General features: G+C 47.8%; 2 protein-coding genes across 4 annotated transcripts; one reads left to right on the top strand and one right to left on the bottom strand.

Annotated features, from left to right (window-relative positions):
• Positions 1–24883: 24883 nt before the first annotated feature.
• BLCAP (BLCAP apoptosis inducing factor) lies at positions 24884–35333 on the bottom strand. The gene is made up of 2 exons (XM_082644633.1): positions 35184–35333; positions 24884–26829 (listed from the first exon to the last, which is right to left on the bottom strand). The coding sequence occupies exon 2, from the start codon at positions 26651–26653 to the stop codon at positions 26390–26392; it is 264 nt and encodes an 87-aa protein (XP_082500759.1). The 5' UTR covers positions 26654–26829; positions 35184–35333; the 3' UTR covers positions 24884–26389.
• NNAT (neuronatin) lies at positions 26836–31069 on the top strand. Of its 3 annotated transcripts, none has more exons than XM_082644632.1 (3): positions 26836–28823; positions 29754–29829; positions 30064–31069. In XM_082644632.1, the coding sequence occupies exons 1-3, from the start codon at positions 28488–28490 to the stop codon at positions 30291–30293; spliced, it is 642 nt and encodes a 213-aa protein (XP_082500758.1). In that variant the 5' UTR covers positions 26836–28487; the 3' UTR covers positions 30294–31069. The 3 variants fall into 3 exon arrangements, with proteins under 3 accessions (XP_082500758.1, XP_082500756.1, XP_082500757.1); XM_082644630.1 differs by having other exon boundaries at positions 29754–29834; XM_082644631.1 differs by lacking the exon at positions 29754–29829.
• Positions 35334–71479: the final 36146 nt, after the last annotated feature.

Raw genomic sequence — 71479 nt, 5'->3', positions numbered from 1 at the left:
CATAATAGCCCCCTGATTGCTAAATTCAAAGGGCTTTGCTTCTTATTTTTCTGAGATTTGGGCCATATCAGAGTGTTGATTACTTTCTCCTTGAAACTCTTCACTACCTTGGTTGCCTTGGCAACCCCCTCTCCTAGTTGTTTATCTCATCCCTCAGGTCCTTCCTTCTCTCTCTCCTTTGTCGACCGCCCACACGTCAGTCAGCCCCTCAAATGTCACCATAACTCACAATTGTGCCCTGGGTCCTCTCCCATTCTCTCCCTGGCGATCTTACTCACTCCTAGAGTTCCTGTTACCCTCTGTCCCTGGGTCAGCCCCTCCAGTCAAATCTCTTCCTGGACTGGGATCCAGCTGCCTGCTGGGGCCCACATGGCAGTGCCCCCAGCCCAGCTCTACCTGAGACTGAGCCCCCTCAAACTGCCCCCCATGCTGTGCTTCCCCTCCCAAGCACCTCCCCGCCATCCACTAAGGGCCCCACCCAAGACACATCGGAATCACCCTTGGTTCTTTCATCCCAACAGCCAAAAATCACCATGCATTTGACTTTATTTTCTAAAGGTTTTTGAGTTCCGTCCATCCCTCTTGCCGTTGCTCCAGGTCAGGTCTCATCCTATCTTACCTGGACCATAACCAGAGTCTCTTAATTGATCTCCCTACCCAGAGACCATCACTTTCCAAATCTAGCCTTCACACTGGCTCCCACAGTGATTTTCCCACACCACAAATCCGAACATATCGCTAGTGTAAAAAATAGCATCCACTGACTGCAGGATGGTGTCCAAACTCCTTGATGCGGAGGGCAGCCAAGGCCCTGAAGGGTCTGATCTCTGTCCACGTCTGCAATCCACTCTTCTCATTCCATCTTTCTTCTCTAGTATTCCAGGAATACCAAATGCCCTGAAGCTCATTCTTGCTTCGCCTCACTTCTGGGGCTTAGCTTGTGCTGCTTCCTTTGCTTGGAATGTCCTTCCAGTCCCTTCTACTTTGCTTATTCCTACTCATCTTTAAGAAATCAGACCAGTGGTCACCTGCTCTGGAAAGTTCTGTACGTATCTGTGTTTCATTATTGCACTTACCATACTGTGTTATAATGGTCCACTTACATGCTGTGTAGTAGGACACTATTCTGTATGTTTCTCAATGTGTTTCCCACCCCCACCACCCTCACTTCCTTGCCTGTCACTGTTTTTTGTTTTTTTTTTTTAATTTTTTTTATTTATTTATTTTTATTAGTTTCTGCTTTATAACAAAGTGAATCAGTCATACATATACATCTGTTCCCACATCCCTTCCCTCATGCATCTCCCTCCCTCCCACCCTCCCCATCCCACCCCTCCAGGCGGTCACAAAGCACCGAGCTGATCTCCCTGTGCTCTGCGGCTGCTTCCCACTATCTATCTACCTTACGTTTGGTAGTGTATATAGCCTGTCACTGTTTTAATGCGTAACAAACAGGTCCAAACTTTAGTGACTTGAAAACACAATTTATTATTTCTCATGGTTCTGGGTGTTGACAGGGCTCAGCTGGGTGGTTCTTGCTTAAAGTTATTCATGCAGTTGTGGTCAGAAGGCAGCTGGGGCTTGAGTCATCGAAGGCTCAACTGGGCTTACTGTGCAAGATGGCTCATTCACACAGCTGGCAGCCGGGGCTGTTGATCGGAGTGCTCACATGTGGATTCACCATAGGGGTTGGACTTCTCACAACATGGCAGCTGGGTTGCAAGAGGGAATGTCCCAAGACCAAGTGTTTCAAGAGGCCTGTGCGGAAGCTACAAGGCTCCCAATGACCTAGTCTCCCAAGTCCCAGAATGTCTTTTCTGTTATTGGCCCTATGTTCTATCGGCCAAGGAAACACTAGTGGCAGCCCAGATTCACAGGGAGGGAAAGTATATAGACTCTACCTCTTGATGTGAGGAGTAGTATGTGCATACAGGGAGGGCAGGAATTGATGGTGGCCATCTTTGGAGACTAGCTACCATGGTTACTCTCTCTCCATTCAGTCAGAGCTTTGGGGGAGGATTTGGGTTGTTACAGCATGAAGGCAATGAGAAAAACAGTCAGTGATTTCAAATAGTCTCTTGAAACCTACAACAGAGACAAGGTGTTTGGTTGTGGTCACTGATCTTTTGTAAAGAGAAAAGAACCCAAGAGACTCAGAACTTGAAATTGATGTCATGAACAGGAAATAGGGAAGAATGCAGAAGCTGTCTTTCTGCCTGCAAGGGATAGAAGTTTGACCAGCTAGAGGGAGGAGGGGAATCACATGGAGACAGAACTAACAGTAGATGCTAGATCTCCCGAAAGAAATTTGGGGCTATCCCAGAGCAGAAGGGGATATTGCCTGGTTCCTCATGGTGTTTGCCAGGAGACCAACACCTCCCAGCAAGGGCTGGAGAGGCTGACAGCCTTGATGGGAGCAGGTGTTTGACAGATGGGCCTGGGGGTGTCCTCCACAGTCCTCTGTGTCCCTGTAGCAAGGTGATCGTGATGAGGGTATAGGGTACAGCGTGAGTGTAGCTGGTGGACTTGGAAGTGCGTTGTGGTCAGGGCAAGGGTTCGGTGGGGACGTCTTGGTTCAGTGGATGGCAGTAGATAGAGCCTGGGATCCAGAATCAGATGTACACCCTGGGACCAGGACAAAATAGGAGAGCCCAGAACATGGACCACCCTTAAGGAGAAGGGAAGCAGTGGTGGAAAGTGGAGAAGCTGAAAGTGGACCAAGAATCTACTTAAGAGAGACCCAGGGAACGTCCAGATGTGACTGCATTTACCTCAAACCGACTAAGTTTGTGCTACTGAACAGAAAAGGAGGGGGGTAAGAGTGACCTTGAGTCATGGAGAAATAAACTGTATTTTGGCAATACAGCTGTATCTGTTTGTGGCAGTTTCTGGGCCAGCAAACTGGGGCCATCTTCAACTTTTCATCTTCTCTCCTCTCTCATGCTTGGTTGGCCCCGGGGCTCCTATTTCTACTTCTAATCGTCTCTTCAATCCACCTCCTCGCCACGTGCCGCGTTGTTTAGCTCGGCACTGCTTCCCTTCTCACCTGGACAGCTGTGGTGGCCTCTTAGATGTTCTCCCTGCCTCCAGGCTTGTGGGGGGCCCCTTCAAACCCTTTTCTGCAGGCAGCCAGAGGGGTGACAGGACTTATTTATTGTTTTCTTTACCTAGACCAATGCAAACTCTCCTGGAAAATCATTTTGCTGTCCCGTTTTGAACAAAGTTCACCTTCTTATTACATTACCCACCTTATTGGCCATCACTGATTGCCTCTTAACCAAATTCCTGCACTCTCACCTCGGGCTCTTTTGGTCACGAACCTGAGGAATGGAAAACATCGGTAGCCATGAATGCCAGCATGTGGAGAAGCAGGTCTGGGAGGGTGGGGCTGGCATGCGGCGAGACATGGAGACATGGAGATGGGAGAGCAAGGGTCTGAAAGTAAAGTCTCTGGCTTCAGGGGACCTGGACGCCCAACTAGCCTGCCTATGGTTTGGCTACAGAAGCCAATCAAGTTCTGTTTCTGTCTGAGATGGTGTGAGTTTCTTTTCCACTGGCAAAGAAACATGACTAAATGAAAACGTGATCACATCGGTCTCTCTGCTTAAGCACGTTCACTGGCTCCTCACTACCCTTGGGATAAAAGCCCAAATTCCTCAGCATGACACACAGGTCACTGCTCTCCCTCGTGTTGCATCCAGGCCCCAAACCTGTGTGCCCCACACATGCTGAACTCATTTCTGTCCTTGGTGTATCCCATGGAGGCTGCTGGCCTCACGGGGATCAGGTGAGAGATGAAATCCACACCTACTCTGCCTGCTCCCCTCATCTCCCCCCAATCTCGCAGCTCTCAAGTCTTTTGAATCCAAGTCTTTATCTAGGATTTCACCTGGGCAGTCTCTTCTAAACTCTGGGCCCTTCCCTTTCCTATATCAAAACTTACCTCTCTTGGGCTTCCCTGGTGGCGCAGTGGTTGAGAGCCCGCCTGCCAATGCAGGGGACACGGGTTCGTGCCCCGGTCCGGGAAGATCCCACATGCTGCGGAGCAGCTGGGCCCATGCACCACAGCTGCTGAGCCTGTGCTCTGGAGTCCCTGAGCCGCAACTACTGAGCCCGCACGCCACAACTACTGAAGCCCGCGTGCCTAGAGCCTGTGCTCCACAACAAGAGAAGCCACTGCAATGAGAGGCCTGCCCACTGCAATGAAAAGTAGCCCATGCTTGCCGCAACTAGAGGAAGCCCGTGAGCAGCAACGAAGACCCAGTGCAGCCAAAAATAAATAAAATAAATAAATTTATTAAAAAAAGAAAACAAAAAAACCCCCGAAAACTTACCTCTCTCGTGTTTTATCTCCTAAGAACTTGGGTCTTTGCATTTTTTTAATTGCAAAAATAATTTGTGGACATCTTAGAAAATTGCTAAGTACCCAAAGTACCCAGAGGCAACCACTGTTCACATCTTGATACACTTCTTATCAGAACTGTTTTAAAACAAGTCTTCTGTTTCTTTCCACGTAATACATACACAATTGTTAAAAAAAAAAAAAATCCAAGAGGATAGAAGAGCAGCCTTCTCTGCCTTCTCCCCATCCCCAAACTCTCACCCCAGAGTATGTGATCTGTTCCTCGAGGTCACCTCTCAGCTCTAGGAAACAATTAGATCCCTTGCATTAGGAAGGATGCTTTCACCAGCATCTAACAAAACACCCGAGAGTGGCTTAAACAGTAAGACCATTTTATTTATTTCAAAGAAAGTCCAGAAGTCAGTGGTGCCAGGTGTCCGAACTGAGTCAGCACAGAGTTGCATCTCCTGGCCTTCCCCTCCTGGTCACAAGATGGCTGTCAGAGCTCCAAGTATCACGTTTTTACCCAACAGCACCTAGGCAGAAAGGAAGGGGCAGGACCAATAAAGCTCTCCAGATGCATCCCTTTAACTAGGGAGGAAAGTGCTTCCTTGAAGCTGCCTGACAATGTCCACAAGATCCTAGTCAAAATCGGGTCATGAGAGTTTTCTGACCAGCATCTATGATACCCTATTTCTAAATAGTTCATAAGACCCACTGATGTCCCATGTGGCAGATTAGGCTTTGGGTCACTTGGAAACGACTCCCCTCCATCCCTGCTTCTCCCACCACAGTTGTCAAGTACCTCTGTTGGTTATCTTTTTAATTTTAAGAAACCTACTTGCCCCTTCACTCCTGACTCCACTGTGTGTCCACAGACGCTCCTGGGCCTCCCATTACCGTCCCTGTCAGTCCTCTGACCCCTTCCTTCCACTGCTATCTCCCAGCTTCTACATCTTTACTTTCACATCTGCCTATGGTTTGGCTACAGAGTCACTGGTCATCACATCGTGATGGATGATGATACTGATATTCTGTTCTGTAACCATAATAAAATCCAGGTCAATACAAAAATTGAGTATCAATGAAAAGTGAAAAGGAAAAGATAAAATTCTCATTACTTGAGACAACTATACCGTGTAACTTCCTGTGGGTACCTACCTATGTATTTACAAATTTTTAGAGAGTCTAGAAAAGTGTACATTGGGCCCATTACAGTAGCAACCTCTGGGTAAGAAGGAAATGGGATGGCAGTGGGTGGCCAAAAGGGACTTTAGATTCATCTGCAATGTTCTGTTTCTTAAAAAGGAGAATATATTCATGTTGCGCTTATGTCATTAAACTTTAATTTGAAAAAATTCCCATTCATTTTCAGCCAATTATGCCATCTCTGTGTGTTTGGCAGTGCTTGCACGTCTGTGTCCAGGAAGGAAGAACGTTTACTTTGTGTGTGTCTATGAATGAAGTACAGTGATTAGTGGATTAAAAAAAAAATGTAGCAAGCAAAAGAAAAACAAAATGGGGTGCAGAGAGAACTCATTCACAACAACAATAAAAACTATAGGAATAAACCCAGCAGGAAATTGGTAGGTTCGTTATGGAGAAAACCATAAAATGGGACTAAAGGGCAGACATGATGATCAGAATGAGTGCAGGGCTATGCTGTGTTCATGGATTGAAAGACTCAGGATTGTACTGATGTTGATTTTCCCCAAATTAATCTTTAAATTCACCGAACTTGACAAGCAGGTTTTAAAATTCATGTGGAGGAGTTAACGTGCAGTAATAGTTAGCTGAGTTAAGTGAACAGGAAGCACAATGAAATGGAGCATTTTACTTAACAGATATCAAAAGGTGGTCGCAAGCTAGAGTGGATAAAACAGTCTGATGCAGACAGAAATATATAGACTGGTGAAAGAGAACCAGCGCCTCAGACCTACCTAGACATGGCAATTCAGTATATGAGGGAGTTTCACTTCAGATCAATGGAGAGAGAAGGAACTAGACAGTCTGTCATGTTGCAATAATCAGCTGTATGTTTGCAGAAAGGTTAGATCATATCTCATTTCAGTCATAAACATATATTCCAGCTGCATTAAAGACCCAAATAGGGCTCCCCTGGTGGCGCAGTGGTTGAGAGTCCGCCTGCTAATGCAGGGGACACGGGTTCGTGCCCCAGTCTGGGAAGATCCCACATGCTGCGGAGCGGCTGGGCCCGTGAGCCATGGACGCTGAGCCTGCGCGTCCGGAGCCTGTGCTCCGCAACGGGAGAGGCCACAACAGTGAGAGGCCCACGTACTGCAAAAAAAAAAAAAAAAAAAAAGATCCAAATAAAACAAAATTACTAGAAAGGAATAGAGTATTAGGAGTAAGAAAGGCTTAAACATGATATATAAATACAAGGAATAAAGGAAAAGATGGATAAATTTGATTATGTCAAAATTGATAACTTCTGTCTAACAAAAAAGCCCCTACAAAATTTGAAGGCAACAGACAAAGCTGGAAGAAAACATTTGCCATATATATATATATATGAATATATATATATATATATACACACACACACACACACACAAAAGATTAATATCCAGATTGTATTAGGAAACTCAAAAATCAATAAGATAAGGACAAACAACCTAATTTTTTAAATGAGCAAAAATGAACAGATCATTCAGAAAAGAGAAAATACAAATGCCTAAAACACATATGAAAATCTCACTAGCAAACAGTTATGTATAAACTTTAAAAAATGATTCAATTTTTCACCCAGCAAATTGGCAAACATTTAAAACAATCACTTATTGTGTGGGGAGTCCTCCCATACCCTCTGGCTAGAAGTTTAAATGGTACAGAAATTATGGAGGACACTTTGGTAACGTCTAAAACTAAAAATGTGGAAACCCTGAGAACACAAATTCCACTTCTCAATCACTACCCTAGAGACACATTACAGAAGAGGCACGTGTAAGGCTGTTTTTTGTGGCGCTGCTTATGATGGAGCAAAGAAAAGGATGCAGCTAAATGTCCATGGATCTTAGGAAGGAAAAAGGTAGCACATTCATGGGAATGAATATAACACAGCTACTAAAAGGAACTGCCAAGAGCTATTTGTGTCAGGGTATCTTAGAAATATAAGATGGAGTGAAAAAACACAGCTTACAGTAAAATCTCTATAGAGTGGGATGATTCATTCAAAATACCTCCATCGATACTTACATTTCTATGGAAGGAGACACATAAAACTGTGGGGGAGGGAGGGAAACTAGGATTTCAGAGGGTGGCCAAAGGAAACTTTAGTTACATTCATATTGTCCTACTTTCAAAAGGAAAATGTATTCATGCTTTACTTCGTTAATTAAAGTATAATCTGAAAAGATTCTAATTTGTTTTCAGCCAATTATGCCGGCTCTGTGTGTTTGGTGGTGCTTGCATATTTGTGCACCCGGAGGAAGAATGTTCACTTTGCGTGTGTGTCTGCAAGTCAAGCCCACTGATCGGTAAACAGGTTGAAATGAAATATGGAAAAACAAGGGCCAAACAAATAAAGGGAGAGGAGACCCTATTCACAGCTGACAACAAAACCTGTAATAAACCTAGGAATAAATTTATCAAGAAATATGCAAGACTTTAGAGAAAACCATAAAACTTCCCTGAAAGACATGAGAGTGACCGGAACTGAGAGATAATAGCAACGAGCATTGGCAGAAGACTCAAATATGATAAAGGTGCCAATTTTCTTCAAACTTACCTAAAACTCAATGTGATCCCAATTAAAATCCCAGCAGAATTTTTCCTGAAACTTGACAGGCTATTTTAAAATTCATGTGGTGGGACAAATATGCAAGGATGATCAAGGCAATTTTACAAAAACAACAGAGAGGGTGGGATTTGTCCTGCCAGTTAGCAAAGCATATTACCAAGCTCAGGAGTAGACAAATAGATCAGTGGACCAGAACGAGCTCTGACATAGACCCACATTGGAATTTAGTGTCAGGCAGAGGTAGCAATTTTAAATTACTGAAGAAATGACAGATTATCCAATAAACGGTATTGAAAAAATTGGTTATCAGTTTTGAAATTTATTAAAATAAAGCACTGATATCACACTTAAAATTAGCTTCATATGCAGTAAAGACTTAAATGTGAAAATAGTAAAATAATGTAAAATATATATGCAAGAAAGAAAACTACGAAAGCTTTAGAAAAAATACAGGAAAAATGGTTGTGATCTTAGTACAGGGAGGGACTTTTTTTTTTTTTTTTTTTTTTCGCGGTACGCGGACCCCTCACTGCTGTGGCCTCTCCTGCCGCGGAGCACAGGCTCCAGACACGCAGGCCCAGCGGCCATGGCTCACGGGCCCAGCCGCTCCGCGGCATGTGGGATCTTCCCAGACCGGGACACGAACCCGTGTCCCCTGCATCGGCAGGTGGACTCCCAACCACTGCGCCACCAGGGAAGCCCGAGGGACTTCTTTTTTAAAAAAATATTTTATTTATTTGGCTGCATTGGGTCTTAGTTGCGGCACATGGGATCTTTAGTTGTGGCATGCGGACTCTTAGTTGTGGCATGCGGGCTCTTAGTTGAGGCATGCATGTGGAATCTAGCTCCCTAACCAGGGATCGAACCCAGGCCCCCTGCATTGGGAGCGTGGAGACTTAACCACTGGACCACCAGGGAAGTCCCCAGGAGGGCCTTCTTAAGGCAAGATAAGATCCTAAATTTGACAAAGAAATGAAAAGTTCTGTAATGAAAGATACAACATAGCTAAAATGACAGGGGTCAGAATGGTAGAGAATTATGTGCAATGCATAGAGTAGACAGGGAATTAATATAAAAAATACATAAAGAAATCCCGTAAATCAATAAGAAAAAAACAACACAGAAGAAAGATGGACAAAGGAGATGCACAGATGATCCCAATGTGAAGAAATATAAATGGCCAGGATGCCCAGGAGGAGACCACAGCGTGACCAGGAAAACACAAATGAAACCAAGAAGAAACCGCTTTCTTTCATCCATCAGATCCATAACCTTTAAAAGCTGGCAATGGTCTGGAAAAAGGAAGATTTACATTTACTTGTGGAAGGAGCTTAAACTGGCACTGCAACTTCAGAAGACAACCTGGGCTGTGTCTACTGAAACTAAAACAGTGGACACCATAGAGACCAGAGTTCCACTCTCAGTACCTACCCTATAGAAACATTTCTGGAGCAGGCAGGTGCCAAGATGTTACCGGCAGCATTCTTCATTATAGGGGGTGGAGGGGAGGAACCCCTCAGGGTCTATGGATGTCAGAGAAGGGGAAACATGGTACAGTCACGGGAAGGAGTACTATACTGTACGGCTGTTAAAAAGCATGAAGAGCTGCTACATCACGGTCATGGGTAGATCCCAAAATATAAGATTAAGTGAAAAACACAGGATACAGTTTAAAACCTATGACATGGTATAATTTATTCAAAATACCTCCATAAATACTATCTATATATTTACTATGGAAGGCAAAACATAACACTCTGAACAGTGGCCACCTCTGTGGAGGGGGAAGGCACCAGGATCTCAGGTGACCAAAGGAAACTTTAGTTACATTCATATTGTTCTACTTTCAAAAGGAAAATGTATTCATGCTTTACTTCGTTAATTAAAGTATAATCTGAAAAGATTCTAATTTGTTTTCAGCCAATTATGCCGGCTCTGTGTGTTTGGTGGTGCTTGCATATTTGTGCACCCGGAGGAAGAATGTTCACTTTGCATGTGTGTCTGCAAGTCAAGCCCACTGATCGGTAAACAGGTTGAAATGAAATATGGAAAAACAAGGGCCAAACAAATAAAGGGAGAGGAGACCCTATTCACAGTTGACAACAAAACCTGTAATAAACCTAGGAATAAATTTATCAAGAAATATGCAAGACTTTAGAGAAAACCATAAAACTTCCCTGAAAGACATGAGAGTGACCGGAACTGAGAGATAATAGCAACGAGCATTGGCAGAAGACTCAAATATGATAAAGGTGCCAATTTTCTTCAAACTTACCTAAAACTCAATGTGATCCCAATTAAAATCCCAGCAGAATTTTTCCTGAAACTTGACAGGCTATTTTAAAATTCATGTGGTGGGACAAATATGCAAAGATGATCAAGGCAATTTTACAAAAACAACAGAGAGGGTGGGATTTGTCCTGCCAGTTAGCAAAGCATATTATCAAGCTCAGGAGTAGACAAATAGATCAGTGGACCAGGAAGAGCTCTGACACAGACCTGCATTGGAATTTAGTGTCAGGCAGGGGCAGCAGTTTTAAATCAGTGGAGAAATGATATATTATTCCATAAATAGTGTTGGGACAATTACCTATCCATTTGGGGGGAATGGGGAGGAATTAAAGTTAGATCCTAAGATTTGTGCATATGGAATTTATTTTTTGTATATAGTATAAGGGCTTAAATATGTATATATACAGAAACTATAAATTTTAGAGAAGGAAATACAGTAAATACTTATGACCTTGATACAGGGAATACTTTCTTAAATAAGACTGTAAAAATGGCCCAAAAGTAAGATTGATAAATTTGATCATATCAAAGTTAAAATTTCTCTAAGACAAAAGGATACTACACAATTAAATGACACAAATCACAATGTAGAAAACATCTGCGATATACATGACGAAGTATTAATATTCAAATAAAGAACTCTTAAAAATCAATAGCAAAAAGACAAAAAAAAGCTTAAAAAAAAAAAAAGAAACAGGCAAAGGATATGCACAAGCAATCCAGAGGAGGAAATGAAAATGGACAGTAAACACATGAAGACTTCAGTCTTGCAGGTAATTCAGAAAAATGCCAACTAAAGCAAGATACTATTTCTCACTCATCAGACTGGTTAAAAATGGAAAACTTGGACATGGTCTGGGGAAATGGACACACACACGCTGCTAGCAGGAGATTACATTAGAAGGCAATTTGGAGAACACTTTAGAAATTTCTATTAGAATTTAAGATATGAATACCCTGTGACCCATCAGTTCCATTTCTAAGTATCTATCCCAGAGAAATACTTGTACATGTGCAAAATGAACAATTGTAAGATGCTCTTACAGGTTTGTCTTAATGGAACGACACTGGAAACATTTTAATAGTCAATCAGTAGGAAACAAGAAAATCAAACATGGTGTAATCCTAAGGCCACCAGTCGCCAGCTGCAAGGAACACTTCGGCAGGGCACGTCGGCTACACCAGGAGTCCCACAGGGTGCACTAAGCTGAGAGCAACACCTCCAGCTTGTACACATCATGTCTGTGCAAACAAACACACGAAAAGAGAACAGAAGATGTGTTTCAATGGGCATTGGAAAACATTTTGGATGAACAGCAAAAGGCTAAGAGCAGCTACCTCAGGAGGGGGAGAGGGATCTAAGGGTGGGGGGGTGTTCAGTAGAGACTTCTTTACCTGTAATACTCTAATTTTATTTAAAGGAAAATGTATTCATGTATTACTTGTATAATTAAATTTTAATTCAAAAATTCTAATTCATTTCCAGCCAATTAGTTCTACTTTATACGTGTGCTGTGCTCTCATTTGTGTGCCCAGGGGCAAAGCACATTTACCCCGAGTGTGTGTCTGTGAATGAAGCATCGTCATTAGTAAATTGATTAAAATTTGGAAAGCCAAAAGAAAAAAGAAAAACCTTTTACACTCACAGAAGCAGAACTGATAAGGTACTCAGGAATAAACCTAATAAGAAATGTGAAAAACCTTTATGACAAAAGCGACCAACCTTTATTAAAAGGCATTAAAAATCAAACCAAACAAATAAGACTTTGATTAAATGGAGACAGATACCGTGTTCACGGATGGGAAGAACTGATATCCTAAAGATGTTATTTCTCCCTTCAATGAAATCCCACACAAAATTCCCACAGGATTTTTTTCATGGAACTTTGACAAGCTGATTCTAAAGCATATATGAAAAAGTAAATGTGCAATACGACCAAGGTAATTTTAAAAAAGAATAAAGGGCAAGGAAGGGAGGGGTGCTTAACTTACTGGGTAGTAAGATCAAGCTTTTGCTCCTTAAAATCTGGTATTGGCCCAGAAGTAGACAAACAGATCAACAGACCTGAACAGAGGGTAGACATAGGGAACTGGGAGAAAAGATAGTGTTGGGACAATAAATGATGCTTAGCCAACTGGTTATCCATTTGGAAAAAAGATCAAATTAGATCTCTATGCCACACCATACACGGAAATCCGTTTCAGATGGGTTAAAGAAAAACATTTTAAAAAACTACAGAGGGCTTCAATGTAAATACAGAATGTATGTATCCTTCATGGGGGGGGGGGTTTCTTAGACAAGAGTGCTCCTGCTCTGGTGCTAACACTGCAGATGTTATCACCGCAGTTTGATATGATGCTTTGATAGCCTGCGTCCAGTCGGACCATAGCTCCAAGCTTCCGCACGTGCCTGCGGAGCGTCTCCACCTGGACCTCACAGACCCCTCTTCCTCTTCCTCTCAGCTCAACTTGGTCCTGGCAAGAAGGACTGTGATCCTGGATGGACTGAGGTTGAATCCAGCTCCTGCTACTTGTGCTCTATGTCAGAAAGGCACTTGCTTCTCCACTTTCTGTTCCCTCCTCTATGATGTAGGGTGATGCTCTGTTGCTTGTGGGGGAAGGTGAAGTTCACATGAGATGATGAATGTGAACATGCATAAATGGCACAGAGCTTATAAGGATGAGGAGAGCCGACTTCTCTACTTTTTCTCCACCTACCCACCCATGCAAACCCCTGCCACCATGACTTAATACCCCAATTCTTTCCTGCATCATAATTCCGGAGAATCGTTACAGATTCTTCCTGGTCAAAAAGTGTGAATGTTGACTTCAGATGTTTTATTCTAAGGCAGATAATATTGATTCAGCACCCAAAGAGCTTACTGCCTGTTGCTAGGTGCTGAGAAACACAAAAAATAAGAAGACAGGATCCCAGCCATGAGACAGGATAAAAATGGTGCTAATTAGAGCTGTAGTTGGTACATAGGTCAGATAAAAGCTCCCAAAAGAACATGGAGATCAAGTTACCCTCTAAAAGGTAAATAACTAAATTTTGCCCCATTCAGTCAAATACACATTATTGCCCCAAACTAATTTATCCATCACCACACTTGAACCCAACCCCTGTGGGAACTCATTTCACTAATTGTCTCCATCCTTAATCACTCCATTACTCAGGCTCCCTTCCCTCAGAATATTCATATGCCAGCACTGCTCTTTCCTTGAAGACTAAAATTTAATTTAAAGGGCCTAGACTTTGCTGCCTCTCTCCTTCCTCTCCTGAATCACCCCCGGTGCAAGCTGCCTCCATTAAGGTCCCCAGAGGTCTCCCATGGGCCCTGGGGGTGGCAATCAGCAGGGACCCCTGGCTGCCCAATTCCAGGGGCACTATGGTGATTGTGCAGTTGCACATCAAAGGGGCTTGTGGATGTGCCCTTGACCCCTGACCTTTCTGCACATACCCACTGATGACCACTCCATCTTTCTGCTGAAAGACCTCTCTGGCCCCTTCTTTTCTGTACCTTAGGAGGGTCGTTCTTTCCTTTTACAGGCCCCAGTTGTTGGTGCCTGGCTTCTTCTTCCTCAGCCTCCCTCATCCCCTCAGAATGCTCCAGAAACCTGATACCACTTCAATTCACATTTCCACTCAGGACCCCTCAGGAGTTCTGAACCGGTCTCACTCTGTGTTCCAGGTCCATGCATTCAGCCACCTCCTCCCCATGTCCCAGCTTGGGTGCCTCAGCTGTCTACCACCAGACTTGGGGTCTGCCTCACAGGCCTAGTTTCTTTGTAGAAAAGCACTGCCACGTCACCAGTAAGGCAAGCCAGAAACTCAGGGGATTTCTGGAATACCTCCCCCTCTCCCTCCCCCTCTTCAATCCATCCAGCACCAAGACTGACCAGAATGTGTTGTGTCCAGACAGAAGCTCCCTAACTGGTCTACCTAACTCTATCCGTGATTCCTCTAATGACTTCTCCATGGACCAGCCAGAGTCTCAGATCACAGGAAATACTAGGGCAGGCCTCAGGCACGCGTCCCTCACTCTCAGGATGGACACAGGAGCTCAGCCCTGGCCTCTAAAACTCTGCCCAGCCAGCACTGCCTGCCTCTCTGGTCTCACAGCACCTCGCTTTGCACACACTGTTCCCTCTGCCCCGAATGCTCTTCTCCAATTTGTTCTGTCCAGTTAACTCTGTCTCCTTAACTTGGTTCAAGTGTCACCTCCTCAGGGAAGCCTCCTGGAGTTGGCCTAGGGCAGGTCCCCTTGTTGTGCACCCTCCAGCACTTGGTACCTTTCTTTTGGAGTGCCTGTCAAAAGTTACACATTTATGTGTGCGATTATCTGATTCACGTCTTTCTCCCCTACTACCACACGAGCTCCATGAGAACAGGAAATCTGCCTATTATAACTCATTCACCACAGAATCCACAGTGCTAGGCACAATGCCAGGCACAAAATAGGTGGTAAACTAGAATATGTAGAATGAATAAACTTTTGTTGTCACTAAACAACACGTCACGTTTGAGCGTTGACATCTGCCTGTGAACTTGCTCCTGTCTTTCCTACGCTCAACTCTCCCACCCCTGTCCTTCACATCTCCAAGTCTTCTTTCCAGATTCCTCAAAGGACTCTCGGCGACAGATTCACCTCTCCCTCACATCTCAACATTATTTAAGCTTATGCCCCATCACTCCTCCAAAATGCTCTTATTAAGGTCATCAAAAGCTTACTCATCATCAAATCTAAAGAAAAAAATCCTGTCTTTATCTTACTGGAATTCTCTGCTGCATTTGACAGTGTTGATCACTTTCTCCTTGAAACTCTTCACTACCTTGGTTTCCATGGCAACCCACTCTTCTGGTTGGTTGTCGCACGCCTCAGGCCTTTCCTTTTCTTTCTCCTTTGTCGCCTACCCACACCTTGATTGGTTCTTCAAATGTCACTGTAACTCATGATTCTGCCCTGGGCCCTGCCCCATTCTCTGGTGATCTCACTCATTCTCCGGGTTCCCATTACTCGAGCGGTCATGGCCCTGGGTCAGTACTTCCAGTAGCATCTCTTCCTGAGCCCCAGACCCTTGATCCAAGTGCCTGCTGGGCTCCACTTGGCTATGACCCTGACCCCTTGGCTGTATCTGAGACCACTGTCTTGCCCCTCAAACTGGCTCCCCATGCTGTGGTCCCCTTCCCAGAGGTCTCTCCACCGTCTACCCAAGACACATGGGAGTCTTTGTCTTCACCCTCTCTCTCCCCCTAATAGCTAATGATCCATCATTTCTGGTTTTTATCTCCAAGTTTTGGATCTATTTCCATATCTACTGGTCTAGTTCAGGGCTCTCCCTCTCTTATCTGGACCCTGGCCTCCTAACAGGTCTCCCTGCCTCTGCCTGGTTACTTCCTATAATGGATGTCTGGGGGCGGGGGCGGTGGTTGGGCTTTCTAGCATCCCTTATTCCACCCTAACAATGCTTGTTTAGGGAGACTTCCTGTTCCCTATTTTACATGGCTGTGGTGGGACATGGGATGCCCTCTCACACAGAAGCCACAGAGGCCTCTCCTTCAGGTCTTGCCTCTCACCACCCCAGTCCTGTCAGAGGATGGCATGAGGCTCGAGCTCAGCCAGTTAGACCAAGGCTCCCTCTTTGGAAAAACATTGGAAAAAATAGAATTACTCGATGTCTAGGAGATACCACCAGGTAGTGGTGGTGAAGACCCTGAATGAAGCATTCAAGACTGTGCCCTATCCCCACCGACTTCAATGCCCATCATCCCTTCCCTCTATCCTGCCTCTCTGGGTCTCAGCTTCCTAACCTGTGAAATGGGACTAAAGGTAGCTGTCCGCCTCACTAGGGGAAGGAGAGTGGGTTTGCCATGACCAGATGAGACAATGGTCACAACCTCACCATAAAAACTATAAAGAGCTGTGCCCACACCAGAGTGAAGAGTGCATTTCCTGAGACCCAGACAGCCTCACATACAGACAGCTTGACTCTTATTTCCCTCTTTGTTAATTCCTTGGTATTTGTCACGAAATCTTTGTGGTTAAAAAATTCTGAACCTCCATTTCAGACATTTGATTTCAAGCAGAAAATAATTATTCTGTCTCTACCTAGCTCGCTGCCTGTTGCTAGGTACCGAAAGGTACAAAAATGAATAAGACACAGCCCCAGACATCAGGCAGGATGAAACTACTGCTAATTAGAGCTGTAGTCAGTACTGGGAGGGCAGAAAAACCACCTCCAGAAAAACACAGAGATCAGGTTACTTGGTAAAATGTACATGATTTAATTTTTCCCCTTTCCACGAACACAACTAATCCCTTCACCTATACACTTAATCCCACTGCTCCGGGGGCCCCGTTCGTTACCTGTCCCTGCTCTTCTGTCCTCGCATAGCCCTCCTCCCTCCAAATGTCAGTGTGTAAGAAACAGCACCTTCTAGAAACTTCTGTCCTCTCAGGTCTCCCTTTTCCCTCCTGCTTTCTCAGCCAGTCTCCAGATCACCCCCACCCAGTTGGGCTTCTCCCCCGAAGTTGCTATGGCAGGGGTCCCCAAAGACCACGTCCACGGGATGCTCTCACCTCCCCTGACTTCTGTGCATCTGGCACATAAATGGCCACCCTGACCTCTGGAAACTCTCTCCTCCCTGGGCTTCTAGGGCCCCCACTTTTTCGGTCCTCTCCTCCGGCCACTGCTGCTCAGTCTCCTCAGCAGCATCCTCTTCCTGCATCCATCCCTGAAGTGTCAGTCACAGCTCAGAGTCTGGCCCTGCTCCATGAGCTCCGCACCTTCTCCTAGTTCTCCATCTACCCCCTAGGGAGATGTCCACACTTCCTCTGTGAGCTCCAAACTGGCATGTAGACTTTCTCACTTGACAACAGCTCTAGTCAAGGTCACCAATAGCCATTTTTCCTCCTTACCACCCATGCCCTTTGATCTTGCCTCTGATTTATACAGACAAGAGGACTTTAGGTGACAACAGCCCTTTCAACCTCTTTTCCATCATGTCTATCCTTGTTTCCTCTCAGCCCAGCCCAGAATTTCATCCTGACCCAAATCACAGCCCTAGCAGCTTCTCCCCCATATTCCAAACTCCCCAGGACAGGTGCCATGCTGCCTGCTTTCCCTCCTCCTTTCACTTTCCTCTCCCCACCTCGTGGGGGCTTCTGACCCATCTCTCACAGGAACTGCTCCTGTGAGGATCTAAGGGGCCCCTAATTGCTCCATCCAGTGGGCCCTCAGTCCTTACTTAACTGGCTTTTCTCTTTTGTCGGCTGATTATTCTCTCTTGGAAACGCTCCACATCCCTGGGTTTCCATGCCAACACAGGCTCCAGGTGCTTTTTCTATATCTTTCTGCTTTCTCTTTTGCCTTTGTGGGCTTTTCTTTCTCTCTGCCCACCCTTAAGTGGGGGAGACGTTCTCCGTCTTAGACCCCCTTTCTCTTCTCAGCTGCCACATTCTCCTAGGGCAGCTCACAAAAGTCCATGGCCACAACTGCCACCAGTCACAACCCAAATCTTTCATTCAAATCTCTGCTGGGATCCAAGCTCTCTCTTAGCTCCTCACAGGCCGTCTCCACCTGGATGCCCACCTTTCATTCAACTTGTCCAAAACTGAGCTCAACGATCCTCTTCTAGCCCCCCAAGCCTGCTCTTTCTCCTGGGTATTCTCCTATCCGCCCAAGACACAAACAGGGGAGGCATCCTTGACTCTCTTTCTTTGACCCCAGCAACAGTCAGTCAGCAGCTTCTCCTAACTTTACCTTCTCTTCATCCTCTTGGCCCCCACCCTAATTCAGGCCTTGCCCTCTCTACCTGGACCAAAGCAATAATCTCCTCACTGGTTCTCACACCTCCAAATGTCTCCAAGTAACCAGAGTCATCATCTTAAAACAGAAATCTTACCATGGCACCTGCCCACTCAAAATGCTTCAGTGACTCCCTGTTGTCAAGAGGAAAAAGACCAAACTCTTCAACTAGACAGTCATGGCACTAGGTGATCTGGTCCCGCCTTCTCCATCCCCTGCCTCTTATTTCACACTTTGGCAACCCTGTCTATGAGTTCATCCATGACGCCTCTCACTTCTGTCTCTGCCCTCTACCTGAATAACTCCTACTCATCCAGGCACCTCTTCTAGGAAACTCCCTGGATACTCCCATAAAGCTTCACACTTGTACCACCCACCCCAGCTGCTCCATGCTTTGCATGTGTCCCAAGCATATCTCTGGCCTTCTTACTACATATCATTTTAGAATCTGTGTGTTTTTCTACCTCTTTGACTGTGTGCCCAAGAGCAGACAATATATCTTATTTATCTTCACATTTTAACACCCAGCACCATGCCTGACACAAAGTAGACACTCAATAAATGTTGTATAAATATATAGGCCATTTGCCCTTTCTTGAAACTTTCATCTCTCTCCTCTCTTTGACTATCATATTACTTTCCAAAAAGTTACACCAATTCACATTCCCCTTTGCACTTAGCGCCTCTTCCACTGTATCCTCACCAGCATTGAGTATTCTTAAACTTTTTTCCCCTAATTTGTTGGTGAAAACTAGTGCTTCTTTTTTGTTTTTTATCTTTGATCTTCTGTTATTAGTGAAATTCAATATTTTTTCAGAAAATTTTGTCAGTTCTATTTCTTCTTCTGTAAACTGTTTATATGAATTACATACCTACCTGTTGCATTTTTACTGTTAAGGTTTTGTGTGTGATCTTTTACACAGTATGGATCTGCAAATAGTTTACCCACTCTGCCTTTTGGTTCTGCTTGTGATATTGTTTGACTTTGGAAATACTTAGTTTTGATGTATTCAAATTGGTTGGTCTTTGCGTTCTTGCATTTTGTTGCTTTTTAGCTTAGAGGGGCTCCCCCTTTCAGACACTTTAAATATCAAATTCCTTTTCTCTCTCTTTTTTTTTTCTCTCTGGTTTTTAATGGGTTTCTGTCTCCTTTCTGATCAAAAGTTTTTGAATTTGGGGGTGTGCTCTGAGGTGAGGTTGAAAATGGATTATTTTTCTTTCAATAGTCAGAGTTCCAACTTTGGACAAGTCCTCCCCTTGTGGCTCTGACAATGAGCTAAGTTGTTCCTGGCTGATTATGGCATCAGGACCACAACATCCTCAGAGAATATGCCACCTGGACAGGGAACCAAAAGGCTATAGGAAGGTATGATTCTAGACACAATAACAATGAAATGCAGGGAAGCATTTAAGGGGTGGCAGCAGAAAGTCTTTCTGCAAGCCCTGCCAGGACAGTGTGCGGAAAGACGGTTCACCCACTTTGCCAATATGAGTGGCTGAATCTAGCTGGCGCCCAACAAACAGTGCTGGAAGCTTCTGACTCTGCAAGGAAATGTTACTCGGGGACCACAAGGGAGGGACAGCCCAACCCCTCCCCTCACCTGCATCAACCTACCTGCATAGACTCTGCCAGGACATTTCACCGTCAGCCAAAAAATCTCTCAGCCCGTTCCTGCCACGGTCAGCTTCCAGGGGGCTGCAGCCATCGATTCCACCATGCTCCAAGATGCGGACGGACCCAGATCCTGGGGTCACCATGCCCCTTGTCCAATTACTGTTCTGGGTACCAGGGCATCGGAGGGTGATGCTAGAGCTAGAAAGGAACTCAGGGATTATCTAGTCCAACTGCTTCATTGTACACATGGGGAAACTGAGGCCCAGGGAGGGGAGGGGATTCACAGCCACCTGTTGCCACAGGAAGGATACCAGGCTATAGAGCCTTTTACAAGGTTCTTCTCACGTATCTTTGGTGACATATTAGTGTCTGTGATGTCTGTGTGTAAAATGTGAGCTTAGAGGCTGGAAAATACTGCCACTTCAGAGTTGCCAAGGGGAGACTTGGGAGGCAAACTGAATTCCCTCACTTCTACGAGAATGAGGGCCACTTCACTCCTTAGGGAGTCTGGAGATTGACTGACTGAGCCTTCCACCCATCCACGCCCCTGGCCAGCCAACCAGCAGGTTCTATGCCAGGCCTGGTCAGGGAGGTACTGTGCCTGGTCAAGGGACAAAGATCAAGCCCCCACCCTCAAGGGTGGTGGTGCAGGGCTTTGACGGCCAAGCTGAGTCAGGACCACAAGCAACAGGGAACCAAGGAAGGGCTATGTTTGTCTTCCTCCCTCAGAGACCCTCCCAAGTCTGCTTTGACTCTAAGATTCTTGACACTTCTGCACCCCAGAGATGTAAAGTTTATTCTTTAATGAAAAAAACCCTTTGATTAAATGCTTGCTTGTCTTAACATACTTTCTTTCAACCAATACCTTTAAGACTGAAATAACAAGGATAAAGTTCACTGATATTTCACAGAAGATGGCTTTGGAAACGTTAAGGACTTCCTGGGCCAGCCCCTCCTAGGTGAACAGATGGGGAAATGGGGGCGGGCGTTGGGGGGCGGTGCCTGGAGAAGAATGAGCAGACGAGAGCAAGGTCACGTGGCAAGGGGGTGGGGATCAGGCCCAGGGGCTCAGCTCCCTGCCCTGCCCTAGAGGGCGGCCACTAGCAGTGTGGGGCGGGGATTGGCAGAGGTTAGCTTCGGAAGAAGCTGTGAGGCGTCCCCCTGTAGACTCTCCACGAGTTGTCCAGGAAAAGAGGTGAGAGGCCAGAACCGCTCAAAGGGTTGGTCTGTGGAGAAGGTTCGTGCTTACCCCGTATCTGACAGGGCACTCTCAAACACCCCCGCACCGGGTCCTCATGAGGAGGAGGCCGAATAGGCAGTGATTTCTTTCCAAGAGGGAAAAATCCATGGACGGTCCTAGGCGAGCTGGTGGCCAAGCAGGGATGCAAAGCCAGGGTTCTGGCCTCTCAGGAAAGAGCACCGTCTAGGTGTTCCTCTCCCTTTTAGGCTCTTGTCATTTCGGGGATTGTAAAAAATAATTAAGGGAATTCACGGTGAGGTGCTGACATACGGCCTCGCAAATGAGGTCTCTCCCTAACTCCACACAGCCCCGATGACACAGCACGGTAATCATGCGCCTGCAGGACTGCCTCGATGCCCTCCCCGCTGCTGCAGGTGCTCCTCACAGAGGGCACGGTCTTATCAGGTGCGGGAATGAATGAGTGGGAGAGCTGGATGATCAGACCGCATCCCTATGTAGCCTGAGCCCAGTAAGAGTCGGTGGAGGGTGGGAAGGCACAGAAGAGAGGCGGTAACATTTGTGAAGACTTGGCCTTGAGCCAGGCTACAGGGGGTGTTACCATCTCTGTTTTGCCAGTGAGGAAACTGAGGCTCAGGGACGTGTGGCCAAAGAGGCGGGGGCATAGGGCCCGGGCTCCCCGAAACCTCGTCGCTCAAGGTTTGTCGGTCCTAAACTGTTCCCCAAGTCCACGCCCACTGAGTCCCGAGAGGGAGACCCAGGGCTTCTGTCTGAAGTCTCCAGCTGCTGCTCAGCCAGCTCCTCCCCTTCATCTTGAGCCCGCTCTATAATCAAAGTTTTTCTCGCGATATGGAATTCTCTCCCTGAAGCCTGGCAGACCAACCAAACTCTGCCCCTTTTAGTCAGGATCGCCTTCCCTGGCTTGCTGAGGAGAGCACTGCTTAGTTCCTCCCGCTTTTCAGAGCAGTGACCCTTTCTCCCTTTAGGGGACTGGGGGGATGAGGGGTGAGCTTTGCAACAGACGCCAGGAGACTGGGTTCTGGCTCCGGCAGCCAACTGAACACAAGGGACGACCCCTCCCTGACCTCACTTCCTGCAGCTATTCAACGGGAGTCTCTCATCTTTCCGTGTCCTCCCTCCCCAGCCTGCTCTCTCTCCTGCCTTCCCCTCCTCACCCACCGTGGCTCCTTGGATCTACTTCTCCCATTCCCAATGATCTAGACAGGGCAGTGACCTTCTTGACAGTCCTGCTGCTGTTACTGCTCAAATGCTATCCTGTTCCCTACTGAAAAAAATCCCACCGTAAATTAAATGCTGTTCTGATTGGGTCACCCCCTGCTCCCGTCAGATCCTTGTCTGTGATGGCTCCAGTCAGTTGGAAACTGAAGACTTCTCACTCAGGACTGAGTTTGGGGGACCGCCACCAACACGTCAACCTTCAGCCTCCTCACTAATCTCCCAATACAGCCCTCCAGGGCAGCCAGATACTGGTGGTCCTTCAGTTTGCTTTCAGCCCAGTCTCTTCAGCTGTAAGCAGAGATGCTTGATTAGATGGTGAGAAATAACATCTCATTTGTTATTTCACTGCTCCAACATTTACACTTGTCCTCAGGTCTCAGCCTGAACATCAGTCCTCCCCAGCCCACACCAGGTCCCCCCCTAGACTCCTCTTAGGGCACCTGCCACAGTCCATATTATATCTATCTGTGGGATTATCTGCCCAAGGTCATCCCCTTTCCCATTAGCTTGGATGACTCCCTGATGGCAGAGATGGCCCACCTTGTCCACTGTGTGACCCCAAGGCCTGGTCCTGTACAGGATTCTGACAAGTACCTCGGATTAAATAACAATGCAAGCCCCCTAGGGAGGTGGGGGGAGCCCAATCACTGCGGAAGAGAAAGTCTGCATGACCACTAGCGCTAGCACTCAACAGAGGGCTGAGTGAAGTCATCGAGGCAACTGGATCTCTAGGGGGAAGGAAGAGTCCAGGAAGGCTTCCTGACAGAGGCGTATCTAGGTGCATGTGGTACAATCACTAAAGCATAAAGCATATGCAGGCTGCCCTGCAAGGGCAGTGCCACCTTCCCAGAGCTCAATCGCCTTCCTCAAATGCATCCAGGAGGACCCGAAGATCCTCGGAGAAAGGAATCCCAGTATATTAGGGGTAGGAAGACTGTGTTTGCTCCAAAGCCCACATCTGACCTCCAAGGAAACTGAGGCACAGAGCAGGGCACAGACCAGTTCCTAAAGCAGCCCAGACCTAGGCCTCATGGGATCTTGTGGTTTACCAGGTACCACATGAGCAACCATTTCACACTAGGAGCCACGACGACTGGCAGAACTGCAGGGTGTGGTTTCCTAAGACTTGGCACCCTGCTCTTTTCCAGAAGAGGTACCCACTTCTCATTTTCCTGAAAGGCATTTCAGGAAGAGGGGGCAGGGTGCTGCCGGTGTTATCCTGGCAGGTGGAAAGCAGTGCTGGGCAGACAGAATGCTGACGTGGCATCACCTTGGGAAAGGGTGGGCTGCAGGCTCCCTGCTGGAAAGGGCCACAAATTTTCCAGAGGGAGGCCTGTTTGTGACTCTTCAGTGAGCTTGACCTATGACAGAAAGCTGCTTTCTGAGGGAGAGCAAAGTAAGCAATAATCTTGGCTTCATTTGTCATCCAGGTGCCTCCACGGGAGAGCGTGGCCACAAAAGCCTTGTTTGTTTGTTTTGTTTTTGGAATTTGCAGTTGTCTATTTTCTTAAGTCTTCCCACTAGGCTAGAGTCAGGCCCTCCTGGAGAGTCAGGCCTGGGTCTTGCCCCTGAAATCCCCAGCAAGCTCAGTGCAGGGGCTCAATGTTTGCTGAACAAACCATCCTTTCCACGTGTAACACTCCTCAACTTGTCAAGACTTTGCTGAACCACAAAATACATCCAGAAACGCAGAAAAAAAAAAGAATGCAGAGGTAAAAACACAAAAGCATCAGATAGGAAAAATACCCAGCTGATATAATCAATAAGTTTGGTTCTCTGAAAATACCTTTAAAACCTTTGGCCAGTTTTGACGAAGAAAAGGAAAAGCACTGATAGGCGATGGTAGGAATGAAAAAAGGGATACACTGACAATGGGGAGATTACAAAGGGAAGGAGAAAACTACACAAAACTTCATAGCAATAAATTACCAATCTAGGTATAACAGATGACCTTTTATGAAACAACCCAAGCCCTTTTACAACAATAAACTCTCACAACAGCCCTGTGCCTTGGACAGGCAGTGCTCCTGTTATGTTTTCTAGAAGGAGAAGAGATGGAGAGGTGGACACCCAGCCCAGGGCCCTGGCAAGCCACCCAGCTTTGTCTCAAAGGTCACGGCCATGGGAGCACGTGCACATTGACGGCACAGAACCACGCCACTCCCGCACTTCCAGCCATCGCCCGGAGCCCCCTGCGTGGACGGCCAACCTTATTTATTTTTCCACTTGAAATGCCATAAGGGGTTTCACTTTATTTTTACTTCAAAAGCAGCACCATAAAAATTCTTGATGATTAGAGCTCCAGCTGTCTTAAGTTGTTTGTCAAAGGATCGGTTACTCAAATCTCCTACGGAGGGAAACAGTTTCAGGCGAGAAGCCATGGGAGCTGAGAAACGCAAATGTCTCATCTCTGAAAACTTTCAGACTCCCTCCTGTTCACCGCCTGGCCTGCCCCCTGCTCCCCCTCCCCCAATCCCACCATATGCTCTCCAGAGAGCAGATCAAATTTTCAGCCTAAGGTACTGTGGCGCCAAGGACTCAGCCCCTCCATGCTACCCCCTGCCCCCCACCAACTTAGAAATCCAACACCACGACCCAAATGGACTGCAGCCACATAAAACCACAGAGTAAAGTTTATAAAGCTTTATTAAACATTTCAAACAGCTGTGCAACGAACACACCAGAAATAAAAGCTCCAGAATAGCAGTCCAAGTGTTCCACAAGTATGGCCCCGCAGTCCCATTCCCTAGATGGACTGCCTCCAGTTCTGTCCTCTGCCTGGCCCACCTCCCTCCCCCTTCAGGCAAGAGAAAGATGGATGGTTTAGACTGGAAGGACAACCATGCTGATCCCCGGTGGGCAGGGGCCAGGAGACAGTCTCATTTGCCAACACTTTTACTGAAGCGCAGAAAAGGAAAAAAGCAAGTGACAGTCACAGAGTCTTCCCGTGTATTCTTCGTAATGTATACAGTCTATACGCGCAGGACCGGAGAAGCTCCTGGCACGAGGACGATGGCCACCGCTCCCCTCTGTCTCGTCTGAACCACCTCGGAGTCCAGTGTGCTGGTCACTCTGCAATCCCCGTACTAAATACCAACTGTAGCGGCCCCTACAAGCTAGCTATTGCTACACCTCAGAATCACAACACGTTCGATAAAGCTTCTTTAAAAAGGATTTACACATGTACTTGTACACGTACGTATACACACACGCGCACGCACGGCACACCACACCAAAAAATATCCAAACACCTATCAGGGGATCGTGGCTGTTATGAAACACACAAGTACTCTCCCATTCACTCGGCTGGGGACTGCTAGATCTATGTAAACACACCACACATCAATCCTGCAGAGCATGCATGGGAGACAAAATGAGGCCCCCTCCTTGCAACAGTGGAGAAAGGCAGGAGGAAGGGCAAAGGAAGCGAAGCTGGGCTGCTGAGCAGGAGCCCAGACCCCCAGGTGAAAGAGCAACAGGTATCTGTTACTTCTTCCTTCAAAATGAAGTGGGGAAAATACTGAAGATTTGTGGACAGCAGTCAAGACACAATTCTGTCTAGCCTGCCAGCCAGGGAAGAAGAATGAAAAAGCGAGGCTCTCGGGCATCAGCAATCTCTTTATATTCGAGATAAGTGCAAAACTGAGCCCTGTCTTGGACAGGTGCTCCCCAAAAAAGGAAAGGGCTAAAGAGAACTAACAGGAAGCCAAGAGAGGGACGGAGGAGTCAGTAACACTCTGAGAAGGGAGGAACCCCTGACAAGGAAGGGTCACGGAGGTGACAATGAGACTGGCATTTTATCTGCCCGGATCATGCTGGGGCAGTTGACCAGGATGGGTGCAGGCTCCTCGTGGGAATGAGACGAGGGGGGTGGCCATCCTGCCAGTCAGGGGCCAAGATGCGGACAGAACACACACAACCACAAGACCACCCACGACTACAGGACTCTACGATAAAAGCACCGGTCAGTGCTATTATTCACATTATAAGGATAAAACGTCACAGGCCAAAAAGGCGCCATCAGGAATGTGGCACCCGCAGGGCCGCGGGATTTGAAACTCCAATGCTTTATGACCTATGTCAATGCCTCCCCTCCCGTCTTCTGCTTCCTTGGAAAGCTAACTGGGCTGGCTGTTAGGTGCCCACAACGCCGGGGTCGTGTGCCGATTCCGGAAGCGGGGAATCGGAGCAGTGGTACAGGAAACAGTTTCCCCAGCAGCTATAGCAGATGAGGAACAGGGCTGCCAGGAAAACCAAGGCACAAATTGTGCAAGGCTTCCGTTCCAGGAGGAAGCTGAGCAGGTAGAAGCCCATGAACATGGAGTGGCTGAACCACAGGGCGGGGTTGAGGGGCTTGGGGATGAGGAGGACGGGCAGCAGCCACTGGAGGCAATACATGATCTCTGCTGGACAGGGCCTTCGCCAAGGCCACCGGGCACCGCTGCAGGAACCGACCTAATGGGAGCCAGCGGGCGCAGGCGGCTGCCCTCTGCTTTCTTCAACCCTCGCTCTCCAGGAGCTGAGCCGCTGTGGTCTCTGGCTGTCAGCCCGGGATCACCAAGGCAGCAGGGATCCTGAAGAGAAAAGTCAACACAACAGACAAACAGACACAAAACAGACAGACAGACAAAAAAAAAAAAAAAAAAAAAAAAAACAGGAACAGAATGTATACTTATTTGGAAAAATGGATCATGGTTAACAACAGCAAATGTGAATGCCCTTTCCTCCCTGCCCACCCATGGACGTCTACTCCTCTCCAAGTCACCCTTTCCAGAAGCATCCTGGGTGTCTCCCCTTCTTGGGGGCTAGGCCAGAGGGCTCTAGGCAGGTCCGGCACAGTGGCCTGGCTTTGCCTGGGCCCTGCCCAGCAGAGATCATGTATCGCCTCCTGGGGCTGCGGCCCGTCCTCAAGGGACCCAGACCTCACAATACCGCCCTGTGGTTGCCACCGGACGGCCATGGGCTCCATGCTGTGACCCCTGAGGAATAAGAAAAGGATTCTGTATCTCGTATCTCTCACAGCAGGTGCTCAGTGGAGAGTTAAAGTAGTTAGCGGCGCGCTGCCGGCGGGAGATTGCCGGCAATGGATCCTTGCAAGCTCTGGGAAGGCTCCGCGGCAGCATCAGCGAATATTTCGTTTTAAGATGGCAGCCTAGAATGAGCTTGCCTTTTTCAAATAATCCGGCGTCATTCTGCCTAAATCAGCCAACTTCTTCGAAAGTCAATGTAGGGGGAAAAAAAATCACCATGCTACTTAGTCCAAACTGACCTCTCTGGGTTCACTTGCGCTCTCCATCTGCTGCCGGCACTGTATAGAACTTGACCTCTAGGAGCTTTTAATCAAAATTAATTTTCTATCCACATAGGGGCAAATGCCAGTTGGCCCCTGTGCCAGGCAGTTTGCTGGAAAGAAGTGGTGCTCCCGAGCAGCGGGCCACCGGTGCGCCAGGGCCGCGCTCGCAGACCGCATTCCGGTCTTCGTGCCGCGCCAGGAATCGGAGCGGCGGCAGCCACGACCCTCTGGCGGCGGTAGCAAAACCCTCCTCCAAGCTCCAGAAGCCCAGCGCAACGGGTACAAAGAACCTCGCTGGCTGAGGAAGACCCACCAGCGCCTGGGGGGTAGGGGAGCAGAGGCTGAATAACCCGCCTAGCAGAAAACTATCCCAGAGCGCATTCAGACCACTTCTTTGGAGAGCTCATCCCATCCCTTCCGCGCATACAAAGGCGCCATCCCTCCTACAGGGTAGACACCCGATGACTATCGCTTTTGCACCTAGGGCTCAGTGCCCTGGCTCAGGGAGCCGCCACCGCTGTAGATCTAGCAACCGTAAGAAGCGGGATGCGGGCATCAGGGAAAGGTTCCGCGCTCAGAGGCTCTCGCAAAGCAGAGGACGTGGTCTTCTAATACGACAAATATTAGAAAAAGAGTGTTGAGCGGGGGGCCTGTGAAGCCAAGGCTTCTGGAAGGGGCACCTGTTTTTGCTCCGCGGGGCAGATGATCCCTCTCTAAATTAGGTCCCCCTGCTTTTCCATCCTTGCCCAGGTGTGATCTGGCGCGGCACTGGACACTGGGCTCGAATTAGCAGGCCCGGGCTCGGAGAGATGGGCTCCGCTACCAAGGGGCGCGCACCCGTACTCTTACCCTATGCGCTAACTCAGAGTTGCATTTCCCCTCCATTTTACATTAAAATTCAAACGCGGGCACAGCGGAATCTTCTGGAAAGGGGCTAAGATGAACTCAGGAGGCGGGGGTCGGTGTGGAAAGAGCAGATGGATTATTTTTTTTCCTCTCCTGACGAATGAGGAGCGCCCCCTGCCACCCCTCCTCACGGACCCCCCCTACCCAAGCGCGCATGCGCACTTGGGCGGTGGGCGGATACTTAAGGCGCGGCCACCGCGGCTGCGGCAGTGCGCCCAACAGCGGACTCCGAGAGGCCAACGGACCTCGGAATCGGCAGCACTCGCTCTCACCCACCCACCCACCACTCTCGGAACCATGGCGGCAGTGGCGGCAGCCTCGGCTGAACTGCTCATCATTGGCTGGTACATTTTCCGCGTGCTGCTGCAGGTAAGTGTGCCCGGGTTCTGGGTGGGAGAGGGTCGCGATGTGCGCCCCCTGAACCGGCAAGCCCGCGTCACAATTGCCGCATCCTGACCCGTCCTGTCCTGATTGCCGCGATCCCTGCCAACCCAAGTGCCGCAGCCGGCACCGCACGCCCCCGCCCGTCCCCTGCGCCCTCCTCCTTGCGTAGACCCTTCCCAGTGCGCCCGCCCGGGAACAAAGAGTTGGGGCGCGGCGGGCGCCAGCCGCGGACGATCGCCGAGGCTCTTAGCGACCAACGTGGTAAGAAAATACCGCTACGTGAGACTCGACCCCAGGAGGGAGGCGGGGCACTTCTGTTTTGCGAAAAGAGACTTTACCGCTCACACAGCGGAATTTTTCCGCCTTAAAAAAATTGCGCATTGCGGGGAAATTTTCCTTTAGAAAATACAGTACTTGAGGGGGTGGGACAAAAAATAAGTTAGAAAAAGGCACTTCTCAGGGGAAAAACAAAAACAGCACTCCGCAAACAAGATTACAACAAATCAGAAAAATTCGCGGGAAAAAATGAATAAGAGAAAATGCGCATTGCAGGAAGAATAAATCAGACAAAAGCACTTGGCAGAAAAAAATGCATTAGGTAAAAAGCTCCTTGCAGAAAAAATATTAGACAAAGGAGCTAATAAACTATGAATCGATAAGAGCGCTTTGAAGAAAACAATTAGAGGAAAAGGTTCTTTTCAGGAAAAATAGAAAAAAAGCGCTTCCGAAAAAGGACAGTTCGCTTTATTAAAAAATAAAATAAAATAAAATAGAGGCAAAGCGCTTTGTGTAAAAAGAAATAAATCAAAAGAAATTGCTTTGCCCATAAAATCATCTACCCTAAAAGCACCCCTTGCAGGAAGAATTCCCTGCTAAAGGAATCCTTTGCCAAAGGAATCGCATATTTCCTTCAAGGTGTTCCTGGAATGCTGCATTTACTGGGTAGGATTCGCTTTTCGAAATCCTCCAGGGACACAGCCCATTGCGAGAAGTGAGGTATACCTAAGTTGTGGGTCCAATCAGCTTGCGGCCATGCAGCCTTCAGCACAGTTGGAAAAGCTCCAGCTGCCCTGACTCGTGGACAAGCTGCGCCCGCACCCGCCTCTCCTCATTGGACAGGCGGGCGGGGCAGGGGGCGGGGCGGGGGCGGGCACGGCAGCACTACAGACACGCTGCGGGTGCTCGCCTCTAAGGGCAGGTCCTGGGTCTCTCTCTCTCGCCACAGGTGTTCAGGTACTCCCTGCAGAAGCTGGCGTACACCGTGTCGAGAACCGGACGGCACGTGCTGGGAGAGCGCCGCCAGCGGGCCCCCAACTGAGGCTCCAGCCCCCTCCCCTGGGCGGCCGTGTCACCAGGTGCTCCTGTGCAGTTCCACCAGCATGGGAGCCAGTGCCGCGCAGGAATGGGGCGTCCCCTGTGCCCTCTCGCCAGAGGAGCACTTGCCAAGGTCAGTGAGGGGCCGGTAGGCCCCCGGAGAAGCAGCACCGACAATGACGACACCAGATCCCTTCCCCACCCCTTTGCACCCGTCCTACTGCGGGTGGCGTAGAGGGAGGAGGGAGGAATGGGGGGAACAGACCCCTGAGATCTGGGCACAGGCAACGCATTCAGATCTGAACCAAGTCGGGACAGCGCCATCCCAGCCCCACAGCCACGGCCATGCCAGCAGGCCGCACCACAGAGATCCAGACAACCACACCAGCCAGCAGAATGGACATTCCAACTTCACCAGCCGAAGCCCTGAATCTCCGTGCAGCAGACAAGTGACAACTGCGTGCCTGTGTGGCGGGACTGGAGGGCAGAGGGTGAGGGAGGAGGGTTAAGAAACGTAGCGGGGCCCTCTCACTGTCCCTTGCCTACGGCATGTGCATTCCAGCCTTGCTGCCTTTGCTCCCTCAGTTCCTCTTTCCCCCCACTCTCACCCAAAAGAAATGTGTCACTCAATTTGGACCTACTGAACAAGAAAACGAATCCCATCTTTACCAAAACACCTTCTCCAAGCCCCCAGCCCCTCACTGATCTTGCATCCCCCAGGTCTCATGCAATTGTGGTCAATATTGTGGTAATCGCTAATTGTAATGATTGTATAAGTGTGCATTAGTTGTGTCTCCCCGGCTAGATTGTAAGCTCCTGGAGGACAGGGACCGCCTCTACAAAAAAATTAAAAAAGTACCTCCCCTGTCTCGCACAGTGTCCCAGGACCCTGCGGGGCAGTGGAGGCGCACCAAAAAGTTTTGTCTCCTGTGACTTCTTTTCCGGCTTCAACACATACTTCTAAGACTGGGCTGATGTGCCCATTGTGGAGTGGGCACTCTACTTGGGAGAGGGACAGAGGGGAAGCAACAAAATGGGAATAAACCTTCACACACCCAGTTCCATCTCAACACTGTCCTGAGATAAAGGACCACATCCCCGCACCACCACCCAAAGAAAAAGGTGGACATCTTCACTTGTGGTCTCGGAATAAGGGACCACTTATACCTCCCCAAAGGTGTGGGTGCCTTCAGTTTTCCTGGGATAAGGGGCCTTGGCAAGTAATCAGTGGGAAAGATGGAAGGAGGGAAAAGATAGGAGGGGGAAAAGTGGGAAGAGCCCTCAAAATGGAGGTACTAGGGACCAAGAGGGTGATCAGGAATTCAGAACACAGTCTTATCTCCATCCAAGATCCCCAAGGAAATGGGGGGGCACTGGTTTGGACAATGACTATGGGGTAAAAGGTGTGTGGCGCCTCCCCCCCCCAGCTCATCCCTCCAGGCCCTATCACCTCTACCAGAACCACTACAAGGGCATCCTGCCAGGCCCGCCTACTTTCCCAGGGTCTCCTCCCCCACCCTCAGGAACCTCTCTCCAGCTCACTCTCCCCACTACTGGGTCCTCTGCTTCTCCCAGCACTAGTCTCCATAACCTTAAGGGTGCTTACCAGGTCCCGGGCCCTGGGCTCTCCCCTGCCATCATGCCAGGATGGTGGGGTGGGCTGCCTGCTCGGCTCCCAAGTTCTCTCTCCCACTCCTCAGTGAGTCAGGGCTTCTTTTACATGGGGTCAGCTGACTGCCTCACCAAATGGCCCTGCCGCCTGTTCAGCCTCGTCTCTGGCTTTGTGTGCCCCTGTCACCACACACCTGTTCCTGGGTCAACATCCAGGGAGTGAGTTAGAGGGCTATAAATCTTTCTGCCACTTCCTCAAATCCCTTAGTCACAGTTGTCACAAACAATTCTGGAGCACAAAGGACCTCAATCCCTTGAGCCTGATGTTACCCGCCCCTGCGCCAGACCCTAGCGTTTCTCAGCCCAACCACTAGCACCTTTAGAGGCACCTATAACTTCAGTTCAAGATAAGAGAATTATAGGGGTGGAGGGTGTAGACCTCAATTCCAGTATTGGCTTTGCCATCAGTCAGCCCAGGGAACCTGGTCAGGTCACTCCTAGCCACCTTCGGTTCTCCTCTGTAAAAGGACTGCTAAGATCCCAGTGAACCCCAACATACTAGAAACATTCTGCCATCAAAGTGGCAATCAGGACTCAATGGGACTAAGGTGCGGATGGGCGATCGGAGCCTCATCTTCCTCAGCTGGGTGGTTCCAGCCCCTACTGTAGCCTGTAGGTGGGGTAGGTCTCTTGCCCCAGGGTGACTCAGCAGCAGGCAATGCCCACACCTCCCTTCTGAAGCCTGTATCTTGGCAAGCCTCAAGACTGGGAGTTTCTGTGGTTTTTCACACTAAATGCAGAGAACCATGAACATATTTCAACATGTGTTCTCAATAAAGGGTGCCCCTCCCCTCAGAGCCCTCAAGGGGTGTACCCACGGCCCCACTGCCCCAGATGCTCTAATCTCAGCCCAGTTATAAGGTAGCTGGGTTCAGGGGGACAGGCTGCAACAGCATTGAAGTGTCCGGCTGCTCTCGACACTGTAGGCTCCCTTTTAAAAGGCAGGAGGCTGCTGGCAGCCCCAGGGCTTTCCAGATGATCTTGGCAAAGCCCAACTGCAGGGCTTTCTCCATCCATCCATCAGCAGGGCTCTGAGTGTGGCATGATGAAATGACAGACTTCCAGGCAAGGGCTGCCCTGATGGGCTGCACCCGCATGGGTAGCTTGAATGTGCAATGTCCACTCCCGCCTTTCGTGCCCCATCCAAACCCTCACGTTATGGCAGGAAACACAGTCCACCAAAGAAGATGGAAGGAATGTGTTCACTTTCTATTCCTGTGCAATGCTTAGAAGTCTAGTCCAAACACATCTTGTTTATAAATTTTTTTCCAGAAGCAATACCATTAAAACATTTTATTCTGATAGAGAGCAACAAAAAGAGTTGAAAATGACTACAGTTTTGTTGCAAAGCCCTTAGTCCACAGGCCCCCCCTTTTGCTTAAATTTTCTCTACCACATCCTCAAGACTTTGCCCCGACCAGGCCAAGGATAGAGCAGTTGAGTTATGAGGGAACTGGAATGGCTTTGTGAGACTCCAGCAACAGGCAAGACTCTTGGGACTAATGCCCCCAAAGGATGTTAGTTTCTTAGCCTAACCAGTTGAGGTTAAACCGCAGAGGGGTTTAGGTACCATGACTGTCGGAAGTGTGTGGTGCTATGTGACACTGTTACCTCTACCTGTGGAATATCTGGATTGCGACTGAAGGACAAGTTTCTTGAGCTTCAGCTGCAGGACAGCAACAGCTTATTACATGTGGGTTGGGTTGGGTTGGGTTGGGTTGGATTGGATGAGGGAGCAGGTGTGCTGTGAGTCATTTGCTAGACATTTATTTTCAAACTTCTATCTACTCAGAAGCCAGTACCCTACAGTGAGATTCTGAATTTGCAGTGAGTTTTACCCCCAGAGATTTAAACGTGCATATATATACAAAACATTAGTCTAACAACAGTCTCTTTTTCCCTGGAGACCCCTGATTTCCTCTATATGCCCCAGAGACATGTCACCATCTTCTCTGGTTATGATCCTGCTCCCCCTCCCCCTCCCTTTCTCCCTCCCACGGGGCCCATTCCCCAGCAGGATCCAGATTCCAGAGCATTCCCAGAACAGAAAGTCAGAGAGGCAGGCAACACATGGTCCTTGGTATATCATACAGCGACAGGCTTGAAATGGAATGCATATGTTTCAAAGATAAGAGAACAACAACAGAAAAAGACAGCCAAACCCAGACTTCCAGATTCCTCTTTGAAACAACATGTTACAGATAAAAGGTTAAACTGTTTTTGGCAGCAATTCTAACAAGACCAATTTCAGATATGGAAGCGATCTGGTCACTGGAAACCGACCAGGGCTCGGCAATCTTTCAACAGATTTGCTGACATTAATTAGTCTCTGATTTAAAACAAACAAACAAATAAACAAGATCTAACACTTGGTATTAGCACTTAAGCTGGAACTTTGTGTGTGTGTGTGTGTGTGTGTGTGTGTGTGTGTGTGCGTGTGTCCTGGCTTTAGTGTTGCCGTCCAGAAGGCTGAGGGGATGGTTGTACCATGTCACGCAGGGCAAACAGAAGCTGTCCCCAAAACACCAGTTCCCTGAAAGGGATAAAACATGATCCGAGCCTATAAACAGAAAGGCCGTTTCTTTCCCAGGACAGACCCCAGTCTGCCCCAACATTTAGCGTTGAAAAGGGACACGGAAGCCTGGAAGGAAATTAAATAAGGTGTGGAAGAGGGAAGGAAAAAGCAACTGTCCCCCATCCCCCATTCTTCTCTCCAGGCCATTAGTGTGCCAGGCAATCCATTCCTTCAGCTGCCCTTGAGGGCCACTCCCCACATATATTGTAGGAAAGGGAACGGGTGTCCAGACTTGGTGTAAGATTAGAGGGAGTAAGAAGCACCCGCGACCCAAAGCACAGCGTCAACCTATCACCCCAGACACCAAGGCGGGGACCCGGGGAGGGAGACCCTTTTCTCCCCTCTCCCCCACGCCCCTTCTGTTTTTTTTTAAAAAAAAGGCAACTTAAGTGGCGGGGACAGAGTGACAGGCGTCTCAGAAGCTGGGTCCCCTGCCACGGGCACCGGGGCCGGAGAGAAGGCTGTCGCACCCCCAGCCCCGAGCTCCCCAGCTCTGCCTGCCCCATCCCAGAAGCAGACAGGCAAGTGCTGACCTTGGAGGCCTGAACGAGAACCCAGAAGTCCAGTGATCTGCCCTCGGACCAGGAAGAGACCCTCAAGGCCCAGGCTGGGGGCCAAACAGGGCAATCACGTGACACCGGACAGGGGCGGCCCCCAGGGTGCGCGGAAGGAAAACCCCTGAGAGGGACCGGACGACGCCTAAGGTGACCCCGAAGGGACAACATGGCGGCGCGGCCGCATTGAGGGCCTCTCATCCCGCCCCCAGGAGGCCGACGCCACGGTACCTGCGAGCCCTGCCATGGCGCCGCCGCCACCGCTGACGCCTTCGCAGCCGCAGCCGCAACCTGCCTCCACCTCAACTCGCCTCCGACGCCGCAGGAAGCAGGGTAGACGCCCCCTTCGTCTTCTAGTCGAGCCGACCGAGGACCCCTTCTGGGATCGGGCTGCCTACGGCAGATGCCTGATAATACGACCTAAATTGGGAGGGTCTTCTATGCCCGATATCCTCCTAACATGTGCCACAGATGACCATTTGAAGACTTTTTGCTAACGTGTTCAGAAATCTGGGGGTTCTGAAGTCTTCAAATCCGAGGAATTTTTGGTCAGGCGCATCCAGGACAGCCCCGAATCACGCCCCCCACCTCCCTTGGTCCCCTCATACATATGCAGTAGATTGTGATCTTTACACCTTTAGAGCGGAGGGGGCGTACCCCTAGTCTCTATAGGTGAACGTTTGTTCGCTTTGGTCCTCGTGAATGACCCGTGTAACCTGTGAAAACGTTCCCGTGGCTCAGAGTCCGCCTCCTCCCTGGCCCCTTTACCAAGGCCAAAGGTCAGGAGCGGAAATATTCCGGCTCAGAATTTAGGATTTGACTTGGGTCAGGACCTGACTCTTCTTCTTGCCCTGTACTTTGGGCGAGCCACTTGCCCACCCCGACTGTTAGCTTCCCCGAATCTGATGAAATGCCTACTTCACAGGGTTGTTGTAGGGATTAAATGAGTCAATGTATCGATTTATTAGCTAAATAAGCACATTCCTTGAGCGCTTACTATGTGTAAATGCAGTGCTAAAGGCAAGAGGATAGAATGGAGCGTGAAATAGGCGCTGTTCTAATTCAAGGCGATGCCTGGCTACTGGGGGAGAGTGGGGGAGGGGTGGAAAAACAATCATCAAATTACTTATATGTGCAATCTAAAATATGACACAAATGAACATATGTACGAAACAGACTCATAGATACAGAGAACAGACTTGTGGTTGCCAAGGCGGAGGGGGTGGGGGAGGGATGGATTGGGAGTTGGGGATTAGCAGATGCAAACTATTATACTGTATATAGAATGGATAAACAAGGTCCCACTGTATAGCACAGGGAACTGTTCAATATCCTGTGATAAACCGTAATGGAAAAGAATATGAAAAAGAAATGTATATATAGGTATAACTGAATCACTTTGCTGTACAGCAGAAATTAACACAACATTGTAAAGCAACTATACGTCCATAAAATAAAAATTTTTTAATCATCAAATGATCACTATCTGTTAATAATTTAAATCAAATCAATATATAATTATGCATGATGGGAAATGCTGTGGGGGAAGATGAAGAGTGCTATGAAAAATTAATGGAGGGGAATTCCCTGGCAGTTTGGTGGTTAGGACTCCATGTTCTCACTGCCGGACGCGCGGGTTCGATCCCTGGTTGGGAAATTAAGATCTTGAAGGCTGCGCAGTCTGGCCAAGAAAAAAAAAATTAATGGAGCCTTCATGTAGTGCGAAGGGTAAGGGTGGAAACTCCTTGAAGCTGGCATTTAGGCTTAAAAACCAAAGATAGTTTTGTAGGGCAAGAGTGAGAGGGGCAATGCTGTAGGCAGAAAGAACCGCTTGTCCCAGATGTGGAGGTGGGAAGGAGCAGCTGAGGGTGAGGAAGGAGCAAGTAGGGTAGGTAGTGCTACCTAATGAATTTGGATTTTATCTTTATCTTTTTATCATTTTCATCAGGGGAATGATACCAGGTTTGGGTCTCTGAAAGACCACCCTACATGGCTTGGAAAACATTTTCGAGTGGGTGTGGGGAGACCAGCCAGAAGGCTGTTGTAGGTTTCCAAGTGCAAAGGAATGGTGACCCTGGCAGGGCGGTGGCTTGGGAAGGTGGAGAAGTAGAGAATGTAAGATGGAATGTGGGTGGGTGTTGAGGCATTGGCAATGACACCTAGATCTTTGCCTTGAGTATGAAAGAATGAAAGAGCCCTTGACTAAGGTGGTAAAGCCTGCAGAAGGCTCAAATTGAGGGGGAAGATCAAGAGTTTGGCTAAGAAGGTAAGTTTGAAAAGCCTGGGCAATGGTTGGGTGGAGAGGGTCAATAGGCAGCTTTATATGAGACTGGTGCTCAGAAGAGAGATCTGGGCTGGAGATACATATTTCAGTAACATCAGCACACAGTACACACATCGTGGTGCTGGATGAGGTCCCAAAAGAGTGAAGGTAGATTAATAAGTAGGCAGAGGAGGAGGAGCCAGGATAGGAGTCTGGGAAGCAGTGACCCGTGGGGTAGGAGGAGGACCAGGTGAGCATGGGATCCCAGAGAGGAGGTTTCAGGAAGGAAAGAATGTTCAGTGGGGCTGACTGCTATGGAGGACAGAAATGGCACCATTCGGTTTGGTTACAAGTTGGGGGGGGGGGTTAGGGACTATATCCTTTATGATTCAAGTTCCAAAAACAAGACCCTAAATCACTTGGCTTAAAAAAATAAGTACCCTGCCACTCAGTGGCAGGTTAGTTGAGTGGCTTGACCATGTCATCACAAACATTCCACCTCTTAGGTTCATTCCATCTCTGCTGTGCTGTCCTCATGTTGGTTTCATGCTCATGGTCATAAGATTGCCACCCCAGTTCCTGGGGTCTCATCCACATCAAGGAGATGACCATTCCTCCTGTAGCTGAGACTCAAACAAACTAGATGTGACCTCTGTCTTGCTGCTTCTGGGCTGAGGGATCTATGCACTCATGCCAGGCACACCCAATATCCAACACTGGAGGAAAAGAGGAGTCTCATAGTGGAAACTCTTGTTTAGAAACAAGAAAGGCTAAGCGTTGGCAAGGATGTGGAAATTCTTGCACACTGCCCGTGAGAGGAAATTGGTACAACCACTTCAGAAAACTGGCAGTTTCTACTAAATGTAAACAGACACGCTATGACTAGAATTTCCACTCCTAGCTTTTCATTCCAGAAGAAATAAGTGGCTATTACAAATAGACTTGTGCAAGGATTTTCATAGCAGATTTACTCATAGCTCAACGTGGATATAGCCCAATGTTCATCAACAGGAGAATGGATAAACAAATTATGGCATGTCCATCCAATGGACTACTATGTTTTACATATAAAAGTACAAATTGCTGGGAGTTCCCTGGTGAACTACTGTTTTGGATTCTGGGCTTTCACTGCTGTGGTCCGGGTTCAATCCCTGGTCAGGGAAAGGAGAACCCGCAAGCCGTCTGGCGTGGCATAAGAAAAAAAAGTAAAAATTGCTGACACACGTGACACTATAGATTATACTCACATATGGTATGTGGACTAAAGGAGTCCAGACACAAAAGCAGTACATATTGTATGATTCCATTCACAGGAGGTTCAATGGCAGGCAAAACTAATCTATGGTTCTAGAAATCAGAAGCCACCTGGGTCGGAGGGGGCTGGGGGAGGGGGAGATAGATATGGGGGAGGAGCAAGAGGGACTTTTCTGGGGTGCTGGAAAAGGTCTATATCTTAGTCTGGTTGGTGATTACATGGGCAAAAATTCAAGTTGTACCTTAAGATTAGAGGACTTTACGTACTTTATATATGTTATACCCTGAGAAAAATAAAATCTAATAAGAGAGGAGGATGTCCTGCCATCCATGGCGTGTGATGTGTGCTGCTGAGCAAGAATCAGAAGGTCTGTTTTAGGAGGGACTTCACGCTCCAGTAAACTTCATGCCAGGTCTAGGCATTGACAAAGTCGTGGTAGCCAACCCTCTCCCCCTCAGGGCCCCAGAAAACAGGAGAAGGTGAGGCAGGGGCTCTTATTCACATGGAGCTGACTTCTCTTCCCTTCCCCTGGACCCACAGCACTGCTCCACCACCACCCCCAGCTCCGTTCCAGGTGGGAGAAATGACACCAGAGCTGAGCTCTGACTTGAGGGATCTGGAAGTTCCTTCTGCCCTACAATTTTGTTCAACAGACCTTAACTTCCTGTCAAGGCCTCTCCAGCCTGCCCCCTCCCCCAGACAGCTGGACACACCTGTGACTCCTGCCCTCTCGTGCTCTGTGCTCCCCATGTCTTGTCCATCCCTTCAGAATCCCCCTTCGGGCCTTTTCTGTCCCCGCTCCAGGCCACAACCCTCTCTCTCCTCGGCCCTGTACCAGCCTCCTTGCTGGTCTTCCTGCCCCCCGCATCTGCCCCAGAACCATTGTCCTCCACACAGCAGCCAGGATGATCTTCCTAAAATGATCCTGTCACTCTTCCTCTTGAGGGAGTGTCCCATCTCCCCTGTCTTCCCCTGTCCATAGCCTCTCCAGTGTCCAAGCCCCAGGTCAGCGCCACCTCCTCCATGAAGCCTTTGCATTCATTCAGCAAACATTGACTGAGCTCCTAAAATGTGGCCAGACACTGTGCTGGGCATGGAGGAGAGAGAAATGAGTAAGACCAATGCGGTCTGTAGACAGTCTGGGGAGACAGGCAACCAAGCAACGCCTATGTGTGTGCACTCCCTGTGTCTGTTCACTCTGACTTGGCTATGAGCTCCTTGAGGGCAGGGCTCATTCTAAGGTCACTGCTTAGCCTCAGAGCCCAGTAGAGGGCCTGGCAGGGAGGAGGGGGCAGTCTGTTGAATGAATGAATGAATGAAAAGCTAGGCCAACCTCCTCCCTGTTTCACTCTCCTCCAAGCCTCTGATTTAGCTGGTAACCAGGTCCATGGAATTCAGTTGGAACTGGATGGCAAATTTGGAGCTAAATGATAAAGAATCAGCAAAAGGTTGGTATTTATAGAACAAGGTTTTGTGAAGGCATAATACCTACTTTCCTACATCATCACTCCAATTGACAATTTTTTTTTTTTTTGACTGCACTGCATGGCATGTGGGATCTCAGTTCCCCAACCAGGGATCGAACTCATGCCCCTTGCATTGGAAGCATGGAGTCTTAACCACTGGACCTCCAGGGAAGTCCCCAACAATGATGTTTTTTGAAGATCAACATTATTTCCTTACCAAGACTTAGGTTCAGGAAATTTAACTGTAGTAGAGCAATAGTTATTTCTTAAATCAGCAAAGAAGCTACGTGATATCAAAAGATTTAAAATGTAATAAGAAACAAATGAACAAATATAACAAAACAGAAACAGGCCGACAGATATTGAGAACAAGCTAGTGGTTATCAGTAGGGAGAGGGAAGAGAGGAGGGACAAGATAGGGATAAGGGATTATGAGATACAAACTACTATTATAAAATAAATCAGCAACAAGCCTGCGCGAAGCCATGAAGACCCAACACAGACAAAAGTAAATAAATAAATAAATAAATAAATAATTTTAAAAGTGTATATTGTACCACACAGAGAAATACAGCCATTATTTTGTAATAACTTTAAATGGAATATAATCTATAAAAATGTTGACTCATTATGTTGCACACCTGAAACTAATACTGTAAATCAACTATACTCTAATTAAAAATATGTAATAAGAAACATTGTTACCAAGGTGACCAAAGAAGTGAGCTCTAGGGTAGTACATACTGCAGCCAGAATGATGGGTTGTTTTTTTTTTTGGTTTAATAGTTAGCCATTCTTTTTAAAAAAATATTTATTTATTTGGTTGTGTGGGATCTTAGTTGTGGCAGGCAGGCTCCTTAGTTGCGGCATGCAAACTCTTTGTTGAGGCATGCATGTGGCATCTAGTTCCCTGACCAGGGATCAAACCCGGGGCCCCCTTCATTGGGAGCACGGAGTCTTACCCACTGCACCACCAGGGAAGTCCCCAGAATGCCAGGGTTTTAATCCCACTCAGCATTTACTAACTGTGTGTCCTCAAGCAAGTTACTTAACCTCTCTGTGCCTCACTTTTCCCATGTGTATAATGAGGAAAACTTGCGACTCTACCCCAAATGTTTATTTCTGGGAATTCAGTAAGTTCATGTTTATTTATCTATTTATTTATTTATTTATTTATTTATTTATTTCTGGCTGTGTTGGGTCTTCGTTTCTGTGCAAGGGCTTTCTCTAGTTGCGGCAAGCAGGGTCCACTCTTCATCGCGGTGCGCGGGCCTCTCACTATCGCGGCCTTTCTTCTTGGGACCACAGGCTCCAGACGCACAGGCTCAGTAGTCGTGGCTCATGGGCCTAGTTGCTCCACGGCATGTGGGATCTTCCCAGACCAGGGCTCGAACCCGTGTCCCCTGCATTGGCAGGCAGGTTCTCAACCACTGCGCCACCAGGGAAGCCCCTCATGTTTTAAAGAGCTTAGAATAGCACCTGTCACAAAGTTAGCACTCAGAGGGCTACCTATTAGTACAAATGGATAAAACAGCCTATCCCAAGGGCTGGATGAGCTGTGGGAACCCAGATGGGGAGGGCCCCTCCCAGCCATGGCCCTTAAGTTTGCCACCCTTAAGGAGGCAGTACAAGTGGGTTCAAATCCCAGCCCTGCTCTCAGGACCTCGAGAGGTCCCTGTGTCGCTGTCTTCAGTTTCTCCAAGGTCCTTTTGTTCCAGACTGAGGGCTTTTACATTTGGGAAGTTAGTGCTGCTGTTTTAGCCTAGTCCGTGGCGACATCTAGTGGTAATATGGGGAAATGCCTAACATTCTTATTAAAGTGTCTTCAACCTATTAATGATATGAACAATAATGGTACAGTATATTAAGTTCTTCCTATGCTAGACACTGAGTGTTACACGAGCTGTATTAGTTAATTTTAAATGTAATTCTATAAAGAACAGACTGTTATTAACCTTATTTTGCAGAAGTCAGTTGCCCAAGGCTACACAGCTATAGGTGACAGAACTGGATTTGAATTCAGGCCATGCAGACCTGAAGTTTGCATTATTAATCCCTCTACATCAGGCCCCTGCATGAGTACTGGGAAAACATGAAAAATTATATTCCTGCCTCGTGCAGAACATAACTATAATCTATAGTTATTTTAGGGAGAATAAATGAAACTTAGACTTCCATGTTTGAATAAGCTGTAAAATGTCTCTCGAATATTCCTTGGAGAATTTAGGACCTAGGGAGCTCTTCCTTTCCAATTGGTCAAGTCAATCCCAGAAGATTATGGGATCCTGGCAAGGACTATCTATGAAGCCTAGATTCCTGAGTCCCAGCTGTCATTCATTCACTCAAGCCTACGACAAACACTTATTGAGTACCTAGTGTAAGCCAGGCATTGTGCTAAGCTCTAGGGATACAGGGGTGAACAAGAAAGAGAGAAAGCCCCTGACTTCACTGAGCTCACAGTCTGATGGCGGAGGAACCAGACATGGAAAATTAGATTATAAACATGTCACTGTATCATGGCGAAAACTCATAAACAGGGGAAACTAAGTTAGTGTGGGGATGACCAAGGAAGACTTCCTGAAGGTGATAACATCTAACCTGAACACTGAGGATGAGTAGGGAGTTTTCTGGATCATGAATGTGGGTGACAGCATTATAGGGAAAAAGAATAGAATTTGAGACAGCCTAGAAGTGAGAGATTAGGGATGGTCCAGAGAACACAAACAGGTCAGCGTGGCTGGATCTCTGAGGGTGAGAGGGGATTGACCTGGTCATGGTCATATCACACAGGGTCTTACAGGCCAAGGAGAGGGTTTGGATTTTATCCTAAGATAATGGAGAGTCAATGGAGGGCTTTAAGCAGAATATTTGTATCTTTAAAAGATCACTCTAGGTGAAGTAAATGGATTGAGAGCCAGAGAGGTTGTGGGGAGATGGAGGGGAGGCTGAGGCAGATGTCAGGGTGGTGGTGGTGGCTTCGTGGAGGGTAGAGGAAATGATGATACAGGGAGGTGGACTAGTTTGTTTCTTTGGAGGCAGGGCTGTCAGAATTGACTGACTGCTTAAATATGAGGTGGTAAGGAAAGGAATTGAGGATGATTCTTGGGATTTGGGCTTGAAAAATGGATGGATTTACTGAAATGGGTAAGACTGAGGGATTAGCAGACTTGAGGAGACTATCTTGAGTTCAGATCTACCCCAGCAGGTAGAGATTCCTTTTGTCATTGTTGTTTTAACTCAGGTTATGCTGTGACATTGCCCCAGACACAGGGATGGGAGGAGGTAATGGGTGCCAGAAGTGTTGCTGAGAGAGACCACTGGGCTCTGATGCCCTGGTGTGTATAGGATCGTGCCAATGACTTCTGAAGAATCAACGTGAGGAGAAAAGGAAATCAGAATGCTTTCCATACTTCGTTGCACAAAAGAATACTTTTTTGACTTTTCCTTGGAGAAGACAGATGGGCCCACATGTCCATTAGCACAGGAACTTCTTTCTGACCAATGAGTCCATTGAGGTGAGGATTTATTTGAAACTCAAGTTGATGTGACTCTGAGGAAAGGGTGCAGACTGTGGTCAAAAATTCCCACCTACAATTTGAAGTTTTTACTCCTTTGGTGGAAAGCAGTGCAATTTCAGCTACTTTAAGTAAAAAAGGAAATGTATCAGCAGAATCTTGGGGCTCACGGAATTGAGAGGCAATTAAAGAAGCAAGCATCAAAACCTCCCTTACTGCCTCAGGGCCTTTGCACATGCCATGCCCTCTACCATTCTACTGGAATACCTCCCCTCCCCTTCTTCATCTGGCTGACTCAAACTCATTCTTTTCTTCTTTTTAAATTAAAAAATATTTATTTTAATTTTTTGGGCTGCCTTGGGTCTTTGTTGCTGTGAGCGGGCTTTCTCTAGTTGCGGTGAATGGGGCTACTCTTCGTTTCAGTGCACAGGCTTCTCATTGTGGTGGCTTCTCTTGCTGCACAGCACGGGCTCTAGGCACGCAGGCTTCAGTAACTGTGGTGCATGGGCTCAGTAGTTGTGCCTCACGGGCTCTAGAACACAGGCTCAGTAGTTGTGGCACGTGGGCTTACTTGCTCCACAGCATGTGGGATCTTCCCAGACCAGCGCTCAAACCCGTGTCCCCTGCATTGGCAGGCGGATTCTTAACCACTGTGCCACCAGGGAAGCCCTCAAACTCATTCTTAAGGTCTTGGTTTTACTGTTGCTTCGTCAGATGTCTCCCTGGTTTTCCAGATGAATTCAGGTACCCTTATAGATGCTGTTCCCAGTAGCAAGTACTTTTCCATTGTAGCCCTTAACATAATATTGACTAAATAATTATTCATTTGGTTAGTGTCTGCTTTCCCCAGTAGAGTGTGAGCTGCGTGAGGGAGGAGACTAAGTCTGTCTTGGTCCCTGTTGTACTTCCAGAACCTAAGACAGGGGGTGATATATGAGGTTATGCTGCAAGGACAAACCAACCCAAGACCTCGGTAGCTGATGACCACAAATGTTTATTTCTCATTCATGCTTCATGTCCATTGTGGCTCAGCTGTGGCTCTGCTGTAGATTGTTTCACTCTGGGACCCAGTCAGACAGAGCACCCTCATACTGGCAGGGACTAGATCTGACTCATCTGTGTGTGCTAAGACCCTAGCACAGGACCAGGCAAAATGGTGGTACCACCTGAAGTTGGTTGAGTGGAATTGTGCTGAGGTCCTGGCAGGGAATGGGGGTTAGTCTTAGGAGTCAGCTGAGTGGGAACACCACAGACTCTCCCTTTGGGATCTTTGTCAGTCATCACACATGCCTCGTATATCCTTCCAATAGTAAATCTGAGTCTTAGGTTAAGCAATTTGCTCAAGGTAAAGCTAAGGAGCAGCCTGGAGTAGAGAAGAGTGGTTAAGACATAGGCTTTGGAATCAGAAACATCTGGGTTCAAATTCTGCCTCTTGGGACAGTAAAACATCAGCTTAAATAATGACAGTAATACATTATTTCCCCTGGAATAAAATAAGAATCCATGAGTCCAAACTGTTAATAAAGAAATAAATGGGAGAGAAGGGAGAGCTCTTTCTTACAGCAGAATGCCAACTAATACATACAGAAGGGATGATGGGGTTAGAAAAATCACTATTTTGCAACCACAGTAGCAAAATACAAAATACGAATACTCTATGAATAAGAATAAGAATCATCAATGAATGCTAGAACCTCTGGGTGAAAGTTTGATGAGGAATAGTATATTCACAGTCTCAAAGTGTCTCCTTCCAAATGGCTTATTAGTTACAAAGGAAAAAATGATGATGGTGGAGAAATCTGGCAGACCCCCACCTTAGCCCAGGGATCAAGGTTAACATCACAGTGACAGGACAAACCGACATGTGTACCCCTCAATGAGATGCACTAAGAAGAGTACCACTTATGTGGTCTTCCTGCCAAAAGGGCAGAACCTGAATCTGATCATGAGAAAACAATTAGACAAACTGAAATTTGGGATGGTCAACAATGTAACTGACTCTCCAAAAATGTCAATGTCAAGAAAGAAAAAGAAAAGAACTTAAAGGAGGATATGGAGATGTAACAACTAAATGCAACATGAAATTCTGTATTGAATTCTGCCCTGGAAAAAAAATGGCTATAAGGGACACTATTGGGGAAGTTGGCGAAATTTGGATGCAGACTATGAATTAGATAATGGTCTATTTTTCCATGTTAAATTTTCTGATTTTCATAGTTATACTATGATTATGTAAGAAAATATCTTTGTTCTTGGGAAATTTAGGGGGAAAAAAGGCATGATGTCTGTAATTTACTTTCAAATGATTCAACTATACATGTACATATAGAGAGAAACAGCGAGAGAGAGAGACAGAGAGACAGAGACATAGAGAGAGAGACAGAGAGAGAGGGAGACAGAGGGAGAGAACGGGAAAGAGAGGGAATTTTAAAGTAAATGTGGCAAAATGTTAATAATATGGGATTCTGAGTCAAGGGCATATGGTAGTTCATTCCACTATTGTGAATTTTTAAAAATAAATTTATTTATTTTAAAATTTATTTTGGTGCATTGGGTCTTCTTTGCTGTGCACAGGCTTTCTCTAGTTGAAGCGAGGGGAGGCTACTCTTCATTGCGGTGCGGGGGCTTCTCATTGTGGTGGCTTCTCTTGTTGTGGAGCACAGGCGCATGGGCTTCAGTAGTTGCGGCACACGGGCTCAGTAGTTGTGGCTCATGGGCTCTAGAGCGCAGGCTCAGTAGTTGTGGAGCACAGGCTCAGTTGCTCCATGGCGTGTGGGCTCTTTCCGGACCAGGGCTCAAACCCGTATACCCTGCATTGGCAGGCGGATTCTTAACCACTGCGTCACCAGGGACACCCTTCTGACTCTTTCTTTAAGTTTGAAGTTATTACAGAAAAAAAAGTTAAAAATAAAAAAAAAACTTTAAAAATCATGGTTTCCTCATTTTTTTTCTATATTTCATCAAAATCCTAATCTTAGCAATGTGAAAAAAAACTGCATATTAGAACTGAATAAACATAGAAGTTGTGTGATCAGAAAGCAAGGCGCACAGCAAACACTCAGGAAGCAGTCGCTGCCCTGATGATCTCTGGGACCCCACACAACCCCCTGTGCCATAGGAGGGAGATCGCCAATCCCACACAGTCTGTCAGCCATAAGACAAAAGCCGAAAACCTTTTTGTGGCCTCAGTGATCCGGTTATAAACTCAGCTCAAGGACTCACTGAAAGTATTTTGCACAAGATAAAGAGACACTTAAAAATTGAATTGAAAGATCGTGAGTGGGCTTTCCTGGTGGCGCAGTGGTCGAGCGTCCGCCTGCCAATGTAGGGGACATGGGTTCGAGCCCTGGTCCGGGAAGATCCCACATGCCGCGGAGCAACTAAGCCCGTGTGCCACAACTACTGAAGCCCACACACCTAGAGCCTGTGCTCTGCAACAAGAGAAGCCACCGCAATGAGAAGCCCACACACTGCAATGAAGAGCAGCCTCTGCTCGCCGCAACTAGAGAAAGCCCACGCGCAGCAGCGAAGAACCAACGCGACCAAAAATAAATAAATAAATAAATACATTAAAACAAAACAAAACAAAAAGACTGAGTATTTTTCCAAGCTGGAAAGCAGCCCCGAGAGGTTAAGAACACTTCTCCTATCACTTTGCGGACATTGGTAAATAACTTGACACACTCCATGAAAGACTGATCCTGGAGATTGCTTCAGATGGTTTCCAGAAACAAAAGTTTGTTGTGCAAAAGTCGTGACATCATGCTGATAAGGAATTAATTCTCAGTGTCTGATCCTGCCAGAGAAGGGGGTTAATATCACTCTTCTGAACTGTCGACTGGATACCAACGCTTGGATATCTGGCAGGTATCTCAAACTCAGTGTCCAGAACAGGAATCTTGACCCTTTCCCCACCCCAGATCTGCTCTACCTGCCGTCTTTTCCATCTCAGTTGATGGCAAGGCCCTCCTTCCCTTTTCTCCATTTTCTCCTTAGAGTTATCCTTGACACTTTCCTTACCTCTGGTCAATCTCTGTGACTCCTGCTTTGAAAAAGCTCCAGAATCCAACCATTTCTCACTATTTCTGCCACTAATATCCTGATCCAAGGTACCATCATCTCTTACCTGGATTATTGTAAATGCCTTCTTACTGGCCTCCTCGTTCCAGCCTAGCTCTGCTGTGGTCAAGACCCAGCAGCCATGGTGATTTTGTTAAAAATAAATCAGATTGGACTTCCCTGGTGGCGCAGTGGTTAAGAATCCACCTGCCAATGCAGGGGACACGGGTTCGAGCCCTGGTCCAGGAAGATCCCACATGCCTCGGAGCAATTAAGCCTGTGTGCCACAACTACTGAGCCTGCGCTCCACAGCCCACGAGCCACAACTACTGAAGCCCGCGCACCTAGAGCCTGTGCTCCACAAGAGAAGCCACCACAATGAGAAGCCCGTGCATTGCAACGAAGAGTAACCCCTGCTCGCTGCAACTAGAGAAAGCCGGCGCACAGCAACAAAGACCCAGCACAGCCAAAAATAAATAAATAAATCAATTAAAAATAAAATAAATCAGATCATGTCAAGACTCAAAATCCTCAATGTCCCTTTATTTCTCCCAGAGTTAAATCCTAAATCCTGTAAGACTCTCCCTGAGCTGCCTCCCTGCTACACCTTGGGCATCACCTCTGCAGCACTCCAGACTCATGCTTGTTCTTTGCAGATTGCACACATCTTTTCCCCACCCCCCCCTTATGAATTTGCATGGGCTGTTCCCTCTGCTGGAATGCCCTTCCTTCAGATATTTGCACGGCTTATTCCCTCACATCCTGTAAATCTATATTCAAGTATCATCTATTAAACAAGGCTGACCTCACTATCCTATCTGAAACTGCAACCTACCCCACACTCAGATCCCTTTCATTCAGTTCTATTTTTTCCCATAGCACTTACCTTGTAACATGTTACCTTGAAACATGTTATGTAATTTATTCATTTAATATGCTTATTGTTTATTATCTGTCTCCTCCTCTTCCTGGGAGGCAGGGATGTTTGCCTGTTTAATTCACTGATGTAACCCTGTTTTCTTGCAGACTACCTGGTGAAATAGTCCATATTTGTTGAATGAAAGAGTCTGCACACTTTCTGAGGTATGTATATATATATATCTGAAGAGGGATTCTCACTGCTGGATTTTTAAAAACTCTGAGAATGAGAATCATATAATTGCCTTATTGTTTAGAACTTTATCTTCATCCCAAACTAAGTAGCATTGAAATGAAGGGCTTGTTCTGATTGATCATAAATATTTCTTTCTCTTTACTGAGGAGCATATATACTAACATGCTATATTCTTAAATTTTAAAAAATAACAGAAGTAAAACTGGAAAATTCACACACTTGTGGAAATTAAACAGTACATTTTAAAACAACAAATGATCAAAGAAGAAATCACAGAGGAAATTAGAAAAATCTTACAGATGAATGAAAATGAAAACATAACATACCAAAACTTATGAGACATAGCAAAAGCAATGTTAAGGGGTGATTTATAGCTATAAATGCTTATATTAAAAAAAACAAACAAGAAAGATCTCAAATCCATAACCTAACTTTACAACTGAAGGAACTAGAAAAGGAAGAACAAATTAAACCCAAAGCCAGCAGAGGGAAGGAAATAATAAAGATCAGATCAGAGATAAATGAAATAGAGAGTAGAAAACAAGAGAGAAAATCAATAAAACCAAAAGTTGGTTCTTTGAAAAGTTTAATAAAATTGACAAACCTTTAACTACATGGACTAAGAGAGAAAGAGAAGACTCAGATACTAACATCAGAAATGAAAGTGTGGGCATTACTACCAACTCTCAAGAAAAAAAAGGATTATAAGATCATACTAAAATAATCCTACACCAACAAATTGGATAACCTAGAGGAAATGGGCAAGTCCCTAGAACACAAAGCCTTCCAAAACTAAATAATAAAGAAATAGAAAATCCAAATAGATCTATAACTGATAAGGAGATTGAATCAGTAATCAAAAATCTCCCAACAAATAAAAGCCCTGAACCTGATGGCTGTACTGGTGAGTTCTACCAAACATTTAAAGAAGAACTAATACCACCCCTTCTCAAACTTTTCCAGAAAATTGAAGAGGAGGGAACATTTTCTAACTTATTTTATAAGGCCAGCATCATTGTCTTGATATCAAAGGCAGATGAAGATACTACAAAAAACAAAACAAAACAAAACAAAAAAATCTACAGACCAACCTCCTTATGAACTATGACACAAAAATCCCAACAAAATACTAGCAAACCAAACTCAGCAGCATATTTTTTTTATTTTTCTATAAATGCTTTTATTTTTTTAATTAATTTTTTATTTTATATTGGAGTATAGTTGATTTACAGTGTTGTGTTAGTTTCAAGTGCACAGCAAAATGATACAGCCACACACATACGTATATCCATTCTTTTTCAGATTCCTCTCTCATATAGGCCATTACAGAATACTGAGTAGAGCTCCGTTCGTCACGGAGTAGGTCCCCGCTGATCATCCAGTCTACATACAGCAGTGTGCATATGTTAATCCCAACTTATCCCTCCTCCCCACCTCTCCCCTTTGGCAACCACAAACCTGCCCCTGAAGTCTGTGAGTCTGTTTCTGTTTTGCAGATAAGCCCATCTGTATCATTTTTTTAGATTCCACATATAAGTGATAATCATATGACATTTGTCTTTCTCTGTCTGACCTACTTCACTTAGTATGATAATCTCTGTGTCCATCCATGTTGCTGCAAATGGCATTTTTTCGTTCTTTTTAAATGGCTGAATAATATTCCATTGTATATACATACCACATCTTCTTTATCCATTCCTCTGTTGATGGACATTTAGGTTGCTTCCATGTCTTGGCTATTGTAAATAGTGCTGCAGTGAAAGCTGGGGTGCATGTATCTTTTTGAATTATGCTTTTCTTGGGATATACATCCAGGAGTGGGTTTGCTGAATCATATGGTAACTTTTTGTTTTTTAAGAAACCTCCGTTCTGTTTTCCATAGTGGTTGTACCAATTTACATTCCCACCAACAGTGTAGGAGGGTTCCCTTTTTTCCACACCCTCTCCAGCATTTATTATTTGTAGACCTTTTGATGATGGCCATCCTGACCATATGAGGTGTGAGGTGATACCGCACGGTAGTTTTGATTTGCATTTCTCATATAATTAGTGATGTTGAACATCCTTTTGTGTGCTTTTTGGCCATCTGGATGTCTTCTTTGGAGAAATGGCTTTTTAGATCCTCTGCCCGTTTTTTGATTGGGTTATTTGGTTTTTTTGATATTGAGCTGCATGAGCTGTTTGTATATTCTGGAGATTAATCCCTTGTCAGTTGTTCGGTTTGCAAATATTTTCTTCCATTCTGTGGGTTGTCTTTTTGTTTTGTTTATGGTTTCCTTTACTGTGCAAAAGATTTTAAGTTTCATTAGGTCTCATTTGTTTATTTTTGTTTTATTTTCATTACCCTAGGAGTTAGATCCATAAAGGTATTGCTTCAGCAGCATATTAAAAAGATTATACACCATCACCAAATGGAATTTATTCCTGCAATACAAGGATGGTTCAACATACAAAAATCGACCAGTGTAATGCACCACATTAACACAATGAAGGGGAATAGAAACCCACATGATCATCTCAATTGATTCAGAAAAGCCCTTGACAAAACGCAACACCCTTTCATGAGAAAAACACTCAACACAGTAGGAATAAGGAAGCTACTTCAACATAATAAAAGCCATACATGAAAATCCACACACACATCATACTTTATGGTGAAAGACTGAAAGCTCTTCCTCTAATATCAGGAAAAAATGCAAGGATGTCTGCTTTCACCACTTCTATTCAACACAATACTGAAAGTTCTAGCCAGAGTAATTAGACAATAAAAAGAAATAAAAGGAATCCAAAGTGAAAAGCAAAATGTAAAGTGATCTCTGTTCATAGATGATATGATCTTATATGTAAAACCCTAAAGATTCCACCAAAAGAACTGTTAGAACTAATAAATGAATCCAGCAAATTAACAGGATACAAAGTCAACGCACAAAAGTCAGTTGCATCTCTGTACACAAACGATGAACAATCTGAAAAGGAAACTAAGAAAACAATTTCCTTTACAGTAGTGCCAAAAAGAATAAAATACTTATGTGTAATTTACCACAATAAAAAAATTTAAATAAGTTGTATAATAACTAAAGTGAATAAGAAGATTGGCCAAGATGGTGTAGTAGAAAGACCCTGAACTCCACCGCCTCTCACAGGCACACCAAAATTATAGCTACTTATACAACAGCATTGACCAAAATTACAGCTAGTTATACAACAGCATTGACCAAAATCACAGCTAGTCATACAACAGCATTGACTAAAATTACAACTAGTTATACAACAGCATTGACCAAAATTACAACTAGTTATACAACAGCATTGACCAAAATTACAACTAGTTATACAACAAGCATTGACCAAAATCACAGCTAGTTATACAACAGAATTGACCAAAATGACAACTAGTTGTACAATAAGCATTGACGAAAAAGACTGGAACCTACCAGAAAAGATCTTCTATGACAGACGTTACAAAGAAGGAACCATAACAAGACAGGCAGATTCTTTCCAAGGAGCGAGGGGCCTGAGCCCCACATCGAACTCCCCAGTCTGGGGGTCCTGCACCAGGAAGATGGGTCCCCAGAATGTTTGGCTTTGAAGACCAGCAGGGCTGGTTTTCAGGAGTCTTAAACGGTGCACGCAAAGTTGCACACACTCCAGGACCCAGGGCAGAAGCAATAATTTGAAAGGACCTTGGGTCAGACCTACCTGCTGACCTTGGAGAGTCTCCCAGAGAGGCAGGAGGCAACTGGAGCTCCCCCTGGGGACACAGACACTGCCTCCCGTTTTGGGAGCTCCTTCTACCACGTAGACACTAGTGCTGGCAAGTGCCATTGTGGAATCCTCCCTAGAGCTTACTAGCCTCAGGAGCCAGCCCAGCCCCTGCCCAACAGTCTGTAGTACTGGGACGCCTCAGGCCAAGCAACTAACTGGGTGAGGACACAGTCCCACCCACCAGCAGACAGGCTGCCTTAAGACCCTCTTAACCCACAGCTAGCCCTAGATTTGGCCTTGCCCACCAGAGAGCCCAGGACCTGGTTCCACATACCAGTACACAAGCATTAGACCCAGGACCCCCAGGGCCCTGCAGCCTTAGTCTCCGGGTCCCAGCTCTACCCACCAGTGGCACCAGCCCCAGAACAATAACAGCCCCCCAGCCTGTGGACCCAGCCCACCCACGGCAAGCCAGCATCTGCCCTGGGACCAGCTGGGGACTGACCCCAGCCAGCAGCAGGCTAACACAAGCTTTGGGACGATCGGGACCCCAAAGTTAGCTGTCAGGAACTGGCCCCATCCACCAGCCACCTGACACCAGATCTGGGCCCCCTGGGCCCTGCAGCCAGACCTTAGGGCCCGGCTCTGCCCACCAGTGGGCTGGCACTAGCTCCAGAACCTGGCTTCACCCACCGGTGGGTGGGCACCACCCTGCGATCTCCTGGACCTTGGCTCTACCCACCAGAGAGCCAGCACAAGCCTTGGGGCCCCCGGGGGTTCTGCAGCCAGCCACCTTGTGACGTGGCCCCACCAATCAGTGCCAGCCGCCTCTGCACAAGGCAGGGCCTGGCAACCAACCGGACTGGGGGCCAACCAAGCCTACCAGACCACCCTCAGTAGTCAGCCCACCACAACAGAAGGACCCATGCAGCCCACATAAGGGACACCCCTAGAACATATAGCTCTGGTGACAAGAGGGGAGTGTGATGCTGGGATGCTTAGGACATTTCTTACAAAAGGCCACTTCTCTAAATTCTGGAAACATAACCAACCTATCAGATACATAGAAATAAAAACAGAAAGTTAGATGAAATGAGATGATAGAGGAACATGTTCCAAACGGAGGAACAAGATAAAACCCCAGAAAAAGAAGTAAATGAACTGGAGGTAGGCCATCTACCTGAGAAAGAGCTCAAGGTAATGATTGTAAAGATGTTCAAAGAAATCAGGAGAAGAATGGATGTACAGAGTGAGATTTTAGCACTTTAAAAAAAGAATTAGAAAATATAAAGAACGGGCTTCCCTGGTGGTGCAGTGGTTAAGAATCCACCTGCCAATGCAGGGGAAATGAGTTCGAGCCCTGGCCCGGGAAGATCCCACATGCCGCGGAGCAATGAAGCCCCTGCACCACAACTACTGCGCTTATGCTCTAGAGCCCACGAGCCACAACTACTGAAGCCCGCGTACCTGGAGCCCGTGCTCTGCAACAAGAGAAGCCACCACAATGCACTGCAGAGAAGAGTAGCCCCTGCTCGCCGCAACTAGAGAAAGCCCACGCGCAGCAACGAAGACCCAAAGCAGCCAAAAATAACAAATTAAATAAATAAATTTTAAAAATAATAAAAATAAAAAACATTAAAAAAAGAAGATATGAAGAACAACTAAACAGAGATGAAGAATACAATAACTGAGGTGAAAAATGCACTGGAAGGAATCAACAGTAAACTAAATGATACAGAGGAATGGATCAGCAAGCTGGAAGACAGAGTAGTGGATGTCACTGATGCTGAACAGAAAACACTTTTAGAAAAAAAACATAGGAGAGCATCTTCAGGATCTAGAGCCGGGCAAAGAGCTGTTATACATGACAGCAAAAGTATGATCCATAAAAGGAAAAACTGACCTCATCAATTTTGACCTCATTATGAATTTTGCTCCATGAAAGACCAGGTGAAAAGGATAAAAAGACAAGCCCTTCCCACCGCCAACCCTACCCGGACCCTGACCCTCCCTTGCTCTGAGCCCTCAAATGCACACTCCTGCCACAGTCTCATTTTCCACTATTTAAGGTCTGTCTGGCATTTTGCAGCTTCTAAGAAGCTTCCAAGAAGTAGGGACACCCTCTCACAGCCAGTTCACGTAGTCTCTCCCTGCTCCTCCCAGGCACTCTGGGCTCTGGGCAAACCCACTTCCTTTCTCTTCTTTTAGAATCCTGTCTCTTGGCCTTCGTTCACACTTTGCCCTCCACCGGGATGCCACACACACAACCCCATCTTTTTTTTTAAATTAATTAATTAATTTATTTATGGCTGTGTTGGGTCTTCGTTTCTGTGTGAGGGCTTTCTCTAGTTGTGGCAAGCGGGGGCCACTCTTCATCGTGGTGCGCGGGCCTCTCACTGTCGCGGCCTCTCTTGTTGCGGAGCACAGGCTCCAGACGCACAGGCTCAGTGGTTGTGGCTCACGGGCCCAGTTGCTCCGCGGCATGTGGGATCTTCCCAGACCAGGGCTCGAACCCGTGTCCCCTGCATTGGCAGGCAGACTCTCAACCACTGCGCCACCAGGGAAGCCCCACAACCCCATCTCTTGAAATCTCACAATGACCCCAAATCCCATCCCAGACACCACTGTGACCTAGAGGTTTTCTTGTCCCTTCCCACCCAGTTCCATTTAATTCTACAAGCAGCTACCGAGCACCAGGTTCACGTCAGGCCCTGTGCTGGTCCACTTGCTGCTCGTGGCCCTGGTAAGTCCATCTCGGATGACGGCAACTGGGCCTCCCTGGTCTTTCCCACCCACTCGGGATGCCCCACACTCTGTTCCCCTCAGGGAAGTCAGTGTGATCTTTTAAAAGAGAGATCAGGATCCGTCACCCATCTGCTTAAAACTCTTCAGGCTCCGCCCATCGCCCTTGGAGAGTTTCCATTTTAATTCCTCACTGTGACTCTCCTGGCAATATGTCTTAGCCCAGGTTCCCCTCAAACAGACCTTGAGACAAAGATTTGGGTGCAAGAACTTTCTATGGGAGGTGATCACAGGAAGTACACCTGAGAGTTGGGAAGCGAGATGAGAGGGAGGGCCAACAGGGGGTGCTGGGATGGGTACATTCCTGCTGTAGGCCACGGGCTCAATCCACAGGGGACCTTCAGAGGGACTGTGTGGAGATAAAGGTACCTGAATCAGAAGGCCGAGGAATCAGGAGCTGGGACTAAGGTGAGGCGAGCGAGGTACCTAGGATGCCAGAGCTAAAGAGAGACCACGAGGTACCCCTTCACACCCCGTGGATGGCTCCAATCCAAACGACAGACTAGAACAAGTGTTGGCGAGGATGTGGAGAAATTGGGGCCCTCATACGCTTCTGGTAGGCTTGTAAAATGGTACCGCCGCCGTAGAAAACAGCCTGGCAGTTCCCCACACGGTTAAACACAGAGTTACCGTATGACCCTGTAATTCACCCAAGAGAAATGAAAACGCACATCCTCACAAAACTATACATGAATGTTCATAGCAACATTTGTCATAATAGCCCAAAAGTAGAAACAACCCAAACGTCCATGAACTGAGGAATGGATAAACAAAATGTGATTTATCCAGACGATGGAATGTTATTCAGCCATAAAAAGGAATGAAGTACTGACACACACTACATCACGGATGAACCTTGAAAACATTACGCGAAGGGAGAGAAGCCAGTCACGAAAGGTCACGTACTGTATGATTCCATTTCTGTGAAATGTTCACAATAGGCAAATCCGCAGAGACAGAAAGCAGATGAGCGGCAGCCTGGGGCTGGGGGGTGGGGGGGGATGGGAGGTGAGCTAGGAAGTAACTAACGGGTACACGGTTCCTTTCAGGATCAGGAGAATGTTCTGGAATTAGGGAGTGGTGACGGTTGCCCAATTTTGTGGAAATACTAAAACCATTGAATTGTACACTTTAAGAGGGTGAACTTTATGGTAAGGGAATTACATCCCAATAAAGCTGTTATAAAAACATTTAAGAAGGTGCTTGCTCTTGGGTGCTGACCCAACGCTTGCACAATCCCGAGAGTATCTCACATTTCGTGCCCCAGGTGTCTCCCTTCCTGGGGTACAAACTGGCCTCATCCTGGCCCCGAGGGAAGATGGGGTATTTATCTTCTAAACCCTGATCCTCATTGATCAAGGGTCACCCTTGGGGTTTAACTCTCCAGACTTTTCCTCTGCACGCAGCCAAGCTCAGGGTTGTGGGTAAGTGACTCCCTCAGGCAGAAAGACACTGGAAGCCACCAGGGTGTGAGGGTGCTGTTAGCTGTAGCACCGTCAACGTCTCCTACACCCTGTGTCATATAGCCACCACCACCCTTGTAACCTCACCTTGCTCTCCTTCTCACCACACTGCTCCTGCCACCTTGGCCTCCATTCTCATCAGGGAACACATCACTTTCCCACCTCAGGGCCATCGCACGACTGTTTTCTTTGCTTGGAACACTGCCCTCAGCCTTTCTTCTTGCTGGCTCCTTTAGGATTCAGCTCAAATGTCATCTCACAGAGGCCTTCTCTTCTTGCCCTATCCAAATGGGTTCCTCATTATTCTCTCTTCAAACACCCAGAGTGATTTCTTAATAGCACTAACCACAATTTGGAAATTATATACTCATTTGTTTGTCTGTGTATGTAGTCCCTTAAGGCTGCAAGATTCAGGGGAGAGAGACTGCGTCTGTCTTGCTCATGGCTGTATCCACCATATCCTTCACTGTGCCTGGCATACAGAAGTTACTAAAGAAATGCTTGTGAACTTTATATGAATAAGACACACCCCAGACCCTTCTCCTCAAAACAAACCCAGCCACGTAGGAAAGGAAGCATCTGGAAGGTGTCTATGGCACCAGATGGTTCATACTATAACAGGTAGGTGAGCAGAGGGGTATGGGAAGCCTGCTGAGGGAGAAATTGATTATTCTGGGAACTCAGAGAGGGAAGAAAATGCTGAAAGCAAATGTTATTTGAAATGGATTTTGAAGGATGAATAAGAGAGCGTCAGGTATATAAGGATGTGGGAAGAAAATGTCAGGCAGAAGGAACAGCGTAGCTAAAAGTCTGGAAGCAGTGCTGCTCTAGCTGTGTGTGTGTGTGTGTGTGTGTGTGTGTGTGTGTGTGTGTGTGTGTGTGTAGGGTGGGAGATGAGGAGGGAGTGGATGTGGAGGCGGTGAGATCAAGGAATCCTCCAATGCTGAGGGGATGAGTTTGGACCCTGTCCCAGGGGTATGGGAGCCACTGAAGGGGGCTGAGCAGGGATGGAGTGTGGCCAATTCTGGGATTTAAAACGTTTGTCTGAGGTGGCCTAGATGGGGTTAGGGGGACAGGAGGCAGAGAGGGCTTCCACAAGAGGGCTGGTATTCCGGGTGGGAGATGCTAAAGCTTAAACAGAATGTCAGGGGAGCAGCTGGGGGCTGGCAGTGGTACCCAGACCCAGTCGCCCTGCTGATGGGCATAGGCCACCTGGGATGCCCACCCTGACACCCACTCCTGATCCTCAAGAGGATACCAGGGAAGGAAGAGGAAAGAGGCTGGATGATTTGAGATATGACATCAAGTTAATGATTTCACAAGAATTTTAAAATAGTATATGATTTTAATAGTTTCGTTTTGAAGATAAATGTACATAAATCAAACAGGCAATTCAACTTGAAGAAAATATTAAGTAAGTAACAAATGCAGGTGGGTCAGGGAGAGATGATTGATAAATGCTGCTGAGGCTGGTGGGAGCCACAGCAAGGACGGAGAGAGGGAGGAGCATGGCGAGGCTGGAACCTTGAGGTTTACTCTGACACCTCATTGGCCTGGATTGACTGGGGAGTGATAAGGAAGACATGAGGCTAGGAGGCCATGTCCTCCCTAGAGGACAGGGAGGAGGGCAGAATGCACAGGCCTCGGGGCCTGACTGGATATGGGAGTAAAGAAAGTGAGGCGTTGGGGGAAGCCCTGGGTTTTGGCTTGAAGGGACCAGGCTGCTTCTAACAGGAGGTGCCAGAGTCAGCCATGTTAGAGAGGCTGCACCTTATAAGATTCAGATCCTTATAACCTGCAATGAAATAAAAATTGCAGAACTCTCTATACCTCCTGCCCTGTGTCCCCAGTCAGATGCTGTAGCAGATGTGGTTGGTGCCCTGCCCATACCCCTCCCTCGCCCCATCCTGGAGGTGGCCCGCAGACAGTACTGCCCTCACCGACATCCTTCTGTGTCTCTCTCTGCCTGAGGGCCTTCTCTGGCCAGAAGCAGGTCAGCCCACACAAACCGGGCAGCTGGAATCACCAAGGAGTTCATGCCCCAGGACTGGCCCTCGACCATGTGCTCCAGGCGGTGTCCTGGAGGCCTCCAGCCAGATCAGCCCCAGTTGCACACAGCGGGGACCTCCTCCTTAACCACCCTGTACTGGCTTTCTTCCCTTCCCAGGCTCGCTTTCTGCTCTCAAACTGTGCTTCCTGGGACCACCACCCACAGAAATCACCTGCATCCTAATCTTTGTCTCAGAGTCTGCTTTCATGGGAACCCAAAGGGAGACAGGGAGGCAAGAAATGCCAGGGACACCCCTACTTCCATCTCCTGCCCTGGAGCTGCAGGTTTCATTCACTCAGATGAAACCCAGAGCTGGAGTGGGCCCTATTAGCACACCAGTTACAGCAGTCTGTAGGCACAACCAGAAAACCAAGACCAGTACGAAGGGGGAGCAAGCCCCCTTTTTATTGTTTTATTTAGGCCAGAAATTGGCAGCCCTTGGGTATGTGAAGGTATAAGCTTTGTTTCAGTTATTTGGGGCATGAAGGGAGGGTCTTTCCTGCCTCAGGGTCTTTGCCCTTGCTGGTCTTTCTCCTGAGATGTTTCCCCTAAGATACAGCCAAGTCCAGCTTGCCTATTTCAGCTCTCAGTCTGAATATCAGCTCCTCAGAGAGGCATCTCTGACCACATTATCCTAAATACACCCTTTCTCCATTCATCCTATTGTCTTTATAGCTGTTGGCACGGCATCTTTTAAAAAATCAACTTTATTGCGGTATAACTTACATACAAGACACTCATTTAAAGTGTGCAGTGTGATGAGTTTTGACAAATATGTATGTCCGTAACCAGCACTGGAATCAACGTTTCTATCACCGCCCCCCCAAAGTCCAGTTAGATGGCTTTCTCCCTGCCCCAGGGACACACTGGCCCACTTTCTGTCACTGTATCTCAGCTTTTCCTTTTCTAGAGTTTCACATACATGGAATAATTCAGCACGTGCTCTTTTGCATTTGTTTTCTTTTGCTCAGTGTAATGTTTTTCAGATTCACGCACTTTGTTGTGCGTATGGGTAGTTCATGCAGTTCTATGGCTGAGTTGTATTCCATCGTATGGTTGTACCTCAGGTGGTTTGTTCACTTTCCTGTTGAAGGACACCTGGGCTGTGTCCAGTTCTCAACGATCAGAATTAAAGCTGCTATGAACATTCACATGCAAGTGCGTGTGTGGACATATGGACATATATTTTCATTTCTCTTGGGTATACCGAGCAGTAGAACTGCTGGATAATCAACTGGGATCATGTTACCTATTTGCTTGCTTTTTGCATATGGTCCATCTTCCCCACTAAGTGTCATCAGGGCAGGACTTTGCTCACCACCTGATGTGAATAGTGCCCAGCAAACACGTGGCATGCCCACAATGAATGAATAAGAAGCCGGCAGGGCTGATTTCCAAATGTAAGGGCTCTGAGCCAGGGATCTGCTGGATTTTGGGGTCCTCCTCCCAAGTGGCAGGTTCCTGCTGTGGTTCCTGGGATAGCCTGACACTTTCTGAACCCCGCAGGGGAACAGTGTACACAGGAGAGGAGAAACCATGACATGGTGGCTCCAGGGGTCTCAAACCCCACACCCGGAATTTCCTGAGGGTCTCCTGGTGATTTTCTGGGATCCTGGGACCACTGGAAGGGCCCGGGTGGTATTGGGCCCATGTTTTAGGGTGGGCCTAGAATGTATCTGTGTCTCCATGTGTCCGAATCTCTCAGCAGCCACCCGTGGTTCCAGGCCCTGGGGGCGCTGTCCACCCGGGAGGCCACGCGGCCCTCCGCCTGCAGACAGCACCCGCGGCGGCCGGGACCAGGACTGCCCTTCCGCCTCTCTCCAGCAGGGGGCGCCAGCGCTCCGCGGAGAAGCGGCGCCCCATCCACGCTCGTCTGCCGCGGGCGGAGGGCGGACTGGGACCTCGAGAGACCGCGCTCGGCCTCGTGTGAGACTCCCGCAGTCTCAAAATACCTCCCCTAGTCCAGAAAGGGAAACTGAGGCCCAGAAAAGGGGAGGGAGGCTACTCAGATCTCCTAAATCCCAGTCCCAAATCTCCAGACTTAGCGTGGGAAAAGAGGGGGTCTCTCGGAGATAGGGTGGGAGTACTGCTGTCTAAATGGGCCGCTCAGACTTGCTCTGAGGCAGAGGGATGGACTCGAACTCTCAATCCCCTCTAAGTCCTTCATTAACTGCTGGGGAGTCTGTGAGCCCAGGGGAGAGGTCTGGAGGGCAAGGCTGGGGAGGCGCCCCTCTGGAGGTTGCCCAATATAAGGGAGGGGTTGAAGGGATTGAAGATGAGATGTTTACTCATCTGTAAAATGGGTATGTAAGGAACCAGCACCTCCAGTTCTCTCCTGTCCTTTCTGCTTCATCCTTGCTCAGGCTAGAGGCTTAAGAGGTGGCTGGACCATGTCCTGGGGACTCCATCCTTGCCCCGTCCAGACAACCACTTCTAGACGAGACCACCCTGCTCCTTCCTGGACCCTGCTCACTTGGAAAATGGGATGGTGATATGACTCAAGAGTGTGTATTTTTATTACCTAAGCAGCCTGACTCAAAATGATGAATTGGGCCAATCAAGTATCTGCTCTTCCAGGAATGTATACGGGGCCCCCACAGGGCAGCAGGCTTTGTGCTGGGTCCAGGGGACACAGCAGTAAACAGGAAAATGAGGCCCTGCCCTGGGGGCCTCGCCATCCTGAGCGGGGAGACAGATTGTCCAACAAGTAAACAACAAACAAATAATTACAAATTGGGATCAGTGCTGTGAAGGAAACCACGAAAGGGCAGAGATAAACAATAACTGAGGGGCTTCCCTGGTGGCGCAGTGGTTAAGAATCTGCCTGCTAATGCAGGGGACGCGGGTTCGAGCCCTGGTCTGGGAAGATCCCATATGCCGCAGAGCAACTAAGTCCGTGAGCCACAACTACTGAAGCCCGTGTGCCACAACTACTGAAGCCCGTGCACCTAGAGCCCGTGCTCCTCAACAAGAGAAGCCACCGCAATGAGAAGCCTGCGCACCGCGACGAAGAGTAGCCCCCGCTCGCCACAACTAGAGAAAGCCCGCGTGCAGCAGCAAAGACCCAACACAGCCAAAAATAAACAAATAAAAAAAATTTTTTTTAAAGAAAAAGAAAAAGAATAACTGAGGAGGGGGAGGCTGCCCTTAGCTGGAACTGTCAGGGAAGGGACTCTACTGAGGCAGCATTTAAACCAAGAGCTGAAAGATGAGATGGAGCCAGTCATGCAAAGGTGAGGCAAGTGGAAAGGGTGAAATAGGGCAAGGAAAATGATCAGATTCGTATTTTTAAAAGATCCTTCTGGCTGCTGGATGGAGAATAGGCTGGGGCAGGGCATGAATGGAAGCTGGAAGACCAGAGAGGAAGCTGCTGCAATAATTCAGGGGAGGAATGCTGGTGCCTCAGGGTGGTAGCCAGGGAGGTTGTGGATTCTGGATATATTTTAAAGCAGGGGTGATGGTTCTTCTGTTAGATGAGAGGTAGGGGACAGGGAAGAATCCAAGATGATGCCTTAAAAAATTAGGTGGTTGGAAGTGCCCTTTGCTGAGATGGGGGAGGCTGTGAGGAACGCTGGTGGAGAGAGTCACAGAATTTAAGAACTGCTGGCAGAAACTTAGGGATCCCAGAACGGAGTCCAGCCCTGCTTCTGTATTCCCCTGCCTTTGGGGGTGGGTTGTGGTTCTGAACTCAAGGAATAAGGCTCCTAAACTTGGCCTGGCTTCAGCATCACTCTGGAGTGTTGGGAAATATCCCTGGGCCCCAAATCTACTGACTCAGAAGCTTCCAGGTGGTGCTGATTCTGGGTGCTGGTCTGGGTCTATGTGTGGGAGGCCCTGCCCCAGAGCTCAGGGTTTCTGTTCCCACTGGGACCCTGGTGACCCCTGTCTTCCTCTGCCAGGTGACTCTACCCAGGAGAGGGAAGAGGCAGTGGCAAGAGAATGTGGAGGGAGCCCTGAGAGAGGCAAATGGGCAGAGGCTTCTGGAGGTTCTGAGATGCTGAGAAATGCCAGGGAAAAACAAGCCACCTTTTAATTTTGACCTCGTTTCTAAACTATGCCAGCTACCAAGAAAGATATTACTTTGCTTCCTGGGAAGTGACTGGGGAATCACCAAGAGGAACGGGCAAGCAAAACAGGATATGGAGGTTCAAGTCCTTGCACGATGTACTTGCAGAGGTTTAGGCGGGGGAGGCTGAGGCCCTGAGGGCCACTCAGGCCCCAGGCTCAATCCAAGCTAAGTCTGCCAGCTGAGGGCAGCCCAGTTCATTCTGTACTCATCCCGCTAGTGGGTCTCAAATGGTCTAAAGATCCCTTGCCTTGCCCGCCTGGGAGGTATGGAATATTGGCTTGGGAGAGAATGGAATTTTTTCTCTCCCTGACCCTCTTCATCTGGAGTCATCCCTTAGGTCTCTGGCACTTCTCCAGGGAAGCCCTTTCTCACCTCCCCCCCACCCCCACCCCATAACTGGGTCGCATCCCCAGTTGTGAGCACTCTCTTGGCAATCTCTTTCCATGTTCACATACACCATCTGATTTCACCCTGCAAGGCAGGCCTGCAATCTCCTTTTACAGACGAAGGCACTAAGGTTCAGAGAGTTTAAGCAGCTTGCCCAAGGTCACACAGCTAGCATATAGCCTTGAACATCTGCAGCTGCAGCAGATCTGGGAAATGTTGCCCCCAAATCCTTTGTTATAGTTGACTACTACTGAGCAGCGGAAAGCTATGGATACCCAAAAGGGTCAGATGAACCATCTCAAAGGACCAAATAAATATCCACGTGGGGCTCAGACACAAGGTAGGGATCTGACTTTAGACTCCACGCCCTCCCCGCGACAGGACCCCAAAGGCCAACCTCAGCTGAATGGAGCCCTCCCCTTTCCCAAAGTCAGCTGTTTCTCTTGCCTGGAAATGCCTCTAAAATGTCAGTTGTGGGCCAACCTCCCTCCCTCCCCTCTACGAGTCATGTAGCAGCTCAAATATATTACACATATTAAGAGAATATATTCTCCGGCAGCCCCGAAGGGGATAATGAAATATATATATATATATATATATATATATATATATATATATATATATTTATACACAATGGATAGGCTGAAAATGCTCTAAATATCCCTCCAGCTGTGGCAACCCTTTGAAATATGAGACTCCAACAACACCTCCCCCAGTGGTGGGCTGGCGGGAGATATTAAAGATTTTAAAAAAGGGAAGGAAGGAAGGAGAAGAAGGAGAAGAAAAAGGAGGCAGCTGCTTTTGCCTTTGGCTGTGCAGCAGCAAACTGTGTTTAAATATTAAAACCACCCATCACCCGGCCCAGCTGTCCGCCCCTTCGGTGGCCTGGGTACACACCAAGGTCTCCTGTGGCTCCTGTGGTTGAGGGTTGCCATGCAGATCTAACCTGCCCCCCACCCAACCCCAACCCCAGTGGTGAGGGCGGTGCTGGGAGACCAGTGGCAGGGAGGCTCTGCTTTAGATCTCAGATTCTGGGCTTGTCTAGGCTGGGCTGGGAAAAAGGGCCTGATGCGGGAGTGGGGTGGGGGGAGTCGGCAGGATTTGAGGCAGAAGATGCAGGTTTGGATCCTGACTCTGCCCCTTAGGTGCTGCGTGACATTGATCTTGGGCTGCAATTTTTTCATCTATATTATAAGAGATTTGGACTGGCTCATGGGACTTTAGGGGTCCATGAATATTCAGAAATTACATGCAAAATTGGGGGGAGTGGTTTCAAGGGGCTCATCAGGCTCATTAGAGTGACTGGTCCTTCTCCGAGTGCCCAGAGCATCATTTCTATCTCAACACTGGCACTTTAGGGCTCCCCATCCAGGAGGGGCTTAATTTTCTCCGTATCCCAGCTGCTTCAGGGGAGGAGCTTTCAGATGTTCAATAATGATCAGAACTATAGGTACATCTTGTTCCAACAATATAATTAAAGATGAGCCAAAGTGATAAGACCTATCTTGCAAGGTGGTGAACTTCCTACCACTGAAGGAATTCAAACAGATGCCGAATGAACGCTTTGGGGGGATGCTGTACAGGAGACTTCAGCATTTGACAGGGCCTGGCTGTGAGGTCCCTTCCACCCCCAAACGTCTGTGATTTTAATTTTCTTTGATTGAAGACTATATAGAGCTTCGACTATGACTGGGGAGGGAGAGAGAGGGAGAGAGCAGTTTGGGGTTTCCGCATATGTCACGAGAATGCAAAATGGCAGAAATGTGGCTTTGCCTCCTAGGTACCTCTCATGGTGGTTGCGGCATCTTGCCGCCTTGAGTGACATTCCAGGGTTTAAAGATATGTACTTTACTACACCATAGCCCCTAAACTCACACCAAATCCTTGATCTTCAGCTCAACTGAAAAGGCAGGGATTCGTTCCATCCCTGGACTCACTGAGCAGTGGATGGCTCCAGCATGGGGTCTCCTGAAGAATTTACAGGGGGAGGGGGTTGGTTTGACTGTCCTGGGTTGGAATATTTGCTCACCTGCTAACTCTGGAACCAAATCCTTGAATAAGATGTGACTCCCCTAAATGGGATACTCCAAGTCTAAGATCAGGAGTCAAAGATTTCAGGATTCCAGAATCTAAAGTTTCTATAACTTGGAGTTTCTGGGAGTCAACATTCTTAAGACCCTTTGAGTCAAGAAATCTTTAAGGAGGAGGTCAAGATGGGTCTTTTTTTATGAGGAACATATATGGAAAGGTGGAGGTGCCGAGAGGGAGATATGAAATCTTTTTTTGGTTCCCAAGGTGAACCATCTACCCACAGAAAAGAAATCTGTGAAAAGACCACATGCAGAATGCAAAGTAATTTAGCTTTTTAAACTGAGAAATATACAAAATATTTTATACCTCCAGACAGCACTGGGGTTCAGGTGGGGGTCTGCTAAAGGTATAGAGTTCATTGTGTGCTGGTAAACCAGCTCTTCATAAAAAGCCTGGTTTGTAGCATTTGCCAATTTCCATGATGGAAATATTCCCACTGTGGCCAATTCAAGTTGCCAACAGTTTAACCACCAGTTCTCAAAATTCCCAGCAATTTACCCGTCGTCTCTTATGACCTAGCAAAAGCTGGCTGTAGCACATCTTGGGATGGGGTGGCTGCCCAGGCCGCTGTAGTTGCATCTGGAAGGGCTGGGGGGAGGTTGTGGCTCTGAAGGCAGTTGTTCAAGTAGGATGAGGGCTGATCTGATTTCAGCATAACTGGAGTCTGATGGGAAGCCTTCCTGCTTATAAGGGAGGGAATCAGAGGCTTCTTCCTCTGGGTCAGGGAAGCATGGCAGGGACAGAGGCGGGGATTCCTAGCTGCTGGGACTTAGGAGGGCAGCTGGGAGGTGGGGGTGACAAAGAAGGGCAGAAACTGTGCTTTCACCCAGGGCTACCCCTCAGCTAAGGTGGGACATGTGTTTATTTGTTCAGTCAGTTTTTCACTGCAGGTTTATGCAGAGCAGGTATCAATGTGCCCATTTTACAGATGAGGAAATTAAGACCTCGAGAGACAAAGGTATTTGTTTCCAGTTGCCAAAAATTAAAATGATAGTAGCTAAAATGGATTGAGCCTTTACTCTGAGCCAGGCCCAGGTTGAACAGATTGACTTGTTGCTTAGGCCAGGGTCCCCAGAAGCAGACCTGGAGATCAAGATTTCTTTGCAAGAAATTTATTAAGAAATTGTTTCCAGATAAGGTGATGGGTAAGGGAGCAGTGTGATCCCATGGGGAGCTCTGCAGTGTGAGGAATGCCTCAGAGTTTGTCCTACCTGGAAGGAAATGAACTGGGCTTTCATACTCCTGTAGCTGTCAGTCATTGGCTATGGACCCCTCCATGGGTACATAGACTCAGGCACTTCAGTGCAAGGTCAGGCCTCTGAATAAGGTTTGCAAACCCATAGGAGGTGAGGTATGGACACACAGAACAGGTTAAAGGGGTTTGGGGCATCCAGTGTCCAGTCCACTTGTATCAGCCCATTTATTTCTTACAACAACCCTAGGTGGTATTATTATTCCCCCCACTTTGCAGAGAGGGAAAATGAGGCACAACTTGGCCAGCATCACACAGCTAGGGAGTGGCAGAGCTGGGCAGAGCCCAGGCCAAGCCAAAGCCTGTCTCCAGATCCCTTTATCCTCTTCTGGGAGGAGAGGAAGGTGGCAGCTGGTGAGGGATGAGAAGGGTGGCCAGAGGTGGGGAAAGATGCCAGCAGCAGGGGAGAGAGAGAGCAAGAGAGAGAGAGAGAGAGCTACAAAGGAAGTACGGAGGTGGGGTTGCAGAGATGGGGCTCACACAGGGCCTCCTTCTCCTTCCCACAAACTTCCTAAACCAGTTCTCAGAGCCTCAGTCTTTTTCTCTGTAAAATGGGGCGAGTAGAGGTACCTGTTCTCTCATGGTGCTGCTGAGAGAATGAAATAAGAAAGTGCCCGTCAAGTGTTTGGTCAGGGTGGCCCACTGTGTGGACTGACAACCACAGCTGTGCTCTCTGCCTGGCTAAGAGGCACCAGCCTGGGCGCCAGATGAGAGCTCTGCCTCTGGCCTGGGGGTGCCAGGGCTGAGTGTATGTGTGCGAGGACTGGGCAGCATCCCCGTGGTGGGACCAGCTTGGGGCACTTTCCACTCACCAGTGCATTTCATTACCCATTTCACTCCAGGGATTATTTATTTATCCCGATCTTGCAAATGGGGAAACTGAGCCTTAGAGTGGTCAAGTCACTTCTCTGTGTCACCTAGTCAGAAAGGAGCAAGTGGGATTTGATTTTGGGTCTCCTAATTCCAAGTCGTGCGTGTTTGCGTATTTCTCTCTCTCTCCGGGTGTGTATATATAAAGACTTGACCATTATTCATTCATTTCTTTATCTACTTATTCCTTCATTGCATAAATGCATATGAAATGTCTCCAGTGCCATGCCCTATGACAGGCACTGGGGATGTATGTGCAGGAGGCCAAAACTGACACGGTCTCAGGGAGCGCCCAGCCTAATGGAGGCAAGAGAGAAAAACATCACACATTCATATATCTCGTCATTGCATCTCTGCCCAGTGCTTCCAAGGAGAGCATAAAACAGGGAGATCTGAGCAGGACCATGGCTCAGGGAGGGCTTCCTAGAGAATTGGTGTTTGAGCTGAGAAAGAGTCAGTCATTAGGCAAAGAGGAGGGGGTGAGGGGCATGTATTCCAGCACGGGAGCAGTGTATGCCAAAGCCCCAGGCCTGGAGCAGTGTGGGCCTCAGGAGGCTCGGTGAGGAGGCTGGTGAGGCTGGAGAGTGGGAGTGTGGTGAGCTGAGGAGGGCAGTGGGCCTGTCAGGGTTTGGTCTTTGCACTAAGAGCAAATGTGTGTTTGCAAATTTGTGTGAGTGTGTGTCTGGCCCAAACCCAGCAGGCTGGGGTGGCAGAGGGGCTGGAGGCCCCGAACAGAGGCCTGACGGGGCAGCCTTGGCATCCTCTGGAGCACCCATTCACCGTAGTTAGTTTCCTGACTGAGCAGGAGGGATGGTGACTGCAGACCCCATCCTGACAGTGCCATCACCTGGGGCTGGAGGAGGCTCGCAGGGTCTGGGGAGGGGCCGAGCTGGAGGGAACAAGGATGGTGAGTGGATCCGGATGGGCCTGGAGGAGACTGGTTACACACCTAGGACAGAGCCACCTCCCTGGGCCTCTGTGTCTGTGAAATGGGCCTTGATGAGCAACGCCAAAAGATGAAGGTGACTGGACCCTCCCACATCTGCTGGTTCAAACCCCACTTTACACCCACGGCCCAGAGAGGGCAATGACTTGATAAGTGTTGCCCAGCAAGTCAGTGACTGCTTGGAGGTCAGACCCCAGCCTCCTTTGGCCTCCTGGGCCAGGGCCCTCTCAGGAATCCTGGAACACCAGCACTGGGCTCCTATTCTCCAGATGTCATGCAACAGAATGCTTCAGCCTGAAGGCACAGGACTGATAGACAATGCCCCTCATATCCTGGAAGATCCACAGGCTGCCTTCAAAGCCTGAAATGACATAGGAATCCCACCACCATCACTCCCACCCTGTCCATTCTTTAGGATTTCAGGGCCAAGAAACAGTTTTTCTACCTGCCCACTTGTCTTTCCACCATTATCAAGTCAGTCATTTGGCTGTGTGTATACTTCAAGTGTTCCTTTTAATAAATGTAGGTCCTTTCAAGAAGTGTTCTACTTTCCATCTTGGTTGTCAGGTAAGATTGGGGTCAGGGGGTTGGGTGGGAATATCTGTGGAGCCAGTTCGAGGTGTGGCAGGGGCGTGCTCTGAGACCAAGCCAGTTCCTTGTACTGGCCCTGAGGAGCCCCAGGCTGGGAGAAAGGAGACACTCCAGTGAATCAGGTAATGAGAAGGAGAAGGGAGGAGTATGTAAACTGAGGCACCAAGGCTGGGGCCACAGCAAACATCCTATGAACAAACATCTTAGTTAATATTTAACACCCTAGTTAATAGCCAGTACCTTCATTAACTATTAGCATCCTAGTTAACTGCAAACACTCTGCTTAACAGAAACCTTTCTTGTTGTTGAACATCCTAGTTGACAGTGAACACCCTACTTAACAGCAAACATCTTTATTAACAATTAACACCCTAGTAAACTGCAAACATGTTACTTAACAAAAACCTTGGTTGACGATGAACACGCTAGTCTGCAGTGAACACATCCTAGTTAACCGTCAACCACCATCATTAACAGTTAACACTCAACAAGCACCTTAACTAACATCTGATTCTTTGGCAGGAACTCAGCCCTGCGTTCCTGCAGCAGTGCCTCACCTGCCCACTCCACACCCCGACGGGCTGCAGCCAGGCTCCACTCCAGAACCCAGGTTTACAAAGGGAAAGATAAAATAGCCCTGGAACGTGAAATACATTATTCAGCTCCAGCCTAAACGCCCCTAGCTTCCCTCAAGGGGAGCTCGGGTTCTTCTCGAGTCAGAGATGAAAGTCCAGGCGGTGGAGGGAGAGGAGCTGGGAGTAATTTGCCGTCTCTCTGTTTCCTCTGAACCCTCCCTTCTTCCCTGGCTCTTTGTCTCTCTGTTCGTCCCCTCTCTCCCCAGCCCTCAGTCTGTCCAGCTGACTGAGTCTGGCTCGCTACTCTCTACCTCACCCTCCAACTGTCTCTCTCATTTCTGGCTCCTTCTCTTTGATCATCATCTCTCAAACTCTCTAACTCTGTTTTTTCCCCTCTTTGTCTCTCTGTCTCTACCCCTTTCTCCCTCTCCTTTTGTCTCTGCTTCTCTCTCTGCCTCCCTCCCTCCCTCCCTCCCTCCTCATCCTCCAGATTTCAGCCCCAGCATCACTTCCTTCGGAAAGCCCTCCCTGACCCACCTCCCCATTTAAAAAAAAAATTTTTTTTTTTGGCCGCGCTCCACGGCACAGGGGGTCTTAGTTCCCTGACCAGGGATTGAGCCCTTGCCCCCTGAACTGGAAGTGCAGAGTCTTAACCACTGGACCGTCAGGGAAGTCCCCAGGCCTAGCTTATGTCCCTGCGTCACACACTTCTAGAACCGTGTTCCTTCCTTTCAGAGCCCTTACCCCTATTTCTAATGAATGATTACAAATCAGGGTGATTATTTAATGTCTGTCTCCATCTCCCTACCAGAGTGTAGGTTTCATGGCTGCTTTTGCCTTGCTCACTGCTATATCCGCAGTGCCTGGTATACAGGAGGCGCTTAATAGATGTTTTTTGTGTTTTGCCTTTCTTTCTGCCCCTCCTCCTCCTCTCTGCTGTATCCTGGCTGCCCGCTTGCCCCAGCCTGAGGTTCCTCTTCTTGTCTTTCATTTATCCTCCCGCCCCCTGGGCCCCACAGCTCCCAGTGACGCAGGGTGGGCCTTGGCTCTCAGCCTGCTGACCCAGGACCCTCGCAGCCCAGAGTGGAGACCAGCGACCATATGAGGCCCCAGAATGCTAAGCCTGACCCAGCCAGCAGGTGCTCATTGTACTTTTGTTGAAGGAATGAGTGACACAAAGAGAAAGGGATTTGGCATTCCAGTTCCTGCCATCCCCGCTCAGCACCATGTGACCCTGGGCAAGTCATGACAATTCTGAGTTTTCTTCTCCATCTGTGAAGTTGACGGGGCCGGGCTGGGGGCAGGGGCGACAAAGACATTTGATGAGAGCATGTGCTGTAAACCATAAAGTGCCTGGTTGGTGTCTGTGACCATCGGATGTTAGCACGTTTTCTTCTGCTCTCCGAGCACTGAGGGGATGAAAAACCAGTTTGCACCCCTCTGCCTCCAGGAACCCAGACTGCGAGACTTGGGGTGCTGGGGCTCTTGGGTGAGGGGATTGGGGGGAGAAGGAAGTCGAAGTGTAAAACAGTTCTTTCATGTGTGAATTATTGAGCACCTACTGTGTGCCAGGCACTGGTTAGGACTCAGGCTCTGTGAGCAAACAAAGCAGAACCCTGCTCCTCGTTTCCCATGCGGTCATTCCACCTTCCATGCATTCAGCAGATGTGCACTGAGCACCTACTGTGTGCTGGGCATTGCGCAGGCTCTGGGAGACACTGTGAAAGAGCCGGGTGTGGCCACTCCCCTCTCCCACTGTTCTGTCTATGCTCGGGGCTGGGCGCCCTTCCACACTCAGCATTACTTTCAATCTGCCCCTTCGAACTGTGAGGAGGGCCTTCTCCTCCCCATTTGTCGGATGAAGAAACTGAGCATCAGGCCACCTGCCCCAAGTCATGTGTGCTAGAAAGCGGAGGACGCGGGTCAAGATTCAGATCTGTCTGACTCTAGGGTCTTAATTCTCTGGAGACATTGGGTTCGACCTGTCGTCTCTCTCCAAGCCTTAGTTTCCCTGCCTGTACGCTGAGGAGGTGAACGGGGTGACCTTGGAGGTC

Source organism: Mesoplodon mirus (genome assembly GCF_964341445.2).
Source record: "Mesoplodon mirus genome assembly, chromosome: 15".
NCBI lineage: Eukaryota > Metazoa > Chordata > Mammalia > Artiodactyla > Ziphiidae > Mesoplodon > Mesoplodon mirus.
The sequence above is the reverse complement of the archived record's forward strand: the minus strand, read 5'-3'. Positions and strand labels throughout refer to the sequence as shown.

Coding starts and splice junctions, on each gene's coding strand:
- BLCAP (XM_082644633.1), bottom strand. CDS start 26,653: ATGTATTGCCTCCAGTGGCTGCTGCCCGTCCTCCTCATCCCCAAGCCC.
- NNAT (XM_082644632.1), top strand. CDS start 28,488: ATGAACTCAGGAGGCGGGGGTCGGTGTGGAAAGAGCAGATGGATTATT. Junction 28,824..29,753: donor TTTTCCGCGTGCTGCTGCAG/GTAAGTGTGCCC, acceptor ATTTCCTTCAAG/GTGTTCCTGGAATGCTGCAT. Junction 29,830..30,063: donor GACACAGCCCATTGCGAGAA/GTGAGGTATACC, acceptor CTCTCGCCACAG/GTGTTCAGGTACTCCCTGCA.